The 69,511-nt window shown below is 46.7% G+C and overlaps 4 protein-coding genes across 5 annotated transcripts; all 4 read left to right on the top strand.

The window, feature by feature from the left end:
- The first annotated feature begins 10,798 nt into the window (after positions 1-10,798).
- HOXA4 (homeobox A4) lies at positions 10,799-12,413 on the top strand. Its single transcript, XM_058568862.1, has 2 exons — positions 10,799-11,426; positions 11,948-12,413. The coding sequence occupies exons 1-2, from the start codon at positions 10,799-10,801 to the stop codon at positions 12,292-12,294; spliced, it is 975 nt and encodes a 324-aa protein (XP_058424845.1). The 3' UTR covers positions 12,295-12,413.
- A 17,957-nt stretch (positions 12,414-30,370) lies between these two features.
- Positions 30,371-34,404, top strand: HOXA3 (homeobox A3). The gene is made up of 2 exons (XM_058568857.1): positions 30,371-30,946; positions 32,711-34,404. The coding sequence occupies exons 1-2, from the start codon at positions 30,421-30,423 to the stop codon at positions 33,514-33,516; spliced, it is 1,332 nt and encodes a 443-aa protein (XP_058424840.1). The 5' UTR covers positions 30,371-30,420; the 3' UTR covers positions 33,517-34,404.
- A 4,528-nt stretch (positions 34,405-38,932) lies between these two features.
- On the top strand, positions 38,933-40,885 carry HOXA2 (homeobox A2). The gene is made up of 2 exons (XM_058568850.1): positions 38,933-39,311; positions 39,954-40,885. The coding sequence occupies exons 1-2, from the start codon at positions 38,933-38,935 to the stop codon at positions 40,691-40,693; spliced, it is 1,119 nt and encodes a 372-aa protein (XP_058424833.1). The 3' UTR covers positions 40,694-40,885.
- Positions 40,886-45,146: 4,261 nt separating this feature from the next.
- HOXA1 (homeobox A1) lies at positions 45,147-48,104 on the top strand. Of its 2 annotated transcripts, XM_058527510.1 has the most exons (3): positions 45,147-45,791; positions 45,995-46,089; positions 46,570-46,634. In XM_058527510.1, exons 1-2 carry the CDS (start codon positions 45,438-45,440, stop codon positions 46,052-46,054), a joined length of 414 nt encoding a protein of 137 aa, XP_058383493.1. In that variant the 5' UTR covers positions 45,147-45,437; the 3' UTR covers positions 46,055-46,089; positions 46,570-46,634. The 2 variants fall into 2 exon arrangements, with proteins under 2 accessions (XP_058383493.1, XP_058383490.1); XM_058527507.1 differs by having other exon boundaries at positions 45,147-46,089; positions 46,570-48,104.
- The last annotated feature ends 21,407 nt before the right edge of the window (positions 48,105-69,511 follow it).

Raw genomic sequence — 69,511 nt, 5'->3', positions numbered from 1 at the left:
GTTGCACTCCAGTTGTTTAACTGTGCATGTGAGTGGAAGTGTCCCTGTCTCAGTAGCTCCAAGCTGTTAAAGATATTTTTATTCAAACTACCTATATTCCTTGTGTAATTAATGCTGTTGTAGAGGTGACTTGATGAGACACAACTTAACTTGTTCGACATGTAGTGACTAGTGACTCTGTGACGAAAACTGTGACTCTGAGCGATGTGTCCCTGCGTGCCTTTGTAGGACCCTTTGCACGAACTCTGGAAGTGGCTCTTATAAGCGCAGCTTCAGTGATGTATGTTTTTGTGAACAAAGTTACAAATATTGTCCAAGTCTGGCTGTTTAAGCAAACTGTGATCAGCTTTTTTTTTTTTTTTTTTTTTGTATTTGTTTTTAAGGAAAAAATACTGACTGGAAACAAAAAATAAACTTTCTATTGTAAGTTCTCTTGGTCTGGTTTGTGCCAAATAGCAAGCGGCTCTTTCTTCTCTTCTGTCTGTCCAGTGCTAGAAGGCTGTGAGTCTGAGGCTACCTGAGCAGCCTGCCTTTGCAAAGAGACCTCAGACCCACACCCTGACCCACGGCCTCCCTAACTCTGACCCATGAGAGAGTTCAGGGCAGAAGGTGGAAAAGCTGTAGCTGGTTGCAAAGCCTGAGTCCAGCCTACCCATCTCTGAGGAAACCAAATTAACTTGCTGGATACAAAAAAGAGAAAAAGAGAGAAAGGAGAAAAAGCCCAGGGCTTTGTTAGCTGCCCTCAGGGCCCACACAGATGCTGCCTCTTTCCTCAGGCCATCCTAGGCCTCCACTTGCTGAAGAGGCTGCTGTGCCAAGTTATGGCCCCCAAACTCTCTGCCCCTAACCCACCCAGACACCCCTTTCCACTCTTCGCCCTGAACCCAGTTGGCTTCTTTTGCTACAATTAATTTGCTACAAATGGAAGGTACTTACCCCATCCTAGCTGGATTGGGAAACTCCTCAGAGCAGCTAAAGCGCAACTAGAGATTTGCACATTTACCGACTGCTTACTCTGATGCCGTCTTTCCTTTTAAAAGTTATAAAACAGTAAACTTTATAAGCCCCAGTTCCGGCTATATGACATTTGGGTGCCAAATGAATAGGGTTTTGTCTATGAATTAGATCGTAAAATCATCCATAGCACAGACAGATCGGCTCACTGGCTATAAAACGTCACGTGGGGCCATTAAAGTAAGTTTTATGGTTTTGGGGAGTTGACATCCAACATTATATACCACATAACATATAATCTCACTGACGCTGGACTCCATTTGACTCTTTTGCAGGCTACGTGTGCCGCCTGGTCATTCAAATTGTCAATTTTAGGTCCAGAAGTGTCCAAACTACAAGTTCTCAAAACTCTCTGAAAAATGGCTCCCTCCGAGTTAAGGTAAGCTCGCCTCCTGAGCGCTTTCAACTTTATTTGTACTCCGAAAACTTTCTTCCTCGGTCTCTCTCTCTCTCTCTCTTTCTGTCTCTGGCTCAATAACTCTGAGGTTGCCTCTGAATTCAAGAGGGGAGAGCAAACTTTCCCTCTGCCCAGATTAGCAGCGCCAGGACCCAGCTTTGCGGAGGCACCACGGGGAAAAGCGCCTGTGGCCGCGCCGCAGCCCTGGCCTAACTTTAATTGCTGCACAACCGCGGATGTTAATAACTTCCGCTGCTCTCGCCGGCGTGCAAAAAGATGATTTTTGTGTGCGACTGGGCCTGTGTGTGCAGACATGGCAAGGTCGCCTCCCATTCGGGGACTGGCAGGGCCGGGCTCTTCGGAGGTAGCGGAGCCCTAGGGTGGGGGCTGGGGGACAGTGGGGCGCCGGGCGCGGGCGCCGAGGGCCGCGCTGCTCTTGGGAGTGCTGGGGAGCTAGAAAGAAAGGCCCGGGCAGGGCCGAGGCAGACTCGGACGGATTCCTTACGGGGCTGTGGCAATGTGTCTTCGCGGGCTGGGGTCATCTGGCAGCACTGAATTGAGGCGGCTGCCTTCTAGGCCGGGTTTCAGGCCGGCTGGTGAGAGCCCGGAGGGTGACAGGGACCGGAGAGGCGCGGGCTGCACCTCCAGGCTGGGCCCCTAGGTTGTGAGGCCGAGTCCGGGGCACTAGCGCCCACAGGACGCTGGGGACCGTGGGTCCCTACCTGGGGGGAGGGCTCAGCAGCCCCTGCCCCGCACCCGGGACCAGCCCCTGAACCTTGTTTGCCTGTACGTTCTTTTTATTTCGGTGGGACTGTTCTCACCCGCCTGTGAGTCTGAAGCAATAAACTTTATGGCCGGATTTAACTTTAGTCTTTGAATCTCCAGGCTAAATGAAAGGAGTTAAAGCGCTTTCTTTTCTTCCGCCTTGCCTTTCTTCTCCCTCTCTTCTTTCCTTTTCCTGTCCTCCTTTGTAGAGTTAAAACATCTAGGCACAGGACCCTCAAAAGGCAATTTACGCATCCCCCTAGGTAACACCGAAGATTAGAGAAATTTACTCCCCCGAAACATACAGACAAATTCTCTCTTCCAAAATGTGCCCTAAAGTTTGGGGGGAAATCGAGGTGTCTTCAATGCCCAACTTAAAAGTCCCCAGAGCCATTAGGTTGTTTTTCCTGACACGTCATAAAGGGTAGTTTAGGGAAGAAATTGGTCGTTTGTCAGTAGGAGATTTCCGCCTTTCTTTTGTTAGTTGCTCTTTCTGTTTGATCCCAGGAAATTTACATACTCTATGATTTCCAAAACAGTATCCATTATTGCGCCAACGGGTGAAGTAAGGTGAAATAAATTTTTCCTGGGTACAATTCCAGCTTGGTCTCAGCCATCCCCTCTGGCCCCAACCCCCCACATTCTTCAGTGGCAAAGCCGGTGACTGAGGATTGCTGTGGTCTATCCTGGGGTCTTTCTCTGGATGGGTACCCACAAGAGACCTAGCAGATTTCCCTGTATCCTTTCTGAAGAATTAAGCGTATTCTCCAACTCAGAAATAAAACAAAAAATGGGATCTTCTGTCCCCAAATGCTTTTCTCCTTAGGAGCTGGGTAGTTTTCTGCAAGTGCTAATTGATAAAGATATTTACTAAGTGCTTAAAGTGAAAAAATTTAAAGTATGGATTTTGAATTTCAACAAACTTTATTGTGCAGAGACCACTTAGACTCAACATAAGTCCAACAGATGTCCCCAGAGACAGAGGTCCAAAAAGTAAAACCTGGGAAGTTTTTTGAAAAAATGGAAACCCTCCCACAAGTCCCACTTCTCTGGAATAGTGGCAAGGTGAATCCCTGAAGTCGTTTTGTGTAACCTGTTAAAGCGAGCACTGATATTTCAGCACTCAGGAAGATATGTCTGCATCGTAGGGGGAGCCAGAATATAAACTCTGTTTGGGTTCTCTTTTATTATTTTATGTGTCTGTGAGAATTCTGGAGTCTTTGTTTTGCTGCTCTGAGTTTCAGATTCTTTATTGGAAAATATCGGTTGAAGGTTTTATTTTAGTTACTCATTTGGTGATCTTGCTTGAGTGATTTCTTGGTGACTAAAAGTAGTAGCAGAAAAAAGAGTGATAGGGCTGCTGGCAGGTTCATTTGAGTAACTTGCCTGGAGGAAGTGTCCACACCACCTCCATGGCCACATCCCACCCTGAGGTGTGGGAATGGGCAGAAAACGCTGTTGGACCAATATCCAGCATCACACAATATACAGAATCTATCTCATGAATTTAAAAAATTACAGGCTATAAATGTTGTCAGCCTGCTTATTCTGTCTGTTGTAATCTTCAGAAAACTTTAGAGTTTAAGAGAGCAGGCCAACTCACGTGGAGTTAAATGACCATAAAAAAAAATACAGCATCCAGTCAAACTTATGGGAGCATTATTGGAGGATTTTTTTCTTTCTTCCTATTTTCATAGGAAGCATATAGTAAAGAGGATGGCTGGCTATCTGCCCATTTTGTAGATAAGTTATTTCTTCTTGTGCATTCTTTTGGGTTGTTTTTGCAGAGGAACTTACTCAGAAAAAACTCTGTCATTGAGGGCTTTATGAAGACATCAAGCCTCAGCCGGTGGCAGAAGTGTCTGTCTGTGATCGTCTTGTAAAAGGAGAAGGCGTCCGAAATGTGCAGGGCCCCGTTTGTTTCTACAAGCTACAGGGACAATATTTCCTGAACTATAAATATAATAGGAAGCTTCTGGTCACACTTACTTATGGGTTTGTTAGGGTTTCCATGGTCTAATTTCACAACATTATGCCAAGATTCCTTTTCTCCTGCTCTTGCCCGTGCTTCATTGTTGGCGGCTCTGGGAGAGCAAGACAGAATTTTCTACCAGAAACGGAGTCATGTTCATTTGTTGAGATGTGAAGAGTATTATATCCAAACAATTAGTGAAGAGAGAGCAAATTACATCCTGAAAGATGGGCTATTAAAAAGGAAAACAATCCTTTTAGCTTAAAAGATGCCCTTCGAAGCCTCTCCTGGCTTAGCTAGGGAGTCTGTCCGAGGTTTGCCCACCATGGAGAGTGCAGAATGTTGTGGGCTCCATGCCTTTGGCTTCTAAGGCAGAATTTCTTTCTAGTCAATGACAAAACTACAAACGAGGCTTCCAAACAGACTGAGGGGGTCAGCCTAGGCTCGCACTCACATAGAAGAGGGGAGCCACAATCCTAACCATTCGAAGCCCCAGAGCTAGAATATCTGCCTAGGTCTCTTTTGTTTGGTGTTTTTCACAAAGAAAGCTGTCCTTCTGCCACCAGGTCCCCTCCCTACAAACTGGTCTTTTCAATAATAATATTTGTTATGAAGGTTATTAGGTAATTATTGCGATTTTGTGAAGCAGCCCTTGCTGGAGGTGAAGTCTGTCATCGCCTAACAAATGATGCCCGCGCAGTTCACTGCCGGGTTAAGTAAATGCAGAGAAGATAAATCTGCACACCCTAGGAATCGCCAGCAGAGCACGCTTTAGTACAAGTTCACAGTCAACTGGCCTGCTTGGGCCAGCTCTCCCAACAATTAGGGCTGCGTCTTTATTTTTAAATAAAGAAAAATAAAAATGTCTCCAACTCCCACTGCCTGCTTCCTCCCCATCTTTTTCCTTTCACTTTTTGCAAGGTTCCTCCGTCCTACTCCAAATTTTCCTTGTAAATATAATAATGAGTAATTTCAAAATATCTCATTCCTATTTAAGTGCTGACAAGAAAATACAGTCACAGACACACAAAAATATCCAATTCACCCTTTTATTCCAAAAAGCAGTGGCAAAAGCAGGGTATCCCTGAGATCTGGGGGGGGGGGCTTCCCCTTGAAAGAAGAGGCACAGCTTTGTGTATCTTTGTGGTTAGTGCATTACAACTGCAGGTCAAAAAGTTGAGGGTCAAAAGTTTACGTTGTACAGCACTCTTAGTCATCTGCCCAGACAGAGTTTGATGTCAATGTTAGAGCTGCGATCTTGACTATCAGCACAAAAGATAAAATGGCTCGAAGTGACGCGTGTATCACAGTATGGACTCCAGGTGAACCCTAGTGGTTGAATGACCTCAATTATGGAGGAAAGGATAGAAAATTCCTCTTTTCAAGAGTAGTACGTGCTGTATTTCATCTTGAATTATCGCTCCCATTCTGAGGGAATAGCAGCAGGTAAATAGGCATAGATTACTGAAACACCAACACCTTAGATGCTGGAGACCCAGGAGTCTGTTTGTGGGTTTGTCACAAAATAAAAAAACTCAGACTCAATCAGTAGACATTATTTTAAGAAATAATGTAGCAAGTTTCCCATGTTCCATCATACCTTCAAAGGCAAGAGAATGGGGCAGGAAACGTCCTTTATGTGAAACCGGTGATTTTGATTGGCCCTATTTTTTTCTTTTTAGTATATATAATGATCCCTAAAGTGTGTGAGAACAAGGGCAAACAGAGGCACTTCTTGTAAAATGTATTCTTAGCAACTTCCAAACACAGAATGCTTTTTCTGAAACCGCCACCCACTAAACGCAAAGGATTCTTATTGCTGGGAAGGGGAGGGAAGGAAATGAAAACTCTCCGAAAGTGACAGGATTCCTGCACCCCTCCACCATTGAGAAAATGCTTATTGGTAGCGTGAAAATGTTCTTGTTGTTGGAAATTTTTCATTATGTTTATTTTTAAACCTAAACTGAATGTAAGAGAAATGCTACAATCTATAATTGAATAACTAAACTGTAAAGAATATGCCATCTGAGCAGGAAAGTGGAATCCACAAATGCCAGACCACTTCATAAGACCACCCATGACAGACTTCTATTCTCCAGAAAATACTCTTTAAACTAAGGAGAGGGGAAGCAAGCTAAGGAGGAAGGGTGGGAGAGTAGAAAAGGGAATAGTGTCTTAAGGAAGCGACTGGAACCATGCCTCCTGTGTGAGTTGCAACTGGAGAGCTAAACGTTATTTTGTCTTGCACCTATATTAGCTGTAAGTGTTGGTGCCATTAGAATCTATTTTCTGGGGGACAAATTTTCCTTTTCTATGTATTGATCTTCAAGTAATTGATCTTCAAGTAATCAGTGTAGTAAAACAGAGAAGAGAAAGATGAAAAATTTTTTCCTAGATTTTTCCTTTTAACGTTACAGATAAGCTAATTCAAATATTCAGAATGTAGACTCTGGCAGGGACCTGTAAGATCATCCCAGTGTGTTCTGGTTGATTGGATTTGCTGGTGCCAGGTACATACAGTAGTAAATATTTCCCAAACACTGCCTTCATGGAAGTAATCAGATTGCTTCCACTGTGCAATGTGTAGAGTTTTCACACTGGTTGAGAGCTTGAAGCCAAATGGGGGTATGCCAGATGAAAATAGAAGAAAGGGAACAACTGTGGTGATTGCTGTAGCAGCAGTGAACACTTGACCACATCTGGGCTACTGAAATGAAGAAAACTGAAACCCCCTCTATTACTCACCAAGACAATTAAGTGTCTCTTTGAGAAAACCTTGTTATTGTATTATGGTTAAAAACATGCCACACCTTAGAAACACATCAGCTTCAATAATAATAGATACTTCTTAACTAGTTTTTAAAGTAAAAGAAAAAGGTATCTGCAAAAGTTATTGCTTTTAGAATGCTTACTTTTTTATTTGGAGGATTTTGATCTTTAGGCCTCTCACATAATCCTGGTTAAAATTCATGTATACTCCAAATATGAATTTCTATCCTTATGCCTGGGTCGTGTTCATTACTATAAACTACTGCAAGGAAATAACCCGCAAACAATTAATTGGTCAAATGGCTGATAAAGTACTGCTTCTCTAAAATCATATGCCTAGTGTAGGCGGCGGGGGCAGGGGAGCCCTCAAATGCCACCATCAGGCATTTTGAAATTCAGCCATTCCGGTATGCGCTCCAGAGACGTGCTTCAGATAGAGAACAGTCAGTCTGGGGGACTCTCGCTCTACAGAACAAAGGACAAATACAGTCAATACATTCCATAACGTTTACATTTCCTTTGCTTTTCCCCCCTTGGTTTTCCCTGAGAAGGAGTGACCTGGGCAAAGCACCCTGCTCTCTAAAAGACACTGTATAGACCTTTTAGAAGCGCAAAGTCCAAGGCCGAGGTGAACTTCAGGTCAGCGCGTCTAACAAATATGAAAATGTCGGCTGGTGAAGGGCGAGCCTTGTGATTTAACAAAGACTGTCAATGTTTAAGATTAATAAGAAACAAAATGCACACGGTGTCACTGTTCGGTCACTTTGAAACTTGGGACAGGGTTGCATTCAAGAGGGAAGGCTGTTCCAAATATATTCAAAATGATTCAAATCAGATTCAAAGTAGGCTGCAAACACTGTCTCCCTCTCACCCTCCCTCTCCCTTGGACTCCCTTCGCTCTCCTTCTCCATCTGGGATTTGAGGACATGATGAAAAGTTATTTCACTTAATGGGATTTTAAGAAAGCTTTTGTTGGGAATATACGTTATCCTTGCACGTGGAAATGAGCAAATGTGCTTACCAGTTTCCCCAGAAAAGGATAACGCTTTCACCCTGCTTGGGACTGGAGCCAGTTGGCGTGCGAAGATTAGCACACTCTCTCTCTGCTCGATTTCAGGGCATCCCATCTTTTCTCGGGCGAGATGCTGCTGGTAAACTTCAGTTTATTTATTAATTGAGTCAGTTTCTTCCTGGCTTTACTTTGGTGACTTGGATCTTACGTGAAGGCAAGAGTTTGGTTGTTTTCTTTTTCCAAAATGTTTTTGAAAAGATTATTTCATTCAATGGAATGATGCTGTGGCTTGCAAAGAGAGATTGTGGAAGGATCAGCAAAGGTACTGAGATTGTTTATTACAGCCATAAATCTTGCAGTAAAATGTCAAAATGTCGGTGTGTGAGATAACACTTGGTGGTCCTGGCTCCATTTGTGTTTATGATACGAACCACAAAGACAAGTTACAGGCCTTGGGGGATTCTGTGTAAGCCCATCTTCCTCAAGTAATAGAACCACATGAAACACAGGCAGAGTTAACTCGTTTAGGTTAACCATATACAAAACAGTGCCCGTGCCTCGTTAATACTTTAAAATAGAAACTCGGTAGAAGGTTCTGAGGCTAAACAACATGAATTTTGTGTTTTAGTGTCTGTAAATAATATTAAACAGACATGGGCAAGACTTTAGGACTCAAGGCTGATGACATGAGGAGGGCAAAATTTCCTTGTCGTGTTTTTTTCTCCCTCTGAAGCTTAGAGAGCCCAGTTTTGTAAATTACATTATGTATGAATATATTATTCATATTATATAGTATATATGTACATATTATTTTGTCTTGCTGTGGAGCGATATAGGTTTAGGCAGCTCTATCACAGGCTAGATTTTTCCCTACAGAGATTTTCCCTACAGAGGAGGTCTCAAGATTACACTCAGCGTTGATTTCTGTCTGTGGCTCAGATTTCATTAAAAAAAAATTCTCAGGGTGCCCCATATGGATGGACAGCACTCTTCACAGACACACATCCAATGTGGAAAACCTCTTTGTACCACTTCAGGGTGATTCCAGTTAGATAGCTAACATGATCCCTTTTTTAACCTCTTTCCCTAAATTAGTTTAAAGATTAGTCCCATATAATAGGCTTTATGTAAGTAAGCATTAAATGACTATCCATCAAATGGATATATTCCAGCATTTAGTAACTCATATGAGTAACCGATATAAATGAAGATAGAATTGACATTCCTTTTGAAGTGTCTCCAGGCTTAGGCTATAACTTTCCTTGTCTGCGTTCCAGACTCAGTTGTGAGAAGGCTGTTTACACTCCTCTTTGAAAAATCAACTAAGGTGCACCAGCTGAAAAATCCTTGCTTTGCGTGCCAATATGAAAGTATTTTTAGAATGGTGACTATGCTAGTTTGCACTGCTTTAATCTAGGCTGAAAAGTAGAGGATCTAGGTGTGTCTGTTACTCAGAAAAGGAAAGAGAAAGCACACACTAGCAGTAAGGCATCAGTATTTACTTCAAAGATCAACATTAGCTGGAATTAATATGTAATTTATTTGTTAATAATGGCATAATTAGTTTACCCATCAAATTTCAATTACCAAATGGCAGGCAACAGTCCTCTCTCCCCTTTCTAGAGCTACTGATATCGTTAATACGCTAATTTTCAGCAATTCAGAAATTATAGACTGTCCTGTAAATAAAAGTTTAGCCTCAGATACAGCCTGAGAAAGCAGCATCCAAAAGACAAAACATAAAATTCTTAGCGGATAAAGACTCGTCAGCGATCAGACTGGGCACAGTGCCTACTCTATCCTTAGCTTCTTTTTGTTTGAGGATTGTTGCGAAATAGGAAGTTGTTGGTTTCAAAGCTCGATTTTATGGAGGGGTCGCTTCTCTCCATTCCCACCCTCGTGCCACCTTCTCTCTCACAATCGAACCTAGAACATGCGAGCATGTTTAACTCTCACTTCGCCACCTCCATCAAATGAGCTACCATTAGGAAAGTTCTGATTTTTCTTAGGGGAAAAAAAAAATAGATTCTGTCTCTAAAAGAAAGAAAAAATAAAAAGTGCCCATCCGGTTATATTGGAATGCCCTCACTTTACATCCTCGGGACGATCTCTCAGCTGCTCACCCACCCACCCCTTGCGTCTCCTGCCGGGCTTCTCAAAGCAGGACATCTCGGGCGCGGACGGGGCGAGCACGATGTGGTGAAGGGGATGAGCTGGAGAGAAAACGGGTGTGTTGGGCTCATTCGTTTTTTTCCGGGGCCAGGATTAAAGCCAGGATACCTTCTTGGTCCCGACGCCATTCCCTCCCCCAGGCGGCCTGGAACCCTGGAGGACGCCAGGCCAGGCTAGGCTGGCCGGAGGTCAGCGCTGGGCCGCGGCCGGCCGGCTGCCCCGAGGCCTAGACCAGGAGTAGGGCCCGGCCTGGGCGTCCAAGAGGATTAGAAGCCTCGCTGGCCCCGAATTCCCAGCGGGACTCAAAGTTGAGGGGTTGGGGGACCAAATCACCAGCTCCCTCCCTCCGCCCGGGGCCGGACAGCAGCATCCATCACCCACCCGCGCGCTTCCTGATCCGGGTTCGCGCGGGCGGCGCATCCATTGGCGAGACCAGGTCACGTGGGGGGTATGGGGCGGGGCGCGCGCGAGGCCGAGACGGAGCGCGCGCGCGCGCGCGTGGGCGGGGGAGGAGCGGAGCGAACTTTGGTGGCGTTGGCGGCGGCGGGAGGGGGAGGGGTGGGCGCTTGACAGCGGGGGAGGGGAAGAGAGCAGAGGAAAGGGGGGATGGGAAGCGAGGCAGGAGGGGGAGGGGCCTCGGTGAGCCCAGTAAAACGACAACGCGAGAAAAATTAGTATTTTTGCACTTCACAAATTAATGACCATGAGCTCGTTTTTGATAAACTCCAACTACATCGAGCCCAAGTTCCCTCCCTTCGAGGAGTACGCGCAGCACAGCGGCCCGGGCGGCGGAGACGGCGGCCCGGGCGGGGGCCCCGGCTACCAGCAGCCCCCAGCGCCCGCGGCCCAGCACCTGCCACCGCAGCAGCCCCAGCTTCCCCACGCGGGCGGCAGCCGAGAGCCCCCCGCCTCCTACTACGCGCCGCGGGCTGCCCGCGAACCCTCCTACCCCACGGCCGCGCTCTACCCCGCGCACGGTGCCGCCGACGCCGCCTACCCCTATGGCTATCGCGGCGGCGCCAGCCCCGGGCAGCCGCCGCAGCCCGAGCAGCCCGCGGCGCACGCCAAGGGTCCGGCGCACGGCCTGCACGCGAGCCATGTTTTGCCGCCCGGGCGGCAGCCCCCGCCGCCGCCTCCCCCGCAGCATCGAGCGGCGCCCCCCGCGCCCCCGCGGCTCTGCGAGGCGGCTCCCGCCACCCCGGGCATTCCGGCAAGGGCCAGCGCCCCCGCGTGCCCGCTGCTCCTGGCCGACAAGAGCCCACCGGGCCTGAAGGGCAAGGAGCCCGTGGTGTACCCCTGGATGAAGAAGATCCATGTCAGCGCCGGTACGTGGCGCCGCTGGGGAGGCGCGGGAGGGTGGGCGGGGGTCAGGAGGCGAGGCAGAAGGGAAGGGGGCCTCGGGAGGGGAGCCCCCATCTGGCCCAAGCTACAGTGGGATGTGGGTGTGTGCGCGCCAGCCCGCCGCCTGATCCTAACGTGAGAACCCTTTTGTACTCGGGGTCCCTTTATCGGGAGATTTACGAGACGCCAAACTGTTAGGGCAGTAATTATAGCCCCCATAAATTTAATTGCCCTGGCAGAGGCTTCAGGCCATGTGTCTTTGAAGCTTTTCTTCAGCCCCAATGCCCAGCACCATTCTTTATGGCTCTCGGGTGTTTCCCGTTGTCAATAGCCTGTGAAACATTTTCTTTGCCGTTTTATGTATCTTGCGTGAACTTGGTGTCAGGTTATTATATAATGATGATGTCCAATTGCTCTTCCCCACCCCACCTTTTCTCTCCTCCTCCTTTCCCTCTCTTCCACTCCCTCCTCCTTGGCTTTCTCCTTCGGGGTTATGGGCTTTCAGTCAACCCCAGTTATAACGGAGGGGAGCCCAAGCGCTCTCGAACCGCCTACACCCGACAGCAGGTCTTGGAGCTGGAGAAGGAGTTCCACTTTAACCGCTACCTGACCCGGCGGCGCCGCATCGAGATCGCCCACACGCTCTGCTTGTCGGAGCGCCAGGTCAAGATCTGGTTTCAGAACCGGAGGATGAAGTGGAAGAAAGACCACAAACTGCCCAACACTAAGATGAGATCCTCCAACTCGGCCTCGGCCTCAGCAGGCCCGCCAGGGAAAGCACAAACTCAGAGCCCGCACCCGCATCCCCACCCTCACCAGGGCACCTCCACACCCATTCCCTCCTCCATATAATCTTCTAGAGATCTAGACCAGTTTCTTTCCCTCACCTGCTTTTCTCTCTTCTGAACCTTTTGCCTTCACCCCTCCCTGGTCTGGAGCATAACAGACCCCAAAACAAAACCCAACTTGATGAAAAGGATAATAAAAAAAGAAGACATTATCCCCGTAAGAGTGTGTGCTGGTTGCCGTCCAGGAGAGGACAATAGCCAGGATGCTGGCTGGTGGAACAGGAACCTGCGGGCCTGAACAACGCTGTCAGGCTTGGGTACCTGAGAGGGACCACTTGGCATCAAATACTTTTGAGATGGCTAAAGTCAGCAAGACAGTCCATGCTGACTGGGGACCTGTACATGTATATTTGTTGCAAGAAGAAGAAAACAGACCCCTTTCCCACCTTTTTACCTCCCCCTCCCTCATTAAGGCAGCTCAAAGAAGCTCTTATTGAACTGAAGAAATGAGTAGACATTGTGGACCTCACAAGATTATTTAATTCTCAAAATTTATAGAACTTGATGGTAAATGTGACCCGTGTTAGTTTCCCTTCTTTGCATTTATTTAAAATATCGTTGTAGAGATATTCTTGTCTTATTCTGAGGCACAATCTGGGGGGAGAGGGGAGTGCATTTAGACCCATGTGCCGCTGTACAAATCGTGGTGTGGCTATATAGAAAGCCATGTGCTAAGAATAAACTGTTTGAAAAAATTAAAGTTCTAAGACATTTGTGTGTTTTCTACTTTTAATTAAAAACACAAAAGTTCTTTGAATTGAGATGCTTGACCTTGCCTGTAACAATCTTGTAGATGGCTTGACTTGTGTTCACTTGGATTCTGACTGCTCACATAATTTGCGTGAGTGTATTCAACTTGAGCTGAACTCTTGTCAAGCTTGACCCACTGTGGGAAAAGTTCCAAAGAGCATGAAGGCTCTTGAGCTCTGAGAGGGCTCCTCTTCTTCCCAAACTTGGCCAGGCTTTCAGGCTTCAAGTCTCTGTAAGGCATAGAAACGTGTCCTTCCCAGCAGTGAAAGGTGAAACCATGCAGTGCTCCGGGTCCAGGAGTTTCTGCAGCTGTTCTACACGCTGAACTCTGAGCACACTTGGAAAGAAGTGGTCCCTGTGGTATTTATTGCACCTTCACACTTAATCTGCCTGTTTCCCTGGAGATAAAAAATAGTTTGTGCAAAGGGTTGAGATTGCTTTTTGTTTCTTGGCTGTTTTTAAGGTTCTCTTCACTAACTACAGCTTGGGAATTTTTGTTTGTTTGCTTGTTTATTTTCTTTCTTCTTTTTTTTTTTTTTGAAGCAAGAACTCTCAAAATAAACTGAATTTTCCCAGTACACCCTCCAAAGTTTCTTCTGAGGAAAAAAAAAAAAAGCATAATGACTTCCCAAAATGCACCCCAAGCAAGGTAGACCTCAGAGTATTAAGTGTTGGAAGAAAGCCAAACTCTGAACTAGGGTCACTTTCCTCAAATGCTCCCGGATCTTTCTGCCCAACCTAGAGATCTAGATTCAAAAGGTTGAAAATCAAAGCCCACTTCTAAATCTCCATAACCCTAGTATTTGTTTACTGATTTACAAATTGACAAGGAGGACTTAGACTTGGTTGTCAGAGAAGGGAGCAATCTGCAACAAGAGACAGAAAACCAACACACACTAGCCCCAGAGTATTAGAACTGTCACCTGGCCTTGAATGAGTGTGGTTTTTAGTTCACATAATAATTTTAGCAGAGATGGGAAGGGGCAGCACTCACCTACCTCTGCAATGTCAGAGGAATTTTAAACATTTTTCCATCAGTGGCAAGTCCTTAGCCAGTGGTCAGTGCTGTTACTCCTTTTGCCTCTGCTGCCCTATGTGTGATACAGGCACGGGTCATCAGTTCTCTACCTGTGAACAAACCAGATCTGAGAGGAAAGTGATGGACACTAGTCTCTGAGGGGCTTCCACCTCTCCCTAAGAAAATTCAGGGGCAAACAAATACATGCCTTCCCGAGTCAGGCCAAACCTGGCCTAAAGTGCATTTTATAAGGTGTGAACGGGTGCCAGGGATTTCTGGAGGCACTGCAACTGCTGCTGAAACTTATTAACCCTCCCCTACTACACGCACTTGTAAAACGAAATTAAATCACGCTGAAAATAGCAATTTTCCCAGGAATCATTAATCACCTCGTACAATAAATACTTCTTTGTAATTCAACAGCAATTCTGAAAGGCATTCTCTGGGAAAAGTCTGTGGAGAAGCGAGGGATCTTCTTGCAAATAATGTGGTCTCGGGCAAAGACACAGCATCTTGGCTGTCTGCTCAAAAAATGCCTAGACTCTTGGTGGAAATTGAGTGTTGAGCTACAAAACCTCAAATGGCAGATTATCATCATTTAAGGTAAATTCTTGTATTTCTCCTTTGTAGGGAAGTCTGGGTATGGGGGCATTCATTAGCTTCATACTGGAGGCAGTTGTTTAGGGATAAAAAGGGTAACTTTCTTTCACCTACTCGTATGTCTGTCCAAGAAAGGAAGAGAGAATTGAGATTGTTTTTCTAATATTCCGGGACAAAATGGCATTTTTGTCCAAACTGTCTTTGGACAAACTGATTATTAAGGTATTGGTAAATTTTACAAAGCCAAAATGATCCAGAATGATCCAAATGATTGTGTCATTTCTTCACAGTGTTTTGCCTGTTTCAGTTTTGGGTTTTAAGGGAGCTTGTTATAACAGCTTAGAAAATCCCACTTCATGCTTTAAAATCGTGCATTGTCTGCGCTTTGCTAGGGCAACCGTAAGAGTTCACCCAGAGGACAAATTTTCTATCTCATTAATTGTTTTTTTTTTTTTTTAAGCAAACCCTACTGGCCCCTCAAACCCTTGACCTTTAAAGACAGTATTTTGTGTAAGCTCTATAATTCTCCTACCCAAATGACCCTTACACATGCTCCCCTCTCCTTTCTCTCTTTCTCCCTCCTTCCCTCTAACGCACACTCATCTGCTTTAGTCACAGAGCCAAGCTGTGCATGACTCCGGAGATAAAAGTTTTAACATCTGAAATCAACCTAAATCGGATAGGAGACACTTTAATGGTCACAGTTTGAATTAAGTACTTACCACTCTCCCCACTGAAGAAAAATGGCACTTTGCAGGCTCTCTTTCCTAGTTTTGCTGAAATCTACGATATACCCGGTGTTTTATTACAGCAGGAATTCAACTGTGACAGACATAGTAGAGTACTTAATACCCAGGATGGAGCTCATGGGAAGATTACCTAGATATATGGTATATGGGGAGTGGGCCCTTGGCGCACAGCGTCTCTGACTTTGTACCCAGCTGTCCCAGGGTGCCCACATTCCCCCCCCACCTCTTAGCCTCCTGTCCATGGGGTGGGTATCATCATCTCTCCTCTGTCCCCTTGCTCCCCTAAGCTTCCAAACTGTTCTGCTCTTCTCACTGCTGGCTTCCCTTCAGCAGTTTCAACATAGAAACAGATCAATGAGTCTGGAATGGAAGGAAAGAAAAACCCCAAAGAATCAATGTAGCAAACAGAAACGTGGGGCATCCTGTCTGAATGAGTGGGTTCTGTGTAGGCAAGAGGCTGTTCTTCGCACTCCCTTAGTCTCTGCATCCCTAGCTGCCATCCTGTATTGAAGAACACCCTTCAAGTCTCACGCTTCCCAACCACTGCTTCTCTTGCCCCTTCTCTAGATTATACACTGGCCCAAGAATAGCTCTGCTTCCTCTCAAAGAGTATAGGCTGAGAAAAATAAGAGGAGGAAGAGACATGAGTTCTAAGTCTTTGATAGCATCAGGGAGGCTGCTAGGGCTGTTGTGAAACATCCTAGTCTGCAACTTCTGTCTTGAAATTCTGGCATCTCTTCTCCTTAAGAGCCCAAACTCATGGACTATCCTTCTCCCCTCTTTCAGGCAAATGCCACTTTCTCTGGGATTGATTCCTGGGACTAAAACAGATTCCCTGATTGAAAGAATGTCCAAGGCCAAGATATCTGGAAGCCATTTTGGTTCAATCTTCTCAGTTTACCAATGAGGAAACGGAGGGAGCTGAATGCTCCCCCCCCAACCCCGTGCTCTTTATGTTAATATTTATGTTAATGAGTGTGTAGGTTGAAAGAGCCTTCGGGTCTCGCCTTGGTTAGGGGTAAGTGCACAGGCATCTTTCCTCTGCGGAAGCCTATTCTGCTTGGAATGGACGTGTGCATCTGGGCTTACACTTGACATGGAGGGCCACAGGTGTGCTGCGGGCCACAGGTGTGCTGCGGCCAGGGAGGAAGGGTGGGTTCTTGCCTGTTGCGCCATCAGAGCGGCCCGGGAGATTATGTAGCCAAACCACCTTAGCCAGAACGCTGAGGCAGGTGGGCTGACCTCTGGGCTCAGGAGGGGAGGGACGTCAGGGTGTCTAGGAGAGCGGTGGGCACCCCACTGTCCACAATTCTCACAGTCCCAGAGTGACTAATTCTATGCTCACCCTGGGATTTCGGTGGCGGTTGCTTGCCAGGAGCCGGACCCGGGGAACGGCATCTGCGTTCCGGAGGCCTGGGAACTAAAAAAGCCAAACAAGGACCCTGGTTGCAGCAGATAAAGGTGTAGCGGCTGTTCGAGGGAGATATTGAAATTGTAATCTTTGAGGTCACGTGACTCATTAAATAATTAATGCGGATCGTCAGGAATGGATCGGAGTCGTCAGGGCCTCACTAGGAATGAATCTCTCAGAAGTGAGACCCCAACTTCCTATTAGATTTTTAAAAACACACTTCCTCAGATTTATCTCCAAAGGCTTTTAACTCCTTCAGGAGGGCTGAGAGAGCCCTTCAGCGGGGAGGACCGGAGCTGGCGGGCCCACGCGGGTCTTGCGGCTTTTTCTGCAGGGTTTCTGCGAGTGCGGGGAGCGCGCCGAGTCCGCGGAAACGTGAGTTCGGGCTCGGGTTTTCTGCGGTCACATCCGGGCTTTGGTGATGAAGTGGGACGGATGCGGAGACAGTTGGTAATGTTGTGATTCACACTGGGGAAGGCTGCAGAGATGCCACAGGACTGTCGCGCGGCTTTGTTCAATTTTCCCGGTGTTCATAAATCACCCGCGCCGGGCGAGTGAGGGAGCAAGTGAGCGCCAAAAACGCCGGGAGAGAGGCCACAGCGGCGGCGGCGGCCATTGCGGAAGGAGAGACCTGGGCAGCATCTCTTTGTGACCATTAGTCTGAACGATTTATGGGGAACAGCAGCCATGAATATTTGACTTGGGGATAAGGAAATAGCAACAATAATAATAACCATAATAATTACGATACTCCTAAGCGTCGCGGAGAGGGGAGGAGTGGGCAGCGGATGGTGGTTTAGTGGATCTTTCTGGGGCGAAGTTGAATGGCAACCTGCAGGGTAGTTAAGCCCCACCTTGCTCAGGGTTACACCAGGAGCCCCAAGGCCAGGGGGCACTCCCTTTGGGCACATAGAAGGGGAGTTTGAACAAGAGAAAGGGCCTCAGCATGGATTCTGAGTCGCGAGTGCCTGATGGAGAGTGGGGGCTGCAGGTTGAGGTGGTGGCAGAGGGCAGCTAGCTGCTGGTTTTCGGCCACTTGTTCAGTGTGCTAGGGAGCCCTGAAGCCTAAGGGTCAGGAGACTTGTCAGCTATTTGGTAGCCTCTCTTGGTGCTATCAGCAGGATTGCATGGATGCGGGACAGCCATGGAGGGCCGGTTTGGAGCAGGCTGGAGTATAGGGAGGCTACCTGGGCCTGGTGAAGGGGTAATGGAGCAGGGATAGGGCTGTGGAAGCCACCTGTCTGGCAGAGTCCCAGTCCTCCTCCAAGCCAGGGCCCAGAGAGTCCCCTTCCCCAGCGACTTCTCTTCATCCCTGAAAGTTGGCTGACCATTTGCTAGTTAGAAGGCAAGCGAGGGTTGCAGATAGCTTGAGGGATGAGGTGGCAGCAAAATTAGGGCCTCCAATGGCTTGTTGCTGTTGTGCAAGGTGAGGCTGGATAAGGCCCCCAGATCGGGTATTGTTGGATGCCCATGTCCTTCCCAGTTTCCCATTTCCAGCAGCCTTCCAGTTGGCCTGCTCTGAGGGACTGGGCGCTGCGGTAGTCAGGTAGTCAGGCCAGCCCACTAGGACCCAGAAATGATGCCCCCAGGGCTTGAATGAACCAGAAGACAAAACCTCTCAAGACTGCCCCCGGCCCATGCACTGAGCCGGGTCTGATTTCGCGCCAAACATAAATGAACGCTATTAGTGAGGTTTCAGGAGAGTCTGTGATTGAATGCTCCCAGACAAGGCTTCCCTTTGTTAGCAAAAGAAAATAAAGCGTGCATTCACATTCTCCAAGTTGAGGTGCGTGAGGAGCTCTCCGAGCAGAGCCAGCACCAAGAGCCAAGCCTGTTCCACCTTCCTATCTTCCTCTGCCTCGTCCATTTTCTTCCCCTTCCCCCTGCCCCACCCCATAAAAAGAAAGAAAAAGGAGAGTGTGGGTGCGGAGATGGAGTATGTATTTATTTTAAAAAAATAAATCACCATCTTCAGGCCATTTGTAGACTGGAACCTTTCGAGCAATGAGTGCGCCGCATGGACGAGTGCCCTGGCGACTCCTCCGTGTCCGCGTCACCCCGGGGGCCACCCTGGCGCCCGCGCCGGCCGCGCTTGCAACTCTGGTTCTCCAACTCCCTTCTTTGGCAGCCGCCGTTCACCCTCTGCTGTTTATTTGTCCGCAGAGCGCCTGGACACCGGAAAAGGCGATTCCCTGAGCGCCCGGAGTTGGAGACAATCTCTGGTTCAGTCTTAGACATCTTTCGAGGTAAGCGCTGCGCCAAAAGTCTTCACTGCGCCGGGCTTTGCACCCGGCCTTTGGGAGGAGTTTACTCTTCCGGGCAGCTGAGCCCTTTGAAAGAGGCTCTGGTCAATATTTAACATCGGAGGAGTTGTGGAGCTGGGTTCCCTTCAGCTGCACGCCCCGCGAATTCGCGGCTTCAGGCAGACAAAGCGTCTGCCCCCAAAGCCGGCGTTGTGCAGGAGGGGTGGTTGCAGAGATCAAAGATGTGTGTGTGTGCGTGGGGGGGGGGGTCAGAAGGGTGTGTTTGTTTCTTCCGGTAAGCCCCAAACAAACCACTACACGGAACAGCAGGGCCAAAGCAAGTAGAGGCCACGGCCGCGGTGGCCGCCGCGTGGGCCGCTCTCCTTGTCGACTGTTTGCGGAGCCTGTGGAGACTGTGAGTTGGCAAATTGTCGTCAGCTCTGCGTTGAGGAAACTTGTCTCGCCGTCTTGCAGTTTATTCTACTCTTTTGCCTTGGCAGGAGGGAAGCTGCTGTATTTCAAATGTGTAGACTGTGGCAGGCAGCGGCTCTTCTCGGTTCCTGTAGCCGGGCTGATCCGCTGTTCTTCCTACGGGAAAAGCACGGATTATCTGTGTCTCGGCGTTTCCTTTTCCTATTTGGAACAAGGGAAAACTCTTTAAAATTCTTTTCAAGTTCTGGCTTAATTTGTTCTCTTAGTTCGGGACGCAGGGAGGTAATTACTGTGGTTTATTACCTTGTAAAAGATCCATAAATTTCGTGCCTATTTAGGGGAGGGGCTGCTGGAATAGCTTTCAGAAGCTTGGTGTGAAGGAATGGGTTTGCTTTGTTCTTTCAGGAACTATTTATTTTAAAAAGTTTTCTGAGATTTTGTTTTCTATTCCCTAGGCCTCAGTCTTTCCTAAAATTTGCTCCGCAAATAGATATCAAGTTGTTAATTAATTGCAGCGTGCTCTTAAGTGACACTCTAAAGCCGATATGGTGTTCTGCATATGATTATTATTTTTATCAGATAGGAAGTAAACAGTAATGTAAAGCTGGGTTACTTTCTCAGCTACTGTATGTCTATTTATATCAAATATAAATGGAGCATTTCAGGAATTTGCCACTCAATGTGTACATATGATTTGCATTTCTGCAAATAACAGAACCATTGCATGTATAAATAGTTGCAGGATTTTGAGACCATGTGTATAAAATGATATACACATCTACATGTGTCCAGAGAACTTGGGGCCCATTTATACTGCAGTTGCACCCACAGGAAATGTCTCATGTTAAATAATGATCTATAACCTCCACCAAAAAAAAAAAAAAAAAGTGGGCTAAGAGGGCCTTACCTGATGGTGAGTAAAAATCCACCAAAGTTAAGTAAAGAGAGAAAAATGTTAAGTGTGTTTTTTGACAGAGAAATCAGATTGTAGTGTTTGAATACAGATATATCTAATCTGCCAACAGCCTTGCAAATATTGACTAAAGCTCTGTATCCTTGGCCACCTGCTCCTTCCAAGACAACTTTCCGCCTCTTTTGACTGTGATGGTGTGGATCCAGGGCATGTGTCCCAACCCTGGCCAGGTCGGGTGCTAGGGGAGTGAGTGGAGGAGGACTGGCAACTGGGTTTCCCAACCTGGGCCTAGATACTTGAGCATCTCTATTCTTGTTCTCTGGAACTGAACTTTAAAAGGCCCACAGCCTTGCTCCAGGAAGGCAGATTTCAGAGTGGTGAAGGAGGACTCTCAGCTGCCGCTTGCTTGGTGGCTTGCCCAGACCAAGGTCTCTCTTACGGAATCCGTTTTCACCTCAAAAGTTAAATTTCCTTTGACTTCCTCAGATTTTTCCCTTCACATCCCACCAAATCACTCCATCCTACCCCAAGTCGTTAACATTAATTGTTAAACAGCAGTTGGAGCATTAACTGGGCTGTTAATAGCGGCATGGAGGCTCCTGGCTGGAGCTGAGATGCCGCTGGGCCTTGCTGGCGTTAAGGCATTTCTCTGAAGCAGTACCAAAGACTTCTCTCATTGATTTATGGCCTTGGGAGTTTCGATGTGTTTCAGATTGTTCTGAGAGTTCTGAAGGAGGCCCCTTCTCATCTCTGAGTTGAAGCCTCTGCAGAAACTTTGCAGGGGGGAGTGGAGTTTGCCAGCAATTCAGCAATACTTCCAGGTCCTTTCTAGGCTATCTGGAGAGCTCAGTGTGAAATATTTGTGTGTCTGTGTGTGTGTGGGGGGGGGAAGCAGGAGGTTAAGGGGAGCAGAAGACAGTATTTTAGTGATCTGAGTCCTTGGGGGACTGGAGAGTGCTTTTTGGGAGCTAGCCTTTGGTCCTGTCCCCCACCCCCCAAATCTGAGAAAACCAGGCTTTCACTTAAGGTTCTCACTTACTTTCCAGTGTGTGGCTTAGCTCAGAGCTGGGAAAGTTCACATAGAGGTTTTCTCCTAGCTATACCACAGACAGAACTTTACTGGAATACTGCCACCCGCTTAGGCCAGGGCTCACTTCCAAGGGATTAGGTCTCCTCCTCTTTTATTGCCCTTCTGATTTGGACACCTCCATGACCAGGCCCCCTTACTGAGGGCCTTACATTCTCACCAGGCCCCTTCTGTTCCCCTACAGGGGAGGAGCGGAGGGGAGGAATCATGCACAGCCTCCTGCAGCTGCTACAAGTGAGTCCTCACACTTAGAGAGGCCTAGCCAGCTGAAGACCCACTCTTGAGGAACAAAAGAATATGGCATGAGGATCTCACCACCTCAGAGCACTCCCAAAGTTCAGAAACTAAGACCTGAAAAGAGGAACTTTTTAGACAGCTCATGAGAGGGTGAAGTGTTGAAATCAGTGGACAATGTCACCAAGCAGAAGGCAAGAGTAGGAGCGGGGAGGAGGGCTTGTTTCAGCCAGGTTCCTCCTGAGCACAGTTGGTCCAGTTCATTTTCTGCTGGTAGACACAGAGTTGCCTTAGGGAATGGTGGACAGACCCGTCTGCAGAGAGGGTCTCAGGTTGTCTTATAGGTTACTTTAAGGGATACCAGCAAAGGTTGGTTCTTTTTTTTTTCCTCTTGCAGAGACAATTAGATCATTTCCCCCTTATATTTTTCATCATTAGAAGCCTGTAATTTCGTGTATCACCCAGCTATGCACTGAGGAAATGCCTAAGTGCAGGTTTGGTCAGAGCACAGGGTCCCTCTGGATTTTGCAAAAACAGTGACCCACCACTCTAGAGCAAAGGACCTCTCTCCTAGGGGGCTCCCATGGAACACAACCAACTGGACTTGGGGGAGGTGCTTTAGCCTTTTGTCAGGTAATTATGGGCCTTTTGGGTTTCTCCAGGGCTGTGGTGTGTGGCATGGGTGTTAGCAAACTCCATACAATGACAGGCCGTGAGGGAGTCCACAGTCATCCCTGGGTTTTCTTCTGGAAACAGTCACCTTGCCTTTTGACGTACTGGCCAGCAGGCCAGAGGAGACTGGAGTGTTTGGGTGTGCCGTCCGTGCTTGTCTGTGAGTGGAAGACCGTATAGAAAGTCACATGGACTCTAAGAATGGGGACGGCATTGCTGTTCCCTTGTGTTTGGATCGTGTGTAAAGAAATATAAGCAGAGATAAGTGGCTTGTGTAGCACGTGTTAGGGGGGAGAGATGCCCCCAGCGTCCTACTACCGTAGACAAAACTCTTCCCCACTGCTGGTCAAGGTCCCCCACTTCACCTCCCCCAAAGCTAAGTGTTCTGCTTGGAAACCTAGTTCCTTCAGTGATTCCCTATTTCAAATAAAAGGATTTAAGTTGACGTATGACCACGTGAGCACATAATACAGCGCATTATTGTGGCATTTGGAGCGGAGACCCAGGCGGGCTTTGCCTGTGATTACGTTTTCTAGATTCTCCACAGAGCGAGAGCTTTTTCCCCCCACCCCCACGCACCCACATCCTTCTTCTCCTTCCCCTTCTCCGGAGAGCGCTCTCCTAGCCGGTTGCAGTTTTCAGCGCTCATGGAGCGGTTCTGGATGAGCTAGCCGATGGGACTGGAGGCCACACCAGGAGGATGGAATTTATTTTAAGGTATTTCCGCTGATTGTTCATATCTAGAGTGAGTTATGGCTGTGAGAAACAAAGGTCAGGCGAGGAGATCCTGGTTCACGGACAGGACCCTCAGCCCCTCTCTTCCTTTGTTTCTCCTTTAGAACCGAAACCATTTGAATGATCCCCAGTAGCGCCTCAGACTGAGTTTAATTCCCTGGAAAGTGTTGGGGGTGTAAAAGAAGGGGCACTTGGGGGCTACCAGGTGGGCCTGGTGGCCTCCAGTGCTTGAGTGGCGTTGTCCACTGCAGCCAGGCTTGAGTCCCAGGAGCTGAGCCCCAGGCGGAGGGAGGGTCCCGAAGGGCCGCAGGCGCCAGCCAAGGTAGCCTGCGCGGTGCTGCGCTTGCTGGGAGAGACTGCCTGGAAGGGGTGGGGACTGAGTGAACAAGAAGGGGAATCACTCCCCGGTTGGCCCTGTTTGCCAGCCGGGGATGGAGGGTTAGGGCTGACCTGGGTAGCTGGAGCAGCTGGGAGAAGGAAATCAATGAGTGGGCAGATGCGCTGCCATTTTATTGATGATGCTTTGGGCCACTTTGTTCAGTGCTGGGTTACAGGACGAGCTCTCCTACATGCCGGACAGAAAGAGCTGAAGAGGACGCGCCATTGTTCTCTGGAGCACCCTCTGCCCGGGTAGGGGTGGAAAAGGACAGCTCAGATCTAGGAGAGGCTTGGGATGGGGGAAAGCATGCTGGATGCCCAGAAGTTCTGTTATTCTAACATTCGAGAGACAGAGGAAGGCAGGAACCAGAGCAGGGTTTGGGCTTCATAATGCGCGTGGCCTGGGTGCCCCTTGTGAGCCCCCAGCCGTCTTGGAGAGTTTGAGGACTGGCCGGTGTGCCCTGGGCAGGAGGGAAGTTCGGAGGCAGTCCACAAGAAGCAGAGGCAGACATTTCTCCGGCTTCAGAGCCCCAGAAACTGTGCTGTAGCTAGGATGGAGGCAGATGAGAGTTAAACTGTGTGCTTCCAAATTACTGGGAAAGCCCAATTGGGCTTTGGGGACCCAGCACTCCTGAGAAGGATGGAAACTCCCTGAAAAGGCGAAGAAACTTCACTTTCCTCTGCTCTTGAAGCCCTTGAAGCAGAGGAAAGGGGTGCCTACAAAGAGTTGTGAATCGGATTTGCCCCGTGACTTTTTAAAATAATATTTCTGTAATTGAAAAAAAAATCAAATCAGGCTTCTCCTACTTGAGTGGGATTTACTTCCCCAGAACGGAGGGGCTGCTTCTGCCCTCCCCCGCTGCCGGCCTCCGTGCTAACCATGTTTAACTGAGGCCAGTTCAAGTGCTCTAAAACACCCCTTGGAAATAAAATGTAAGCTTTAATTGCTGTTCAATTACTTGTCAGCATTTCGTATGATTTATGACCCAGTTCTGGCGCATTTTTGTCCCAGTTAAAGACTCATAAATAATATAGTTTCGCTGGAAAGAATGAAAGAGGTAATAGAGGTTTGTTAAAGGCATCTTTTTATTGTCGCTTCAGTGCCAGCAAGCAAAATAAATATCTAAGGATGGACTCTTGAGCTGGTTCTATATAAAAGTGTGCACGGTGAGAAGAGGCCGTTGGTTTTTTCCACTGGTTGGTTTTTCCTACACGGAAAGAGCTAAAGCCACTTCATCATAGCTAAACTATAGCTATAAAAAAGGCTAGTCCCCTTTTACCCTCAAAATGCCAGCCTCACCCTCACAGGCAAGTATATTTCCTCATTGATTTTCCTCCCTATTCTGAGATTTCGATGCCAATTCTGGCCAACAATTATTCCTTGCCTTCCTTCCAGGCTGCACAGACAGCCTCCGGGCCACCGGAGGCCCTCTCAGAGGTGTTCACGAGGAGACCCTGTGAGGGGTGGAAAGGCACCAACACACCCTCGCTGTTCCAAATATTCTAGTGCTGAGAAAATGTTTTCTCCTAGTCCCCATGAGCGAGAGATCTGGGAGCATGGGGACTCGAGGGAATTTGGGGAGCCAAAGGGTCCTCTCAGCAAAGAAAACCTCAGTGGTTTTGGCGGAGCCGGGTGAATGGCTGTGGGCTTTGCCTAGAAAGGGCATGGCGGCAGCAGTGGGTAATTTCTGGCGGTGGAAATCGACAGGCGGTATTTTTCTCTTAAAACACAATAACAAACAAAAAACCTTCAGCTATTATAAATTGTTGTTTTTAGTCACCTCGCCTGCCTTGCTCCAAAAGCCAGTCCTTTGGATTTCAGCAGAGAGGCCTGAATCCCATCAACCTGCGTGCCAGGGCGCCAGACCCTAGTCTTGAAGTCGGAGCGCCGCATCTGCCCGCTGCAGCCCGCCACCCAGAAGCCACTGGTCGGGGCGGGCGGTGGCCCTGGCCCGAGCTCCCGCCCCAGCTTTTCCTCGGCTCCCACCGCTGGTGGGTCCCATCCCTGAGTTTTGCCCGTCACCGTGTTGGTGCCGGTGGAAAGGTATGCGCCCCGAGCCCCAGCCCTCACCTCGGCGCCCTCGGTCCCCTTGGCTCGGGGCCGTCCCCTCCCCCGGCAGGTTCTCACGGAGAGCTGGCCTTCCCTGCAGCTGGCTTAGCTGAGAAAACGGTGAGAGTAGCGTCAGCAGTTTGGAGGAGAAAGTGCGGGTTGATTATTGACCCACGCCTTCTTTCTTCAAATGCCACATCCGACCCGGCCGATTTGAAGAGAAATTGCCGCCGAGCGGATTTTTGCGGCCGGCTCTTGCCTCCTACGCGGCCCGGCTCCCCCTTTCAAGTCGCGCTGCCGCAATATGCCATAAGGAGCAAGTGTTTGCTGTTTTGTGCTCTGTTTACAGCTTTGGGGCGCCGAGTCATAAATCTTGCCCAGCCATAAATGACAAAAACCATTGGTATGCATGAGGCCACCCTGGCCCGGAGTGCTTTTTGATTTCTCCCTTTTCCCTTGGCTTTGTTTTTGCTCTAAGGTGACACTTTGGCTCCCTGACAGTTTAAACATTCTACTTATATTTTTAACACCTTCCTTTGAGAAGGACCGGCCGTTGACACCTTGGAATTGCACGAAAGCTCCATTTCTCTCTTTTTGTCACACACAGACCCTTGCAGAGTTTGCTTCTGGATCTGGGGAGTTGAGGGAGGCATTAGGTGGGAGAAAGACCATCCTCCTTAAAGTTGTGGAAATTTTGCCGGGCACACTCGCGCCTTTCCTCTGCTCAGCGTCCCTGTATACCACTAACTAGGGGGAAAATATCGTAGATGTCGGTTCATGTTGGGGTCAAGAGCTTTATTTGTCTTTTCCTGTGAGTCAGCTGCGTGTCTGTATGTGAAATGGGCGCAGAAGAGCTGGAGACGCAGGTTTCTAGGCACCCTTGTGTGTACCTGAGCCCAGAGCGTCCCATTTCACTGCCGGGACAAATGTGCATCTCCCCCAGGATCCTTCCCTCCTTCCTGCCAGGGTTTCAAGGGTTTCCGCCTAACAATATAACCAAAGATAGCCCAGGTGGCTCTTGGGGAGGTCTCTCGAGAAAGGAGACCCTATTCCAGCCCCCCAAAGATGGCTTTAAGGTTCTTGGATTAGGGGTGGCAGGTGAGGTAAACTGCCCAAAGTCTGGGGAACTCGCTTCTCCTGGTTTTCTTTCCCCTCGCCCCCTAACTGGAAATGTCCAGGGCAGAGGGTTACGTGGTTTCTCAAACGGTTTCCTAAGAAATAGAGCCCGGCCAGAGAGCCCCTTTGTGAGAGCCGTTTGTCCTGATTAGCATAATTTTCCTGGACTTTAGTGACGCCTAGGAGTGAGGAGCGGGAAGGCTTGGGGGTTGGGGGAGGCCGCCCTCCTCCCGCCGCCGCCGAGCTCCCCCTCTCGCTCCTGTCCCTCCCCTCGCCTCAGCCCCATCCCCCACGCCGGCCCGCGCTTCCCCAGCCGCCTCGGCCTCCCCTCCCGCCCGCCCCCAGCACCCCCCACCGCACCCCGACCAGACGCTGCTCCGCGTGTAATATTCATAAGAAACATACCCAAGTCGGTGCCACTAGCCCCGGCAGAGCCCCGCGCCGTGCTAGCGCTTATCTCCGGGCCGCGGCTGCTGCCCTCGGGAAGGGCAGGGGGCGGGGGTGTGGGGGAGGGGTGGGGAGGGGGGAGGGGGGTCCGAGCCGCCCCAGTCCGCCCTGGGCGAGCCGAGTCGGAGCAGCGAGGCGGCCACGTTCTGCGCGGCGGCGTCCGGGCCTCGGGGTCTCCCTCCCGCCCGCTGTCTCGGCTGATGCCGAGGGTCGGTGCCCATCCCGTGCCGAGGGGACCCGGCCGGGCCGCCGAGCCGGGCCGGGGGCTGGAGCCCGAGCCCGAGCCTGCGCTCGCGGCGCTCTTCAGAAGTTAAGGTAAGCAGGGCCACAACCGGCCGCTCTCAGCGCTGAATGGCGGAGTTTACGTCTCGGTGATTTATGGCTGCAGACTTAAATCTCGGTTCAAGAAGAGTTCACAAGCCGGAGCTTCCTTCCCGGCAGTGACTGATACCCTTACACTTCGAGTTCAGGCCGCTTTCCCATCCCCGCCCCCACCTCTTCCCTCTCCCCTAGCCCAGCCTCAACTTTTCTGGGTCGGGGAGGGAGGGAGGGGTGGAAAAAGGGACGTGGGGGCTCTTACCCGATGTTCCCGCTTAAACTCGGGGTGAGGGCAGGCTGAGGAAGGGGCAGGAGTGGGAAGAGGGAGCTGTGTCTGAAGGAAGGAGGTTGAATTTGGGCAGATCTTCCAGAGAGACAATAGGGCTTGTTTCCTGCACTCAATTTAGCCTTCTCAACTCTCCTTCAGCTCTTGCACCTGGGAGTTATTGTCCAGAAACAGATCTTTTCGGAGGAATCTCCTCATATCCCCAGCCCTTGCTTGGGGGTGCGTGCGAAGCGAAGTTTCTTGGCTGGCAAATCTCCAACTTCTTTACTAGGTTGCAAACTTTGGGAGCTGGGTTGGGGAGGGAATTGTGTGGGCCCCAAAGTGGTTGTCTGCTGACCTCAAACAATAGGAAGGAATTTGGTGGTATCTCCGAGGTGAATTCATATTTTAAGTTTATGGGGGTTGTTGTATGCTGTTTGATTTTTAAAGGTATTTTTGTTATTTTACAAGACATTGTACAACTTGATAAAAAGACATAAGTAAGCAGCAGGCCGGTGTAGCTTGTGATAATGGATTAGCAAGTCGCTTGAAATGTTACACATTCAAAATCAACTTAATTTTGTTTTATCTAATATCTTGCTGTTCAAATGTCTGGAGTAATTTTCTTAACCTGACGTTTTATTTTACACAAGCCTAGTATCTTAAAAATTTATAATGGCAGACATTAACATTGCCAAATGTAATAGGAACTGTTTTCAGTGAAAGAACAGGAAACTGAGACATTAAATTGCTAATCAGTTTTAAATTTTATCTGTTATTTACTTTTGATCATGGTATCTATAGCTTCCTATCTATTTCCAAAAGAGAAATAATACTCCAGGGCTCAAGATCATGCACAGTAACTCCGGGTAAGGGATGCTGTAATTTTTAATTGAGGTTCTGGAAAATTAATTGTGCCTATTTTCCAGATGTTGGTCAGATTGTTGGTTTAATAATGAAATCCAAAGGAGTCCGTTATTTAAAACGAAATTATAATCATCCATTGGTAGATGCTTATTATATTATTTTTTTTTTCTGTTTAACAAAGTGGCTGCTATTCCTGGAAAACTTGAACAACTCTAGGACTCAAATACACATAGTTGGGGCATGAAGTGTTAAACCATTTTCTCATGAATTTGTCATTGTAATTTTCTTAAATGGTTAGAGAGACTACCATTCTGAGTGTGTGTGTGTATGTGTGTGTGTGAATATATGAACTCACATGGAACTTTTCTGAGCTGAGAATCAGAGCTTGACCATGCAAAGGTTGAAAATAAAAATAAAACATAGATTTCACTTCTGCCAACTGCTTTCTAAATAAAAAAGGGTTGAAAAGGCTTTCAATTGCTTTTTAGATTTCCAGGGTTGCTCTTTACTTGGTGTTTCTGAAGCAGGTAAATAGGCCAAGTAACAAATATCAACAACAACAACAGCACACAAAGATCAGGGAACTCTGGCAGGATTTTATGGCTTGTGCTTCCATCCCTAGTCCGGAGCCAAATGACCCCCATACATCAAATTACATAGCAGTTTCTAAGACAGAACCTATTATCGTTAAGTTGGAAGGAGAGTTCAAGCCGTGGTCATGGAGATGAACGCTGGTTTTTCAGGTTCCTGGTGGGTTGTTTTTTTCTCTAATCCATCATGTTTTAACAGGTAGAATTTGATAGTTTCCCTGAATAACAGCACCTCAGAAAGCCCAAGGCAGGAGGGTCTGGGGACGTTCTGTACCAGGGGAAAAGAGGTGGGAGTGGCTTGCTGGGACATGCTTGAGAGATAGGGAGAGGAAAGCAGTAAAGAACTGTCCAGGATTTGAGTTTGACTTGCTGGAGCGGGTGTTGTTGGTCCCTCCCCACACAGGATGTTCCATCCAAAGTTTTCTCTCTCCCCTTCTCGGCCACAAGGGGCTCATTTGGAGGAGGTGGATCATATCCCTGCACAAGGGTAGATAACTGCCTAACAAGCTCAGCTTCTGAAATCCAGCAGGGTCGAGAAGGGCAATTGCGTGAAAAATTTTCGCGCATACCTCTCTTGGGTGCTGGAAAGTCCAAGAAGGGGCTGGATGGGAAGTCACCCCGTGTAGGGGCTCTTTTGGCAAATACCAGACCTAAAGCGAAGATTGGAGAAAAGTTTGGCGACCCAAAGCTCCACTTTGTTTCCTCGCCCCTTCCCCAAGATCCCCAGAGGGAAGGAGTCGCGGGGCTCGCTGGACGAGGCCAAGGAGCGGAGATGAAGGGACACCCCAAGTTTCTTCTTCCCTGGAAAAGAAGGATCCCAACCCTGTTCCTTTCTAGCCCATCAGGCCTTTCTTCTCTTGGACTCCAGCTCCCAAGACCTGGCTTTCAGCCCTCACTCACTCTCCTCCTCTCTCCCCGGAAAACCCCCCAACTGCAGACGCAAGTTAAGCAAATATTTGTAGCTGCCAGTAAATTCCAGCGGCTTTTTATAGCGCGGCTCTCTGCGCCCGGGGCCAAGTCGTGCTGCTAAATATTGCTGACCACTTTTTCTTTTATGGCTTTCATGTCACTTAGCTATTGAGAGTAAGATGGATTTGCGCGGAGCCCTCACCGCGCTGCGATTCTCGCCCCCCAGGTCTGCGCGGGGCGGCCATTGGCGGCGGAGCGTCACGTGACCGCGGGGGCGTGCCAATGTGCGCCCTCACGGGTGTCAAGCCCCTGCCAGTGTGTGCGATCGAGATCGTGAATCAACGCGATGCAAAAAGCGACCTACTACGACAGTTCGGCGATCTACGGTGGCTACCCCTACCAGGCAGCCAACGGGTTCGCTTATAATGCCAGTCAGCAGCCGTACTCGGGGCCCGGGGCACTGGGCGCAGACGGCGAGTACCACCGACCCGCCTGTTCACTCCAGTCGCCTGCCAGCGCCGGGGGCCACCCCAAGGCGCACGAGCTGAGCGAGGCATGTCTGCGAACCCTGAGCGGCCCGCCCAGCCAGCCCTCTGGCTTGGGCGAGCCACCCCTGGCCCCACCGCCGCCCCAGGCCGCGCCCCCAGCCCCACAGCAGCCTCAACCCCCGCCACAGCCCCCTGCGCCCGCTCCTGCCGCGCCCCCGCCCCCCTCTTCAGTATCCCCACCTCAGAATGCCAGCAGCAACCCCGCCCCTGCCAGCGCTGCCAAGAGCCCCCTGCTCAACTCGCCCACGGTGGCCAAACAAATCTTCCCCTGGATGAAAGAGTCTCGGCAAAACACAAAGCAGAAAACCAGCGGCTCCAGCTCAGGTAAAGGGGTGCCTTCTGGAGGAGGGTCCTCTGGCCTGCTCCTGGCCCCCCAAGCCACCTCCAGCCACAGCCAACACTGCCTGGGAGGGCTGGAAGATTCCAAGAATTCACTGCTCCTCCTCTCCCCACCCCACAAAGGTTTCCAGAGTCTTTGCAACTAGGGAGATGACAGGACACTGTGTGCCCAGGAAACCCCAGAGAGAGACCTGATAGGAGTCTCCCTGGACTTCTCCAAGAGCAAGTGGGGTCTAGCAAGTTTGGAATCCCTTGTTCCACTCTTGGAGTTAGGACCTTTGAACAGAGCAGACCTGAGCTCCACTCTCTCTCTCTTTTTTTTTTTTTTTAAAGCAAGTTCATTCATTTATTTTTTTTATTTTTTTTGTGAGGAAGATCAGCCCTGAGCTAACATGCGTGCTAATCCTCCTCTTTTTGCTGAGGAAGACCGGCTCTGAGCTAACATCTATTGCCAATCCTCCTCCTCTTGGTCCCCCAAAGCCCCAGTAGATAGTTGTATGTCGTAGTTGCACATCCTCCTAGTTGCTGTATGTGGGACGCAGCCTCAGCGTGGCTGGAGAAGCGGTGTGTCGGTGGGCACCTGGTTGCCAGTAGCAGAGCGCGCACACTTAACCGCTAAGCCATGGGGCCAGCCCTCCACTCTCTCTTTTTAGCACAATTCCTCATTTCCAGTGAAACAGTGACACCCACCCCACACTGAAATGTGGCAGAATAAAAGCCCAAGTAATCACCCTCCAAGTCAGAATCAATGCTTTCCCTACAATCAGAGCTTATTTTTAATTTTTGCTCCAGCAGATGGAGTGGCTGCCTTACCTCTGAAGGCCCAACTCAGACTTAGTATAATGAAGGCAGCCAGGGATCTCCTGGGAGAAGGGTTTCAGACTTGTCATCCTAATAGGAAACACATGGGCCTCCTGGAACCAGACTCCAGTGGAGGATAGGCCCTAGGTCTTGGGCTTCCCAGCATCTTGGTCACCTTTGCCCCTCCTTTCTCCATTTGCCAATGCTTTGCTCTGAGCCTGAGCAGCTGGGACCCTCGAGCCAGGATTTGGGGGGCCAGGGAGGGCAGGAGGCTGTGAGATTAGTGGGCAAAGCTGGGGCAGGCTGCTTAATGACATGGAGAACTCTAATTAATAGGAACCAGCATCAGGGGCCTGGGCCTCCCCACCAGAAAGGGATACTTTAAATGGTATCTCTTCCTTTGGGTAGAGAAGGCCTTCTAGATTGGGGCTTGCACTCCACCCATCTTCGCTGGGTAAATTAAATAAGTGGCCAGTAGAGGCAACTTTCCAATCCTTCAGTTAGACGGTGAGGGAGGGAAAGGTTTATTGAGTATATATTAGGTGCCCAACATTCCAGTTACTGTGAAGGGAATGAAGACGGTGGGACCTGCCCACAGGGAGCTGGTAGTTTGATAGGCCTGAAGGCTCAGTAAACGAGTCAGAAAGTGAAAGCTCCAGGAAGGAAATACCAGGAAGGCAAAGGAGGGGGGGTCTACATTTCTATCCTTACCCCCTTGGAGAAGCCTATGATTTGCAATTTGACTGAATGAGGGCCTAGCTACTGTTACCGACACTGTTTGCCCACCAGGACAGAGGACAGCACCTAGTTCTTCCTCCCCATTTCTTGGCCCTGACGCATGAAGGATCTTTGGCGCCTGGAGCAAGGAGGGGCCTGGCTGGGTCAGGGGCTAGGCGGGGCCGCGGTCGGCCCCTGACGCCATTCTTCCTCTCTCCTCTGTCCTCGCAGGGGAAAGCTGCGCCGGCGACAAGAGCCCGCCTGGGCAGGCGTCGTCCAAGCGGGCGCGCACGGCCTACACGAGCGCGCAGCTTGTGGAACTGGAGAAGGAATTCCACTTCAACCGCTACCTGTGCCGGCCGCGCCGGGTGGAGATGGCCAACCTGCTGAACCTCACCGAGCGCCAGATCAAGATCTGGTTCCAGAATCGCCGCATGAAGTACAAGAAGGATCAGAAGGGCAAGGGCATGCTGACGTCATCAGGGGGCCAGTCCCCAAGTCGCAGCCCCGTGCCCCCCGGCGCGGGCGGCTATCTGAACTCTATGCATTCTCTGGTCAACAGTGTCCCATACGAGCCCCAGTCGCCCCCGCCTTTCTCCAAGCCCCCCCAGGGCGCCTATGGGCTGCCCCCCGCATCCTACCCCGCACCCTTGCCCACCTGCGCGCCCCCGCCACCCCCGCAGAAGCGCTACGCGGCGGCAGGTGCGGGCGCCGGGGGCACACCCGACTATGACCCACACGCGCATGGCCTGCAGGGCAACGGCAGCTATGGGACCCCACACTTACAGGGAAGCCCCGTCTTCGTGGGGGGCAGCTATGTGGAGCCCATGAGCAACTCTGGGCCGGCCCTCTTTGGGCTAACGCACCTCCCCCACGCCGCCTCGGCCACCATGGACTACGGGGGTGCTGGGCCGCTGGGCAGCGGCCACCATCATGGGCCTGGGCCAGGGGAGCCGCACCCCACCTACACGGACCTTACCGCCCACCATCCTTCTCAGGGAAGAATTCAGGAAGCCCCCAAGCTCACCCACCTGTGATGGTGGGCTCGGGGCTGCGCGCCAGGAGAGCCCCCGGCCCCCCCACCTTTCTTCTTCTTTTGCATTTTTTTGTTTTGTTTAGGGTTTTTCCTGTCCCTCCCTTTTCTCTCTCCTCCGCCCCCCCGGCTTCCCATCCCCCACCCCATTTTGTTTTCTTTGGTAACGCGTTTTTATAGTTTATGTGACGTAGCAATCTTGGTTGCTGGAATGGCTGTCAGTATCAGTAGCGGTATTTATCTCCTCCCGCCCCTCACTCGGCCGCTGGCCCTGCACCCTTTACCTTCTCTACTCTTTGATCAGAAACAGGGTATATGAACAAATTTTCTAGCCGAGTTCTTCAATGTGAATTTGTTCGTACATTATGGCTCCCGAGAGGAAGCGATTACTTTTAAAAATTTTTTTAGTTTTTTTTTTAATTGCACTTCTTGTAAAGAGCGAGAAAAAAATCAAAGGCGCTTTGAAACAGGGGCTCCCTGTGCAAGGATGACTAAGTGTACGTCTTTCCGTGTGTGTATGCTGGTTAACAGTCAGATTTATTTATATTTTTTTTGCAAGCATTGAATAATCTAAGTTTTAAATATTATTTATCCCCATCCGTTCGTATTTATATTAAAGAAATTCTGTACCCTGATTGTTCAGAAGGTTTCTTGGGCCTTTTGTTCAATGGTGTATTGGCGTACATAGTAAATTTTTTTATTTGAAAGGGAAATATAATTCCTTTATAAAAACGGTAATGATGCAATAATATCAGAGAGGATCCAGCTTTTGACAGCAGTGATTTAGGTTTGTAACATCCGGCGAAACTGAAAAAAACAATCTGTAAACGCGAAAAACGCTAGATTTGTTTTGAGAGTTCTACATTCCTTGCTGCTCACATTCTGAGAAACAAAACACACAAAAAAATAAAGTTTTTATTCTGAATAATATCCGTGTTCGGAAGGGGTTCTTTGGCCGAAGATGGGGTTCTGCGTGGAATTCAAGCAGACGCAAACTGGCGGACCAGGCCGCGGCAGCCCTGCAGTTGTGGCGTGGGGCCTGGCCAGGCGGCTCGCCTGGGAGCACGGCGAATTCTCGGGAGGGCAGCCGGAGCTCTTGGCGGCGGCAGCTCTGGAAACGCTGAGCGGCCAGTCCGCTGGGCTGTCTGGTTCCCAGCTGCCACGGAGGCCGGCCGCGGATACACGGGCTGCGGAGTGCTGAGTGTGGGAGAAACAAAGGCAGCCGAGGCGCGGCGGGGGGTGCACAGGTGCCCGGGCGGCCCCGCCAGGGAATAAGGCAGGGCTGTTTTCACGATCTTCTTCCGGTCAAAGCGGCCCAGCCAACGCCTTAACCCCGGGAATCGCCAGCTGCGCGGAGGATGCCAAGCACCTTCTAAGAGAAGCGGACTGTGCGGATGCTGCGAGGTACCTCGTCAGGCCAGTGAGCGCGAGTCAGCTCGAAAGAGACTGAAGTTCACCCGGATCTCCAGCAAAAGAAGGGCTGAGGTTCGAGGAGCCGCCCTGAGCCCTTCTCTGGACTGCTTGAGCCCCAGCATGGGCTTCCTCCCGGAATTTGGGATTTGGCATTCTCCGAATTTATTTTCCTCTCCTTCTTCCCTCCCCACTTTCCTTTTATGGCCCCAGGGGGAGGGGGAGAGAGGAAGGAGATTGGTATCCTTCTAATAAAAATGCAATTTTATAAGTACTTCTTTCATTTGATGCTACCGGAGTTAAACATTACATTTCTACTCCTGGATTTAAGAGAGGGCTGTGTACTGCCTGGCTGGCAGAGGCAAAGGCAGGCACTGGAAAGGGAAATATTTTCATCTTCAGATTAAAGAACTGTTCAGAGAAGCAACCAATTCAGAAAGTGCAAACCTCAGAACTGCATCCCCATCAGCATCCTCCCTCAAAGCTGGAAGTAAGGAACCACCTGCGTCTGGGGATTGGGAGCATCTGATGTGAGAGATAAATCTCCCTTCTCCCTGGATTGTATCTTTCAGAGGCAGAAGTGAAAAATGTCGCCATTTTGTTTGCAATCCAAAATATCTATCATCATGGCCTCTATCTCCCCCCTGAGAAGCTCCCTCAGATGATCTTTTAGAAAGAGGCACTGGAGCCATCTCTGGGTACCTGCTGGGTCCACAGGAGCTGCTTGTAGAGAACTTCCTCACGTTTTAAGAAAAAGAAAAAGGCTCAGAAGATGCAAAGCCAGGCAGCTGTAGAGATCTGGATTTTTCTCTCACAGCCAGAGTGCTTCCCCCACATTGTCCTGGGGTTCCTGATACATACTTTTTGCTTTTTAAAGAGTTTGGGTTGTGGAAGAAGATTTGCTCCCCACCCCACCCTACCGCACCCTCTCTGCCAAAATATGGCGCACCTCAGAAATACAGAGGCTGGAAAATCAGTCTTTGTGAGAACTGGAGCTTCTGCCCTTTTGGTTGTTCAGATCTGAACTGAGCAGGCTGAGTAGACACAGGGGTCTTCTTTCAAGTAATAATTTTAGAGAAGTGTATAAAATTACCTGGGAAATAAGGAACAGTGGAGAAGGAGAGAAAGCTATCCACCCAGAGAGGAAAATCTTTCAGAGATACCACTATTTGAATCCGTTTCTAAAATCTACTCTTTAGCTGAGGAAGAACTGGTTTTGAGGCTTCCTCCTTCCCTCAGGGCACAGATTTTTAAATGAGATTTCAATATAATTTTGCATATCTGGCCAGTCAAGACATCCATTTTGGCTTTCAAAGAAAAAATATCGATCTCATCCCCAGGTTCCTAGATATTAAAAAGAAATCCTTATTAAAATATCTCCTGAGTTAAAGTAATAGATTTGGGGATGATTTCAGTGTTGATGGTCAAAGAAAAGGGTTTTCTTCCAGATGGTATTTGAATTAAGGCAGCTGAAGCAAGCAGAAAGCTCTCACCCACGCAGACCCTGACAAAGCCTCAGCGATATGGGGGCAGTGCTGCTCCCTCTCCATAGCCCCCCCCTTAACCCCTCAATATTTCTGAAAAAAACAAATACCAAAAGCCACCATCCCCAGAGTCCGCAAAGCACCTTTCCTAAAAGCAGTCTTATAACTCTTTCCAGTGCCAAAAAATATCTTTAAAAAGACTAGTTTTCCTTGTTTACTTGCGTTTCCTGCTCTCCTCTTTGCTCAGCCACATTTGATCTTGGAAAGAGGTCGAAGCTGAAATGTGTTCTTAAGGGCCAGAAGCTGTCAAGGCTTTTGGTGAGCAAGATTGATCGCGCCCAGACTTCCTTCAGAGCTTTGTTTGGAATAAAAGCAAGAAAACTGAAAAACTTCACATTTTCCAAAATAGCATCTCTATCTGTAAGGCAATGCTCTGGGCTAGTCAGCGATGGAGGCCACTTTATATCTAATTTCCAACCCAAGCCCCCTTTGATGCTGGCCTCAGAGATGGAGTCCTATCGTTGTGCTTTGGTCGGCCTTTCTTGTTTTCTTCGGAGATTTTTCTCTCCCGCCAACCTCTCTCTCTCTGGCCATCAGAATGATTTATTTTCCTGCCACTGATGCCTGCCGGCCTGGAGGAGTCTGATCTCTTGGTCCATTTCAAAGGAAGCAAAAGCGAATCATCATCCTCAGAGTTTGGGGGAAAAGAGATACCTCCAGATTTCTCTCTCAGCCTCCTCCCCTCTTTCTGGCTTGGTGGATTTTTTAAAAGTTATTGTTTGGTACCTAAAGGTGTTATCTTTTGAACTCTCCAGCACAGTCCAAGATGCTCTCAGTCTCAAGCCTCCAAATTGGAAAAAAAGAGAGAGTGAACAGAGAAGGAGATCCTTTATATTCTTCTTTGGGTCGCCCTCTCTCACCCGCGGTGCTGTTTCCCACAACAGAACCCGGTGCAAACATTCCTGGTGGCCAAGGAGCGGGAAGGTGCGGGAGGCAATTCGGGCTGCCAGGGAGCACCCACCGCATCTGAACCAACAAGCCCCCAATGAGAGCGACAAGGACAAGGAGAAGAAGGGGAGAAAAGAAAGAGGAAAAAAAGAGAAGAAAAAGCACCTTCTCCCTCCCTGCTGCTAACTTCCAACAGACTTCCTGGAAATCAGAAATACTCACCGCACCCGAGCCCTACGGGTATGAAACCCAGAATGCCAGGAGCCGCACTCGCCTCCTCGGGCGCGGCATTTCTTTGGCTAGCTGCCGCCCTGGCTACAGGGATTTGGACACATGGACCTGGGGTTGTTGTCTCGCTTGGCACATGCATCTATCTTTCTCTTGAGCCACTCCTGAAAAGTTGATGGCGCAGGAAGGTCGGGAAGCTTCGAGAGCCGCCTCCCGTTTTCCACTTCCCGTTGGAACCAGATGCATAGCTGCCTTGAAAAAGCCGGCTAACAATGGGCCGGGGTCCGGGGTCTGGGGGCGCGGACTGCGAGCTGGGCTTTGGGAGGGGGGTGAGAGCCTGCGGGAGGTGGGGGAAGGAGAGACAGACAAGGAGAGAGGGAGGGAGAGAGGGGAGGAGAGGGAAAAAAAGAGAGAAAAACAGACGGACAGAGAGGAAGGAAAACAGAAATACGGAGAGATCAGTTCTGAGATCCAGGAACTGGTTTTAGAAAAGGCGGTGGAGGAAAAGGGAAATAAAAGGGGGGGACCCTAAAAAGAATCCTTTTTCCCCTCTCTCTTCTCTTTCTCCTTCCCTCTCTCTTTCTTCTTCCTGTCTCATCTCTCCTCTCCCTCTGCTCCTTCCTCCTGCCTTAGAAGAACTTATGTGGCTGGGATGCGGGGGCCCTCGGGTGTCAAAACTTTGAAGATTAATGGATTACTTTGTTAATGACTGCAGGCGTCAGACTGAGGTGCTTAAATGATTTGTGAGGTGCGAGGCGTCTTCCCGACAGTCCCAAACAATGCGCGGAGTGTGCGGGGGAGGCAGAGGGCAGCCGCCGGCGGACCGGCAGCAGGGCTCACACTCACACACTCGCACACTCGCACACACTCCCAGGCGCACACACTAGATCCTTGCTGATCAAAAAACAGGCAGGCACCCTCGCCCCCACACACTCCCAGGCATCCCCACCCACACCCACACCCACACCCACATATATGTATTTTTGCCCTGAAAAAAGTGTAAATAAAGCCTCGCTGGCCCCCAATGAGGCGTTCCTTCCCGACTTTTTTGGATCAATCAAACAGACAGTGGCTTCTTTTGATTAAAGCCCAAATTGTCATTGGGCAGAAGCAATCATGTGACAGCCAATTCGGTCCAATTTCAACCTTGTCTCCATGAATTCAATAGTTTAATAGTAGCGCGGTCCCCATACGGCTGTAATCAGTGAATTAGAAAAAAAACACCCCAGCAGCGATCTTCTATGATAGATTTTTTTTTCCTCTGCGCTCTCCTTTTTCCTGGGCCTTGCCCCCCCAAAGCCCCTCCAGAAGAGGGAACTTTTTCTCCGAGGGGGCTCCAAGGAGAAGGCCATGAATTACGAATTTGAGCGAGAGATTGGTTTTATCAATAGCCAGCCGTCGCTCGCTGAGTGCCTGACATCTTTTCCCCCTGTCGCTGATACATTTCAAAGTTCATCAATCAAGACCTCGACGCTTTCACACTCGACACTGATTCCTCCTCCTTTTGAGCAGACCATTCCCAGCCTGAACCCGGGCAGTCACCCTCGCCACGGCGCTGGCGGCCGCCCCAAGCCGAGCCCCGCGGGCAGCCGCGGCAGCCCAGTGCCCGCTGGCGCCCTGCAGCCGCCCGAGTACCCCTGGATGAAGGAGAAGAAAGCGGCCAAGAAAACCGCGCTGCCGCCCGCCTCGGCCGCCGCCGCCACCGGCCCTGCCTGCCTCAGCCACAAAGGTCAGTCCAAAGACTTGGCCCCAGGTCCTCGGGACCCTCTTCCCCCTCTGGGCTGCCCCAAGAGCCGTTATGGGGGGAGGGAAGCGTGGGCTGAGAGAGAAGAGGGAGAGGGAGAGGTGCTTGGCTGCCTTCCCTTCCCCTGTGGGCTCAGGAGTGGGTTTGATGGAGAGAAAGGGATCCTGCGCTCCACAATGAGACATATATATATTTTTAAGAAGGGGGGGGGGACTTTCCCTAACTTGTGTAATGTGGGATGATTTATTTGAGTTGGAACTGACCTCCTCTTGTCTAGTTGTCTTAGAGTTTGGCTTTTTGACAGTAATGAAGAGTGATAGATCGCTCTTGCTCAGCTAAGCAGCTGATGCATTAATTATAAATTGTGGTGTGGCTAATATAAAGTTTGCTTCCGGATGGAGAGGTTGGGGGAAGCTAAAGGCAGGAATTTGATGGAGGTGGAAGAGATGGGGTCTCCCCGGGCTGGGCTCCCAGGAAAGGCAGCACAATAGCTCTACTGCATCCAGGGGCGGCCATTTTGTTGCAGTTGATCTTTTCTGCTATATTTATTCTCCAGTGGAATAACCCCGCTCGGACCCCTCCACCTCCAACTGTGCGTGTGTCTCTTGTTGGTTTCCCTTTCCGCAGAATCCCTGGAAATCGCCGATGGCAGCGGCGGGGGCTCCCGGCGCCTGAGAACTGCTTACACCAACACTCAGCTTTTAGAGCTGGAAAAAGAATTTCATTTCAACAAGTACCTTTGCAGACCCCGAAGGGTGGAAATTGCAGCTTTGCTGGATTTGACTGAGAGACAAGTGAAAGTGTGGTTTCAGAACCGGAGGATGAAGCACAAGAGGCAGACGCAGTGCAAGGAGAACCAAAACAGCGACGGGAAATTTAAAAGCCTGGAAGACTCTGAGAAAGTGGAGGAGGATGAGGAAGAGAAGTCGCTCTTTGAGCAAGCCCTCAGCGTCTCCGGGGCCCTTCTGGAGAGAGAAGGTTACACTTTTCAGCAAAATGCCCTCTCTCAGCAGCAGGCTCCCAATGGACACAATGGCGACTCCCAGAGTTTCCCAGTTTCGCCTTTAACTAGCAATGAGAAAAATCTGAAACATTTTCAGCACCAGTCACCCACTGTTCCTAACTGCTTGTCAACAATGGGCCAGAACTGTGGCTCTGGCCTAAACAATGACAGTCCCGAGGCCCTCGAGGTCCCCTCTTTGCAGGACTTTAACGTTTTCTCCACAGATTCCTGCCTGCAGCTTTCAGATGCAGTCTCGCCCAGTTTGCCAGGTTCCCTCGACAGTCCTGTAGATATTTCAGCTGACAGCTTTGACTTTTTTACAGACACACTCACCACAATTGACTTGCAGCATCTGAATTACTAAAAACATTAAAGCAAAACAAAGCATCACAAAACAAAAACCCCTTTGACCAGGTGGTTTTGCCTTCTTTTATTCTGAGAGTTGATTTTTCTTTTATTTTCTTCCCAGCCTACCCTCTCCCTCCTTTAAATGTTGACGATTTTCTGTTTAGTGATTCCCCTGACCCAGTTTCAGAGCCATCTTTTACAGATTATTTTGGAGTTTTAGTTGTTTTAAATCTCATCCAACAACCCTCTATGTGATTTCCTGAAAGCAATATATGAGGCCTGCAAGAAAGTGATCATATAATTGTATCTTCACTTTCTTTTTATTTTTGTATTACATTAGGATGCATTGTCATGCGTATTTTTTGGTAGAATAAATTCTCCTTTGCTATAAGTAGCTTTCTTATTTTTTTCTCCCCCTCTTTCTCAAGGCTCATAATGTTTTCTTTTTCTTCGTTTAGTCTAACTTGGTAAATAAAATTCTGGTCACGATTCATCTTTTTCAATTTTAATATATTTATTAAAGGAGCATGTTTAAAGTCATCAATAAATAGCAACAAAAAAGAAAGCCAGAAAATGGTTAGGGCTTCTGAGAAATGTTTTGCATTTTTTTTTAAGGGAATGGATTTGGTTTTTTAGTGTAGAGGTTCAAGCCATAGATTTAAACTGGTAATAGAAACAGGACTGGGCAGCCTCCGAGTTGGGCCAAGCCCAAGCTTCTGAAAGTGGAGAAATAAAGTGCCTACAGAAACCCCCAATTCCAGGTTGGAGGAACATGGAGTTTCTTTAACAAGCTACCAGTCTCCAGTCAATAACATAATAAGTTATCAACAATTCATTTATTTATACACATTTGTTTCAAACATCTATATTCCAACCCCCTCCCCCACATATCCCGCACATTTTCAGTGTGGTGGATTAGTCTCCCAGCTGTTGATGGGTCCAGGCAAACAGACCTAAAAGAGAAAAACAAAAATAAAACAAAACAATGGTTACTAGCTGGAAAATACATTTCAGAAAGGGTTCTTTCCAATTCTCTGGTTCAGTCATTCTAGGATTCGTTTTTTCAGGGTCATAAAATCAATATTTCATTCTTAAATCTGTTTACATGGCAAATAATGGATCATGAAAGCTTTGAAGTCAAGTTAGTAAGTTGAGATTTCAAATGGAGTGTTTCTGCACCCTAGGTTATAAATTAATCCAGTTTCTAGAAAGAGAAAGAGAAAAAGCACTTTAAATGAAATATCAATAAAATGTGATCTAGGGTATGTTACTGGGTTGTTCTGTTTTTTTTTTTCTCCCTTCTAAGTCTCCCCATGTTTATTTTTCTCCGTACTGAGCTGTTCTGATGGCTCCTTACTTACCGTGAGAAAACGCAGCGTGTAAGCAACATGTGTGGGGGCGGGTTGATTTAAGAACCCGGCTCTTAATAGCAAAGGCTTGGAAGTTACAAGGAAATCGCGGTCTTTCTCCGTGGGTTTGCTCCCTACCTTTCCCCACCTCTTTGCCCCCTAAATCCCCGCAGCGGCGGAGGCATGTGAGGACCCCGGCAGGTCTCCTGCCCTAAGCGCTGAGCGAAGCAGGGCGGCCCGGCCGCGGCCGGGGCTGAGCCGCTGCCGTTTGCGATTCGTCCTACGCTCATAAATCAAACGCTTTCCATGAATGAGAATGTCATCAAAGAGATCAATTGCAGGAACACATGCACAAATAAAAATCCTCTTACGTATTTGCCGGGGATCCCCGTCCGAAAGCATTAAGTTAGAAGGCGTTTAGTCATAATTCATTTTTATTGCTCTTTTAAAACAACAGCTTGGCTGAGCCGCGGATGCCATGAACAGCTCCGGGCCTCGGCGGCGTTTTGTCTCCTCCTCGCTCCTTCCCTTTCTAGTAGAATAGCCCTGAAAGAGGCGCTTTGAGCCCAGCAAGCCGCTTGCAGGCGATCATTTAAATAGGGACCAAGCTCGCCTATTCACCCACTCTCCGGTGGCGTTTAAAGACACTTCAGCTCGAGTCGTGGGGCCCCGGCCTACTTGTCCACAGGACCAAGGGTCTCCTACGCGGGGGAATGAGCCCCTGGATTTCGTGGGGGTGGGGAAGGAATCGAGGTACGGAAGCCTGCGGGCTCGAGGCCAGAGGAGGCTGCCTTTGTGAGCGGCACCGGGAAAGCAGCGCTCTGGGCGGCCAGCCGGGGCGGAGCCGGCTCAGCCGCGAGAGCCCGGCCTGCAGGGAGCGGGAGGCAGTGCTGGGAGGCGGGTCGGTCGCCGACCCGTGTGTCTGCGGGCCTGTGTGCGACTGCAAGCTTGTGATCTCAAGAAAAACAGCCCACCCACCCTGGCCCAGAAAAGAGGCCTGGAGGGAGGAAGAGAGGTGGAGGGAGAGGCGCGCAGAGGCCGAGAACTAGCAGAGGAAGGAGAGCGGTGGAGGCCCGGGGCGGCTTTGTGGCGTGAGCCCTGTGGCCGAGGGGGTCGCGCAAACCTGGGCCGAGGAGGCCAACAAAAGGACAGGAATGAGGCAAGCGGGGAAGAACGTACCGACAAGCTTCGGCTCGGAGAGCATATTGTCCGCAGTGCCAGCCCCTCACGTCCTGCCTCCTCCCCCACAGGAGCGCCTTCTCTCCCCGTCGCTAGAGGACTGGCTCTCCCAAGGAAGCCGCCTCCAGGAGGGCTGCCTTGCCTTGCCTTTTCCCTTCTCTAAGATGAGGTTCCCCAGGTGCAGAAATTGGGGCAGGAGTGACCTTTCCCGCCTCTGCTCCCTCTTAACCAAGATTGGGGATGGGTCAAAGGTCACAGGAAAATACCATTTCAAAAGGAAATGTTTAGGGAGAATGTTTCTCTGCTACTGAGGGAATCCATAGTCAAATGTTTGCAAGAGTTTGTCAGCAAATGTCCCTCTTGCGGGGACAGGTTTGGGGGGAACTTCTCTATGTGGAGAACAGAACGCAGAATCCTGAAAAGTTGACTAACATTAAGGATGTGCCTGCCTCAAGCAAAACTTCCTTCTTCTAACTGGGGAGGGAAAACTAGAGGGGAGTGGGAACCCCAAATCCACATACAATCCTCAGGTACATTTCATCTGTCAGATTCCCATGGGGTAAACATGGTCAGAGAAAAATCTATACAGCCTTAGCTGCAAAGCTTCTTGGATGATCTCTGCATTTCTTTTACCTAAGAATGCATCAATTCTCGGCCTCTGTTTGGCCTTTTCTCTCTACAAGCCAAGGGTTGACACGAAACCTAATAGTAAACAGCAATTAACGACCCCATCAGCATCAGGGTAGGATGAGAGTGATGGAAAACAGGACCCCTGGCCTGGGATGACGCTGAGATTTGCACGTGTCTCTCTGGGGAAAGACTTGAAGGTTCACTCAAGCAACTACACAGTCGGTTACAAAGGGGAGGAGGTGGTGTTGGGGGAGAAGAAAACGTCCGGTTCACCATCAGCCATCTGTCTACCGCCCCTCCCACCTGCCAGCCCCCACTCCCACTTCAGACGTGCAGTAGAATGGGGTGTGGATGGATAAAGGAAGCTCTACCACTCCTAATATCCTCCCCCAGAAAAGGCGAAACGTTGCGGGGGAGTTCAGCGTACTTTGTTGGAGCTGTGGTCTCACCCCTTGAGGCCCCCACCGGAGCAGCGCTCAGGCTCCTGGATCCTGGGGAGCCGGCAGATGGCCTGCAGCGCACGGCCCGGCCCCCACGCTGGCCACGTCCGCTAGCGTCATCTCTCTCCCCCGCCTCCTACCCCTCAAAATCCAGTGTCCGAGTATCTCCAGATCTCGTAGGGCTCCCGGACCAAAGCTGAGTGGGGAGGAGAAAGGGGCGGAGAGCGAGGAGAGAGGGAGGGCAAAGAGCCGGGCCACCCGCGGCCTTTTCCGGCAAGCGTAGCTCCTAGGGCTCACCCGTTCCCGGGCGTCGAATTACAGAAACTCCTTATTGCCATGTTAATAGCCAGTGTGTGTGCGTCGGAGTGGGGGGAGCTTCGGAGACCCTCCGCGGAGAAGGGAAGTTTCTTTTCTTGCCCTCGTCCCCTCCACGCCCACCCAGGTTCCTCCCAGCCAGCTCTCTGCGCACTTCCCTCTCCGTTCAGAGGTTGGAGAGCTGGTGGCCCAGCCTCGTGCGCTCCTCACTGCCCCACGGCACCACAGCAGGAACTGTGCAGTGAAAGCGCCCGGGGACCTGCCCTTCCAGCTCGGCGCGCCTCCGGGCTCAGCCTGTGTGCTGGAGGCCGCCAAGCGAGCTCCGGCCCACTGATTCCCGACCCAAGAGAGAACGGAGCCCTCTTGTCTTCTCACCTCTTGCCAGTTCATCTTTCTTTGCATGGTGGGGAGGGAGGCGGAGACGGGGGATGCCTCCAGGCCCCCACCTCCTGGAGGTGGGGGGGGCGAGCGGCGTCGGCGCGCGCAGAAGGCAGCCTCTGTTCCCCTTCACCCCAGCGCTCCGAATCTGCCCTTGCAGCCACCGCAGCTGCTGCCGCCGCCTGGGCTGCCTGGGGGGGCGACTGCGCGTCACCCAGACTGAGGAGCGCCGGGGATTTAAATGCCACTGAAACGGTGATCCATCACCGCGCGAGCCAGCAAACTTTCGCAGGAGGCTCCGCCATTGGTTTATTTAGTCACGTGCCCCTCCCCAAGCGCCCTCCGCCCTCCCGCCCCCCCTCTGGCGCACTGTACATTCATATCATTTTTCTTCTCCGGCCCCATGGAGGAAGTGAGAAAGTTGGCACGGTCAACCAGGGCTTCACAGGACCCGGTCACTCAGTGACAGATGGACAATGCAAGAATGAGCTCCTTCCTGGAATACCCCATCCTCAGCGGTGGCGACTCGGGGACCTGCTCAGCGCGAGCCTACCCCTCCGACCATGGAATTACAACTTTCCAGTCGTGTGCAGTCAGTGCCAACAGCTGTGGCGGCGACGACCGCTTCCTAGTGGGCAGGGGGGTGCAGATCAGCCCGCCCCACCACCACCATCACCACCACCATCACCACCCCCAGCCGGCCACCTACCAGACTCCCGGGAACCTGGGGGTGTCGTACTCCCACTCGAGTTGTGGTCCAAGCTACGGCGCGCAGAACTTCGGCGCGCCTTACAGCCCCTACCCGTTAAATCAGGAAGCAGAAGTAAGTGGTGGGTACCCCTCGTGCGCTCCCGCTGTTTACTCTGGAAATCTCTCATCTCCCATGGTCCAGCATCACCACCACCACCAGGGTTATGCCGGGGGCGCGGTGGGCTCGCCTCAGTATATTCACCACTCATATGGACAAGAGCATCAGAGCTTGGCCCTGGCCACGTATAATAACTCCTTGTCCCCTCTCCACGCCAGCCACCAAGAAGCCTGTCGCTCCCCTGCATCAGAGACGTCTTCTCCAGCGCAGACCTTTGACTGGATGAAAGTCAAAAGAAACCCTCCCAAAACAGGTCAGTCTTGCCATTCTGTGGATGCTTCTTGATGATTCTGGAAGGAGCTGGTATGCTTAGTTTCCAAGTAAAATTAATAACGGCTTTTTTTAAAAAAGTTCTTGCTTCCTACCGGTGTTGTAGGGCATGGGCACATTGCCCAGGTGTGTTGGGGCAAAGGAGCATCTGGGACTGTTGTGTTTCCAAAGAGGCTGACTTTTAGAGGTTCTGGGAGTAGGAAGTGGGTAGGTCTGTGTGTGTGTGTGGGGGGGGGGGTTCTGTTAATATCTCCAGGCTCCATTAATCACCGGTCTGACCACGCTAATGGCTGACTTCAGATTAACACTTTACACCTCATCACTCACTCTCCCCAGCCCGGTTTGTGGAGAAATTCTTGATCTCGCCTTTACCTGAATGTTGCTCTGAAGAGTGTAGGGGATTTCATATCGATTGTAAAAATTTTATCTTTTTCTCTTTCATCACTTCCCACCCTGCCCCCAGGGAAAGTTGGAGAGTACGGCTACGTCGGTCAACCCAACGCGGTGCGCACCAACTTCACCACGAAGCAGCTCACGGAGCTGGAGAAGGAGTTCCACTTCAACAAGTACCTGACGCGCGCCCGCAGGGTGGAGATTGCCGCGTCCCTACAGCTTAATGAGACCCAAGTGAAGATCTGGTTCCAGAACCGCCGAATGAAGCAGAAGAAACGAGAGAAGGAGGGCCTCTTGCCCATCTCTCCGGCCACCCCGCCGGGAAGCGAGGAGAAGGCCGAGGAATCCTCAGAGAAGTCCAGCTCCTCGCCCTGCGTTCCTTCCCCAGCGTCTTCTACCTCAGACACTCTGACTACCTCCCACTGAGGCCGCCCCCAGCCCCAGACTCCACAGCCCAGGCTACTCCTCCGGCTGCGACTTCTTACCCAAAGCACATTCTTAGCTTATCTTCCTTTCCATTTACAGCCTCTCTCTTCCTTTCTGATCCTATCTGGGGAGCTCCTGGCTAGAATAATGTGTTTCCAGAGAATTCTAGACTAAAGGTTCAATTGGTGGTGGTGGTGATGGTGGGGCGTTAACTCCTTAATGCAGATTGGGTGCCAGCATCAATTTTCTGGTGGTCCTTAATACCCCTCCCTACTTTTGGGAGATTTCCACAGAACTTACTGTTCCTTTCAGATGCCCTTTGGAAAATAGTCTTCTTTGCCAGCAGAAACATGTCAGAGGAAGGCCTCTCATCTTTTATCTATCTGTATATTTACAGTTCTCCCCTACTTTGCCCTTAAAGTAGGATGGAGAGAGAGGAGAGATTCCAGGAGCTCACGAAGAAGAGATGCACTATGATCATGTTTACACAATTAATTCATCTCTTAATTTAATTGTTTCATGTGTGTGAGTTTGCTGGTTGTAAATACTTTGTCCTGAGAGATTTATCTTTATACAGATTTTCTAGAAACGTTTAGATTAAGCAACTAAAACAGGGTGGGGCAAACTCTCAAAGCTGGTACAATTTTAGATGTGATTATAGGTTAAACAATTAAAGCCCTCATTTAAACTCAATCAGATGCCTCCGAGGATAGTCTCAATTTCTTCTTTCAGTGAGTTCAGAAGGCCTGCAGAACACAAGGTTCAGAAACCTTGCTTCCTGTGCTGTCTCTCTTCATCCCCACCCTTTCTGGTTTCTCTGGCCACACTCTATTTAAAATTTGTGCTGGATTATTGGGAACCTAAAAGTATTCTTCAAATCAGCTTCTTCCTTCCACAGTTATCTTAGCTGGATATGATTTATTTTCAGCTCAGTTGTTAATGTGATGGATGGCACAATGAATGTATATTTTGTGTGATTCGTGAATAGTCTTTTGCATGTCGCACAATGTTTTGATGTCCCTAAAGTACCACACTGAGTTCTATCAGTTATTCTTTGTGAGTCTATGATATTCCCCATTTCCTGTACAATCATGAACAGCTCTGAGATCCTGGAGTGATGTGATCCAGAGCAGAGTTTACGGGTCTTAAGATGTCTGTAATAAATATATTCAAGTTTCAGATATGTTTAAGCATCTGTTTGGCTTAGTTATAATCTGTTGGTTCCTACAAAGTTGGTTCATTTCATGCAGGGAAGGGGATAAAAGTGGTGTGCATTTTCAAAGAGGTGGGCCTTTTCTTGAAAAAAGTAAATGCTTTCCATTATGTAGCTGAAGCTTCTCCTAAAGAGTGTAATTGCACCTAACCGAAGTCTATTTAACAGATTGATTTTCTTTAAAATAAATAGTTCCTTTATTATAATCAAAATTCATAATGGAAAAAATGAGTGATAAAGAAATTTATGAAGCAGATCTATTTTTGAAACAAACATGGATACTTCCTGGGTCAAGTGCTAACCTTTTGACCTCCAACTGAATGTTGACGTATATATAAACAGAACCCCCTTCAAAAGCTGAAACTCTTCAGTCAGTCTTTCCTCACATCAGTGAACCAAGAGCTAAGAGATTCACATTTAATTAGCTCCAGTATAAAGCTGTTTGAGGATGGGTCCCCCACCCCACCCTTCTTCCTTCTTTTTGGATTGCCAGAGAGTGTTCCAATATATTCCACTCTTTTAAACTGAGTGTAGTCTGTTTTCAGTAAACCTTTGCATCTCTCCTCCCATTCCTCTGGTCAGTATCCACCCCTTCCTGCCACTTTCCACAGCTCCCCCCTCCACCCCTCTGGGTTACACATCTCATTCCCATCAGATTCAGCTTTGATTTCACAGTCGTCATGGCTGTAATGGATCCGCAGTTCCAATTCCATGCCACATAACCCAGAAAAAAAAGTTTGTATTTTCTTCTCTGGGCTCAACAGGTTCCTCCAGGTAAACTTGTGGAAGCTGCCGTGAAGTCTTTCAATATTCAAGTTGCTTCCGATTAAGGCATGTCTCTGCTCTCAAACAGAGGAAGCCAGCAAATCAAAGAGTTCAAAGTGGCTCTCCTTGTAGACTTCTTACCACTTTTCCTTTACTTTCACACTTTTTTGGAGGCTTTAATTTAGCCCCAAGAGTAGAGCAGAGATTTTACAGCATCACAAACAAAAACAGACATATGATTCCTTCCTCTCCAAAGGGTGTTTTACAAAGGATGTGCAGGGGGCCAGGGGAGAAATCCTACAAAAACTTGGAATTTGCAGGCCTCCTAGAACACCCATGAGATTTCCTGTACTTCCCTGTCAAAGGGGGCAAGCCCGGACTTTTCAGGCACAGTTACTGCGGCCATATCAAGGGCATCGGGTGCTCTCTCCTCTGCTCCTGGGTTCTGGGGTTGCCTCTAAAAGACCAAGTGGATGGGGGAGAACTTCAAAGTCAGCCAACTCTTTCTTTCATTTCCCCGCCAGGCCTTACACAGTATCTTTTGTTTATTAGTGTAAGGCCATACAGCAAAACAGATGGCCGGTTTCCAAATACTTTAATGTGTTAAAATGTCATTTGCATGCCACTGCCCTGATTTCAATATCTAAAAGCAGGGCCCGACCAGCTGGAATCCCGGAGATTCTAATCTTCAAGGTGCTGTTTTAATGTAGCTGAGAGAGAGGAGAACGATAAATTATGGCTGAACATCCCAAGACTTCTCTAGGTCATGGAATAAATCAGTTAACAAGCAATGCATTTAGGAAACATTAATATACCTTTCAACAAGGAAAACATTTGTATCTTTTTAGTTGCCCCAATCGATTAAATCAAAGGCGCTTAACACATCCTATTTCAAGGTCTCTCTTTTTCTGTTTTGGTCTCTGAGGAGCACAGTTAGCTCCTTGAAAAATGACAGCAATGGTAACTGAAACAACAAAAGAAGAAAAACAGAAAATAACATTTTATGAATAAATTTAAAAAGGACAAGAGTCTCAATTAAGGACTTGAGATAATTGCAACATAAATTTCCAGTTTTCAAATGCTTTTTCCTCACTTCCCTCACTTTCATTCAAAGTACTCCTGAAATTCAGGGTGTCCCCAAACCATGCAGAGTTGAGATCGGCTGCGGCTGTGAAGTCTGCTCTGGGCTTCACCTTTGAAAGTTTACTTTTGGAGGCTATTCAGATGCTGCAGTGTTTTCCTCTGGGGCAATCAGATTCAAACCGATCAATATTTACTCAGTCTGAAAGGGTTGTTGAAAAGGCTGCTAACAACAAATGCTTAGCTGCTCACCCCTGTTTAATCTCAGGTTCACCAAAAGTTCAAGAAGAGATGAATGCTGTGATGGGTCACTTTAGAATGAGTCCCAGCGGTTTATCTGAGCTCTCTGCTAAAGGCAACAATTATAGTTCCATCCCTCTTTGGGAAAGGGGCAACTTTCCTATTATTCTTTTGCTAAACAGTGTTTACTAGAAACTTAAAACACTTTCCTCTCCCTTCCTGGCTCTTTTTTGGGGGGAGGAGGGAGAGGAGCTTCCAGCTGCCTTCTGCCTCCTCTCATCTAGCTTTCTGCCAATCCACTAGGTTTCATTTGACTTAAAATAAATTACATTGAATATTTAAAATACGTTAAATTAGCCTGACAGAAGAGATCCGATTTATTTCAGAAGCCATGAGCTATGAAATGAAGCTCTTTGGGCCATTAGAGTTGGTCTTCTTTGCAAAAGTACAGGGCAAGATTGAATTGAAATCCGTTCGCGTTTGAATAATATTGACAATTAGAGCCCCAATACCCATCTGAGATGGCTGTTTAGACAAGAGTAGGGGGGAGAAGAGGGGGAATTGACTTGTGCAAAAGCAAATAACTCAGGTGGAAAGTCAACTTTAAAATTTTATGCCCTCCTTATGCCCTCCTAGTGCATGAAGTACTGAGATGAAAAAGGAAGACCCAAGGAAGCCAGTCGGGAATGGTGAGAGAAGATGCCGGACACTAAAGCTAATTGCTACAGCTCTTCAGAGGTCAAAGTTCATGTAATCACTGCATAAATGCATACTAAATAGGGATTTATTAAGCTTTTCTGATGGCTGAGCACGTCTGCGAAAAAACGGTCAGTGTTGTTTGTGTTTCTTCCTGAAGAATAATCATTCTTGCAGTAGAAGCTCTGGGAGTCTGAGTCCTTAATTTAATGTTTTGAAGGCAACCCTTCTGCTTTAAAATTTTGAAATCGGTGCATGGACAGCATCTTTCTTTATATTGGATGGGACTGTAAAATACCTCTCTCACTCTTAGAAATGCTATAGCTTTTTCAATACACACAAGAACACAAGCTAGCATGTCTTTATCAGATAAGCTACTCACTGGAGGGCTAACTTTGGTGAACCTCTGCTGTAGATAAGCCTACTTTTTGCCTGCATTTCTGAGAGCACACGCAAGTTCTGCCTTAGGACTTCTTGTGCCTAGAAGACTATAATTGAAAGGGACCCATCTACCCATCCTCTCATTTTATGAACAGAAACACAAGGCACTCAGGGGTGGGTTGATTTGACTTAGAACACATAGTATCAATACAGTACTCTTACTCCCTAAACAAGAACCAAGGTCGCTTAGAACCTGAGGCCAGTCCACTTCCTAATTCTAAATTCCTGATTCAATTTTGCCCATTCCCATTTATTCTATGTGATTTGCGTCATGCTGGATATCGTTTACTTTTTTCCACTTCTGGTTTACTAGCCACCCACTCCGTCAAGTCCTTGATTTTGAGGCCATCAGGATCACTGAATCTTGGAAACAACCTCCCAGCTGAATATTTCTGCCATCTTGTTTGAGCAATACAATGTTGGGCTACTTACTGTTAAAGACATACGTTCTTAAGATATAAAAATAGAGATAGAGAGAGCAGGTAAAATTCAACACATATTTTTGTTGTCGTTGTTTTTAAACCTGCACTAGGGAAGAATAAATGAAAGAGGAGTTAACTGCACCCAAGTTCAACCCCCATTAAATTGTCAAAAATATCAGCTAGAAAGGGCTTAGAGATGCAAGGAACATTCCAGGAGGTATCTTAACCCTGGATCATTTTTCTGTTTGTTTCTGTTCGGTTTGTGGCACAGCATAGCCTCCTGAATTTTTCTGATCCATATTTCTTAATTTTTTCCATGACTCACTCATGTACCTAATACACACACACACACACACACACACACACACACACACCCACCAAGCCCAAACAATTAACATAAAGTTTCTTTGCAACACAATTTTTCACATTTTCCTTACTCTGTGGGGTCCTTCTGATCTCAGCAGAATCTGCTGCCCAAAAGGATATCTATGGTTGTCAGTGTTTGAAAAGCTGAACTGGAAATTCTAGCGTTTTAGAGCCTTATTTTTAGTAACACCCGTCATCAAATATAGCTGACTTTTGATTGCAGAACTGCAAACCAAGTATCAATCAAGCAACTTTGCTCATAGACCCTAGCCTATAAATGCTCCTTTTTTTCCCCCCCAATCCCAAAGCCCAGTCACGTCCTGCAAAGTCTGGAAAGACTGCATTTTGGGTTTACTGGAAAAAAGTGAAAAGACCAATGTTTCTTTTTCAACATTTCCAGGCACAACTAAAATATGTCTCCATTTTTTGAGCAGCCCATTAAATTTTTTCTCATTAAAATGTGTTTGTAAAACGTCTAGTCCCAAATCTCATCTACAGACATCAGATCGTTTTGCGTTTTTATTTTAGGCTTAGGTGGTTACTTGGTTAGGGAAAAACAAAAACAAAAACAAAAAACCGCAACTGCTTGCAACAGAAAATAAAGGGAAAATTATTGAATGACTTTTTTTCTTTTTAAACTAGGATACTTTTTAGCCGCGCTGGACATTTTACAAATTATGACCCGCTCGTTCTGAAAAGAAAAAACGCCACAGAACCGGAACGAGAATGCAGAAAGCGATGATTTAAAATGGTAGGGACGATCCTCCACCCCAGCCCCCGCCCCCGCCCCCGCCCCCGAAATATCAGCAATTCGGTTCTGGGTAAGTGAGAGCGGGAACTTTCCATTCTGAGGAACAAATGGGGTCCTCCCCTGAGGACGCGCAGGGGGCAGCTGCCCGAGCCTCGGGGAGAGCTCGGCTCCGCGACCAGCTCGCCGGGGCCGCGGCGGCCGCGCCCACTCCGGCTCCGCCCGTGCGGCGTCGGGCGCGGAGAGCGGCGTCTGCCTCCGGGTGGCCGGCCTGGTGCAGCCGCCTCGGGGATGCCACCCGGTCTGCGCGGGTCCGCGGCGGGGGGGCGGGTCCCGACACCAGGTTGACACGCCTTTCCCTCCTGAGCTTCCCCGCCTTCTCTCTGGGAATTCTCGTCCCTCCGGGGCCCCACGCGGGCCACGGCAGGAGCGGCATGCGGGCCCTTCCCCAGCACGCGGGCGGCGCGGTTCCCAGCCTGAGCCCAGGGTGGGTTGACAGCGAATGGAACGTGAGTTGCGTAGGGCACATCCCCCGAGGCTGCGAAGAGTCCCAATTTGTCTCAGGGGACCACGGGGCAGTTTCCTCATTCTTTTCCCGCCCGCCTCGCCCTGCTTCCAGGTGCCCCAGGAAGTCGCAGGAGCTGAGAGGTGCGGCCTAAAATGCCCAGGCGGTTGCCTGACTCCTGGTGAGGGCCTCAGGGCTTCATCCCGCAGGACGAAGGACAGAACATTCCTTCCCCGAGAAAAGAAACTAGCCCCTTAGTTTATCTTTTTAAGGTTTGAAATGGGGAGGGAGATTTTACTCCCTGCTCCCTCCTCCTAGATATTTTCAAAATATATTTAATTGAGTAACATATTCATTCCCCTTCTGGTTCAATTTAGGTGTTTTGAAGGGAAGAGAGGTGGAGGTGGCAGGTGTGATGAGTAGAAGTTTCCAAACATTGGATGTTCCTAGAGAGACTAGTGCTTCTCTAGTTAGGGAAGTATCCTTGCTTCTCAAATGTCCTCTCCTCATTCAGTTGCAGAGTCAAACTCTGCCTTGCCTCCAGTTTCACTTCTTTCTAGAAAGTTTCCTGTACTACTTCTTGCTCTTTCAACTGAGCCTCTCCCCAAAACTCCACCTTTTACACAGGAAGCTTTGTTAGACAACACCTAACTGGGACTGGGACTAGACTATCCATGTGTGTGTGTCTTGGCTCCACTAAGTGGATCTTAAGCTTCTTGAGGGCAGGGCCCTTGACTTCCAGTGACATGAAGAGGCAGTCCCTGTGGAAAGAGCTCTGGACTGGAATTCAGGACACTGTGTTTAGTCTTCTGTCATTCACAGTAAGAGCTTGGGTAGGATACCTTAACCTTTCTATACTTTCAGATTCTTAAATTATAAAATAGGCGACTGTTCTTGTTGACTTTTAAACTGTCCTCTAAAATTTATGCGGTTTTTCACTATCCTGAAAATCTGGTATTTATTCAGGGTTTCTCTGAGCCAAGCCCTATGTCAAACACTTGACATACATGAACTCATTTAATCCTTAGCCCCAAGAAGGAGGTATTTTGATTATTTTGATTTTATAGTAAGGAAATGGAGGGGCTAAGATGTTAAGTAACTTGTCCGCTGAATCCAGAGCCCAAACTCTTACCAACTTTGTTGTAGTGCTTGTCCACAAGGCCAACCACGTAAGTCCTCTACGAGGAGTTATCAGGCTGTTGCTGTTTGATACAAGTACTATAGTGGGTAGTTGCTCCCTGGTAAAGAATTAGGGATCTGGTGAAACTGACTGCTTAATATCAGACATACGTGCAGACTGTGGCTACATGTTCTTGGGAAAATAAGCAAGTGACAAATACCTGAATGAAAATGAAGCTAAAAAGAGAGGTCAGATTTAACAATAAAGTCAATGAGAGGAATAATTTAACAATAAAAGATTTTTATCCATATCTGACACTAATTGATTAAGGGAATTATTTGCAGAGAGAAGAAAGATATCCTTTATATTCACAAGTTTTGTCTGTGGCACACCTAACATGTGGACAAAAATGGAAATATTCAATATAAAATACAGATGTTTTGTCTCTATGAAAGGTAGCGTCCATATGGTTGGAAACGTTTGAATGCATGATAGTACACCCCACAGTTTTCATTTGGTTACTTTATATGCAGGCGTACCTTGGAGATAATGTGGGTTTGGTTCCAGATCACTGCAATACAGCAAATATCGCAATAAAATGAGTCACACAAATTTTTTGGTTTCCCGTGAATATAAAAGTTATATTTACATTATACTGTAGTCTACAAAGTGTGCATAGCATTATGTCTAAAAAAACAATGCACATACCTTAATTTAAAAATATTTTATTGCTAAAAAGTGCTATCCATTATCTGAGCCTTCAAGGAGTCACAGTCTTTGCTGGTGGAGGATCTTGCCTCAATGTTGATGGCTGCTGACTATAAGGGTGGTGGTTGCTGAAAGTTGGGGTGGCTGTGGCAATTTCTTAAGTTAAGACAACAATGAAGTTTGCTGCATTGATTGACTCTTCCTTTCATGAACCATTTCTCTGTAGCATGTGATGCTGTTTGATAGCGTTTTACCCACAATAGAACTTCTTTCAAAATTGAAGTCAGTCTTCTCAAAGCCTACTGCTGCTTTATCAACTAAGTTTGTGTAATATTCTAAGTCCTTTGTTGTCATTTCAACAATTTTCACAGCATCTTCACCAGGAGTAGATTCCATCTCAAGAAACCATTTTCTTTGCTCATCTGTAAGAAGCAACTCCTTATGTGTTAAATTTTTATCATGAGATTGCAACCATTCAGTCACATCTTCAAGCTCCACTTCTAATTCTAGTTCTCTTGCTAGTTCCATCACATCTGCGGCTAATTCCTCCACTGAAGTCTCGAACCCCTCAAAGTCATCCAAGAGGGTTGGAATGAACTTCCAAACTCCTGTTAATGTTGATATATTGACCTTTTCCCATGAATTACAAATGTTCTTAATGGCATCTAGAATGGTGAATCCTTTTCAGAAGTTTTTCAATGTAGTTTGCCCAGATCCATCAGAAGAATCACTGTCTATGGCAGCTATAGCCCTATGAAATGTATTTCTTAAATTATAAGACTTGAAAGTAGAAATTACTCCTTGATCCATGGGCTGCAGAATGGATATTGTTTTAGCAAGCATGAAAACAACATTAATCTCATACATTTCCGTCAGAGCTCTTGGGTGACCAGGTGCATTGTCAATGAGCAGTAATATTTTGAAAGGAATCTTTTCTTCTGAGCAGTATGTCTCAACAATGGGCTTAAACCAGTCAGTAAACCATGTTGTAAACAGATGTGCTCTCATCCAGGCTTTGTTCCATTTATAGAGCACAGGCAGAGTAGGTTTAGCATAATTCTTAAGGGTCCTAGGATTTTCAGAATGGTCAATGAGCACGGACTTCAACTTAAAGTTACCAGCAGCATTAGCCCCTAACAAAAGAATGAGCCTGTCCTTTGAAGCTTTGAAGCCAGGCATTGACTTCTCCTCTCTTGCTATGAAAGTCCTAGATGGCATCTTCTAAGAAGCCAAGCTTCTTAATTGCCCTGCCTAGCTACTCAGATGGCATATTAGCTCCCTGGTCACTGCTTGATTCAGGCGCCATGGAAGTTGAGGGGATTCTGGCTTCATTGATGTGTTCCCTATGGACTACAAGGACTTAACTTGCAATTCATTATCTTACATAAAAAATACTCCTTCTATGAGAGAGATCTAGACTTTAACAAGTTGTGACAACTTATTTTTTTATGTTAACATTTATTGAAGGCTTTCTTTATACCAGATGCTGGCCCAAGAGTTTTGTATGTGTTATCTCAGTTATTCTCCTGAGATATTCTTCTGATGTGGGTTTTATTATCCCCATGTACAAGTGGAGAAATTGAGGCTTAGGGAAGTTCTGTAAGTTTCTTACCGTTACACAGTGAGTGATTAGTAAAGTTGGAATTTGCAGCCGGTGCATTTAATCCTCACACGTTGAAGCCAAATATCTTAAGAATGTGAGAGTAATAATGTAATTAGGACTAACTTTAATTTCAGATTAAAAATGTTTATATTTTAGAAGACTGGTGTTAGGTTGTTACATGTATATGTTATATATGTACATTATGAAAGATCTTAGTTTTTTAAAATAAAAAATATTAAAAATATATAACTATACACATGCACAGAAAAAAAATTACTTTTCTATCTGGGGTTTTATTGCAAACAGAATTGAAGCTCTCAGAATAACAATGACTTGTTATGCTTGCAATGCTCACGGTGTAGTGAAAAATAGCATGGTTCTATAATGTCATAAAGATAAAATTATTATAGAAAGAAAGAAAAAAAAGACAAGCTACCATCACATTCCCCAAAATCTAGCTGTTTTCTATAGTCCAGTCTTTGTCCCTATGCAGACTTTTACTTAAGGGCCATAATTATGTGCCACAATTTTGAATTCTACTTTTTTCAATTATGTTATATCATAAACATAAGCGTGCTTGTGTGGCATAATTTTTATTTAATGATGGGTTAAAACAGTGGATGTACAATTACTTATTGCATCAGATATTTTTCTTTCTTTTTTGGGGGGGGTTGTATTCCTGCCAACATCTGCACCTTTTATGTTTAGGGAATTGCTCACTGTGAGTCAGAAAAGGCCATATCCTTGCTTTCTCAGTGGCCTCATCTATTTTCAGCATAGCCATGGTGAAGGTGCCAGAGATGGCATCCAGCAGCAACCAGGTGTAGCAGTTTGGCAGGGCAGGTGGCAGCATCAGGGTTTGGGGCAGGGACAGTGGTCTCCGCATCAGACTGGCTCTGTGATGACGTTGAACTCTGGCTCTGGCTGCCAAGCTTTCCATTTTTCAAGCTTGATTTCCAGTCTTCCTAGCGATTTACTGAGCTACCCATGTGTTCCTTTTCCAATTAAGTCACCAATAGTCATGTTCCACTGCTTACAACTAAGAATCCTGATACAAATACCTTCTGATATACCGAATGATGGTGCTTTGACAGTTTTTAGGGCCTGTGGGCTGTGGCCTGGAATTGTGGAAGGGAAGTTGGACTATATGATTTAGAAAGTGTGTAAGATGGGCCAGATGGCAACTTCTTCAAATTCCACTTTCTCTCCTTCCTCTGCTTTGGGATCTCTTAGTGTAGACGCTTTTTCCCTTGTTAAGCATAAACAAAGACATAAAAAGAGCCAAAGATGGCCCTTTGCCCACCAAGAAAACACAAATTTATCTAAGTGAGTTGTAGAACAGAACTTATTCCCTATTTTATTTTACAGCTTCCCTCTCTTATCATCTTGAGTAGTTATTATGAGGCTGAGCCTGTGTGTACAAGAGTCACTGATACTTGTTGAGAGCTTACATTGTGCTGGGCACTGTGCTAAGCACTTTGCATGGATTGGCTCCTTTAAGTCCTCTCCACAATGCTATCCAATGTAGGCACTATTAGAATCCCTATTTTAAAGAAGAGGAAAGTGAGGGGGAAGGTCACCCAGCTCGAAAATGGCAAAGCTCCCTTTTAAACTTAGCAGTCTGGCCGCTGAGCATTCATTCTTAATAACATTGTGTATAGTCTTTCCTCTACCTGGCTTGACTGACCTGAGTTTTCCTTTTCTTACCTTTCCTCTTTCTCATCTTCTCTCTCTCTAATTTTTTTTCTTTTGTTTGTGAGGAAGATTAGCCCTGAGCTAACGTATTTTTGTTTGAGGAAGATTGTCCCTGAGCTAACATCTGTGCCAATCTTCCTCTATGTTGTATGTAGGATGCTGCCACAGCATGGCTTGATGAGCGGTGTGTACGTCCACGCCCGGGATCCGACCCAGTGAACCCTGGGCCACCAAAGTGGAGCACATGAACCTAACCAGTATGCTACCGGGCTGGCTCCTCTCTCTCTGTAATTTTTTTTCTCATTTGAGAATGACATAAAGGCATCCAGTCCAGCCCCTAATTGAGCATCTATAATTGTGAAAGGTGCAGGTACCCTTGAGAAGCACCTATGGATTTGCTCTTCTGGCTCTAGGAATTCCTTTTGGCTTCACTTCTTCCTGATCTCCACTAATTCTATCCTTCCCCCGACTTGGAACTTCTGTTCTCATCTCCTTACTCTGGTTTCTTTCTTGCTGCCTTATATTTGAGTCCTGTCTCATGACTTTGCTCTTTCATTAATTAAAACATTTATTCAGGGCCGGCCCCATGGCTTAGCGGTTAAGTTAACTGGCGGCCGGGGTTCAGATCCTGGGCGCGCACTGATGCACCGCTTGTCAGGCCATGCTGTGGCGGCGTCCCATATAAAAAAAAGTGGAGGAAGATGGGCATGGATGTTAGCTCAGGGCCAATCTTCCTCAGCAAAAAAAGAGGAGGATTGGCATGGATGTTAGCTCAGGGCTGATCTTCCTCACACACAAAAAAAAACATTTATTCAGAGATGATGTAAAATTTTACAGAGAGAAGATACCATCCTTTTTCAAGGAGTTTAAAAATCATTATGAAGCATATAACCTATTACCTAATTTATGTTGTATTACATTATTTATTAATATTTTTGTTGGAATTTAGTTAGACATTTCAACTTCTAAGATTTTATTATAAAAGTCCTAGAGTAATTGAGGTGACCTTCCTGGTCACCTGGTTGGGGCAGTGATCAACATGTGATTTGAGCCAAATGCTAAGGTTTTACGGTGACATTTGCCGGAGAAGACAAGGTGTCTGGGAAATGTTAACATAAACTTCATGCCTCCAGTTTGACTGTGAAAGCCAATGGAATGGAAAGAGAAGAGAGCAAGAATTATAGAAACTTAGGGTTTTTTAAGTGTTTGTACATCAGAAAGGATGAAAAGGAGGATAAGATAGGTGGAAATGACCCTGGGAAGATTGTGTGCTTAGGAAAAAGGGGATCTAATTTTGGGAAAATTCTGTTATGGAGTCTAAGGATGCTACCAAGTCAGAGTTCTTATGGTTCTTATGGTGATCAGATTTTCTAGATCCGGTGATGGAATATGTGAGAGACTAAGGAAGTTTTAAAAAAAACCTTCGGTTTTAAAAATAAAATAGAGTTAGGAACAACGATAAAAGCAAAGATAATTTACCCATAATTTAATGTGTCTATGCAATTATACATATATATATGTGTACATATCTCTTTAGGTAGAGCCTTTCCTCCTAATGCCACACCGCTCATATTGTTCACCTGCCTTCTTGAGTTCAGTCCAAAGAGCCAAGCTCTTTCTTGCCACAGGGACTTTGCAACTTGGAATCAACACCGGCCCCCCCCCGCCACCGCCCGCCCCATTTCTTCCTAAGACCTGAGGCCTTAGCTAAATGATGGTTCCTCAAAGAGGCCTTAACTTCGTACCCTCTTTGTTTCCTTTACACGCTATCACAGTTTCTGTCTCTCCTTCTAGACTATAAACAACCTACGTCCAGAGAACTTTTCTGTCTATTCACCACTTTATGTTTCCCCTGCATACATTTCCTGTCACATAATAAATGCTCAATAGACATTGAATGAATATTTATGTTAACTAGGGTCCGGCTCAGCTGCTGTAACAAAGAAACCTAAAAATACAGTGGCTTAAATACGGCTGGAAGTTTAATTTGCATGTAAAATTTCAGAGGAATGTGAGAGCCCAGACTGGTGGGATGCCTTAGCACTATGAAGTCATTCACAATCTGGGTTTCCTCCATTGTGCTGCTCCAACATTCCTTAGGTCTTGTCTAAATGATTGAAGCTGTGTCACCTCCACATTCTCACTCCAGTTTTTAGGAAGCAGGATAGAGTGAAAGTGGAGAGAAAGCAATTTCCTATAAAGTAAGTGACTGGTAAGTGGGACACATCATTTCCACTCACACTGTATTGTGATAAACTTAGTATATGGCTACACCTAGCTGCAAAGGATACTAGGAAATACTGTCTCTGGGTGGGTGGCCACTAGCAAGCCATCTAAAATGGAAAGAGAGAATGGGTATTGGAGAATAACTAACCATCTGCTTCATTGTTGGATAAATGCTTGTTGAATGAATGAATATTCATTCTTACATTATCAGAAGTTGGAATAATATAGAGGTTTGAGGGCTGTATTTTAGAACTCCAGAAAATATTGATGTGATACCAAGATATTAGACACTGACTAAGATAACATCAACCTGTTCCCCTGCAAATTTGGGGGCAAGGGAGGGTTAAAGATCGAATAAAGTTGCTTAGGCCAAGAAATTGAGCAAAGGGGGGGCAGGGCAGCTCTGGGTATTGTGAGTATACACCCAGCTTTGTTAGAATTTGGGGACGAAGTTTCTGCTTTCAGGAAGCTTCCAGAAACAAGCCTTCAACTGCTACAGTGAGGTAAGACTTCCCTCTAATCCTTCTCTGGCCAGAAGGAAGCTGTTTGGAGGCAAGAACATTATTTGACTACCAACCTTTTCTCTTTGTTATCCGAAATTTGACACTAACAAATCCTAAGGCCAAAAACAGAGCAAAACCAAATAGTAACTATTTTAAAGGATATGGATAAAATTTATGTTTCACTGCTGTATCCTGATACAAAAATAACATTTTAATAAGTGTAGCCTAAGTATGGAGTTGTATGACAATACTTGCCCCTGTTCTTTCCTGTAAGTGGCTCAGTGCATCTTGGCAAGGCTTATCATCAGCTGGCCTCTCAGGTGACTGCAGACGGGAGGAAGGGGCCCAGCTGCTGCCGCAGCCTGAGTTATCTTGACGTTTGTGGCTGCAGGAGACCCTGGGCTTGGTGTTAGCCCCTCCTGCCTTAAATTCCCTTTGTTCAAAAAAGGTAACCATCTCTTTCTCATCTCCCTTTATATTTGGGCAAAAGATTAGGGAACCCATTTTACCACTTTTCCTGCCTTTTGGCCTGTGAAAGTCTTTTGAGCTGAGGTCCCCGGTCTGTCTTCTGTGACGCTTGCCCCAGGGAGAGTGAATCCCTACTCTGCTATCCTCCTTTAGCCTTTTATTTGTCAGACCACTTCTCAGTTTTGGACTTCAAATTCTTTTAACCTGTTTGTCACTCTTCTTTGTAAACTACTCCAGGATAGAGACCATATCTTATTAATCATTGATTCTCACTGCCTTGTACAATACCTGGCACATGGTAGGCACTTGACAAATGTTTGCTGGATGCATAAATGAGTGAATGAGTGAATGAATGAGGGAATGAGGGAACAATTCTTTGGGTTCTTGCTGAAGCCTCTCAGCTATTCTAATATGGTTCATGACTTCCCAAGGCTAGGAACACAACATGTGATTTCAAGTTCCTCCTTGTTTCTGAAATATTTTCTTACTTGCTTACTGAAGTTAAATTGAAGTTCAAAATTCTTTAATGTAGAATTGACCTTTCATTATACAATGAGGTGTAAAATGGTTTAAATGTAAATATTGCTTGAATTAACATACTGACTAAAGCTCATTGAAACTAAAGTGTAACCAATCGGTCAATCAAAAAGTGTAAATAACTGATACTAGAGTCTTTTCTGTTTTGACAGGGGAGTGGAGGTCAGAGAGAAGTTGGTGCTTGGGCCTTACTGGGGGCGGGAGAGAATGGCAGGTCAAGAGTCATCTAGGTAGAAACAGCCTAGCAAGGGGAACTAGAGGCCATTGATTTAGCACTTCCTTAATGTTTCCATTTTAGAGAGAAGTATGACACAGCTGCTCATGTTTGCAGTTGTTGGAGAACGTGTTGGGAACTATAGGACACATGAGTACTGCTTTATAGGATTTGTTAGGATCTGGCTGTTTGTGCATGTGTGCACTTTTAAAAAGTTGACATTGTTGCAGAGGAACTATGTTTTCAGAGGAGTTAATTAAGAGTCATACCCCAAAATATCTCTCCCAGAAGTAGAACAATTTGGGTACTTTGCATGACTAACTAAGGGATGTTGCAGATGGCCCTGGACAGAGAAGGGTAGAAGATACATCAAGATTTGATTTTGAGTTGGAGACCCCTAAATGGGGACTGCCATAATCTACATTTTATGGTAAATTGCTAAAATCGAAGGATCTCTGATACTTCAGATTATTCATGTAGAGCTGCTTAAATAGCTTGAGGAACTTGGCAAACTTCTGGTTAGTTCTCTCAGTACCTTGAGAAGTGGAGAGCAAATATGAACAGAGGCCCAGTACTACACAATTGGTTGAAAAGTTGCTGCTTATGCAGTGCCGAATGATTAATTTGACTTTTTTTTTTTTTAATCTCCCTTGAACTGGAATTGAACTAGAGTATTGGTTTGAGAGTCAGATGTCCTAGGATTTAGTTTCTGGCTCCACACTGAGTAGTTGTGTGACATATCACAGATCATTTCTCCTCTCTGGGCAAAGTGAGATTGTATGAACCTCAGGGCTTATTCCATACCTAACACTTTCTATGTTTCTACTCAGTTGCAACAACTAGAGTATTTGACATAGCAAACCAGTAGCAGAGTTTAGACTGGAACACATGTCTTATAACCCGTTTAACCTCTATTTTTTTTTACATTTTAAACTTTTTAATTGAAGTATAAAATATACATAGTATAGTTAAGTGCATAAAGTGCACTAATCTTAAGTGTACAGATTGTTGAATATTTTTTTAAGGTAGGTGTTGAATTATAATTTAGCTATGTTAAAAATGATTAAAGAAGACAATTTAAGTGATACAAACAAACTTTATTTAACACTTCAAGAAGTGCATAGTTTCCTTTCAGAGAACTGCAAAATGGGGCAGAAGGCAAGAAGCTTTTATCGGATAAAGAATAAAGAATAAGAAGAGACAAATAGAAAATATCTGATTGGCTGGGGCTACATAATCAACCTTGTTTGGAGTGAGAAGGCCCAGAGTTGGCTTGGCATTTGGGGATTGGCTGACTGAATATACTGTGTTTCTGGTCAAGTGGAGCATCTATGGGGACAGGAAAATTATCTAAGTTTCAGTTTGCTGACGTGGTACCCTGGGTAGGAGCGGCTCCATCTTGGGTCTAGAAAGTTATTTCAGGAGCTATAAGAAGATTCAGCTTTTTTATTATTTATTTATTTATTTTTTAAAATTTTATTGTGGTCACATTGGTTTATAACAATATTTTTAAATGTGTAGTTAGATGAGTTTTGATAATGGTATACTGTTGTATAACACCACCATGGTCAAGATATAGGCCATTTCCATCATCCCAAAAAGTTCCCTTGTGCTGTTTGCAGTCAATCACTTCCTTCCACCCGAAGCTCCTGGCAACCACTGATCTGTTTTCTATCCCTATAGTTTTACCTTTTCCAAAATGTCATATAAATTGAATCATACCATATGTAGACTTTTCTGTCTGACTTTTTTCTATAATGCTAAGATTCATCACATACCTGTATAATGGCCACCTAGATCAAGACATAGTACTTTTCCAGCACCCCAAAAGATTCTCTCATGTCCTTTTCCAGTCAATACCCTCCTCCCACTATTCTGACTTGTACCGCTAAATTAGTCTTATCTGTTTTGTATTTCATATAAATGAAATCATACAGTAGATGCTATATTGCTTTTTTCCTTAATGTGATATCTGTAAGTTTCATTCATGTTATAGCTAGTAATAATAGTTTGTTATTTTAAAAATCACTGTATAGTATTCCACTGTATGAATATACCACATTTCATTCGTCCATCCTACTGTGATGGCATTTGGGTTGTTTCTAATATTTGGCTATTTTGAGTTAAAACTGTTATGAACATTCTTGTCAGTGTCTTTTGGTGAGAATATGCACTCACATCTCTTGGATATATTCCTAAGGGTGGAATTGCTAGATCATAAGCTAGGCATATGTTTACCTTTAATAGATGCTGCCAAACAATTTTCTAAAGCAGTTATACCAATTTATATTCTCACCATCAATGTATGAGAGTTCCAATTACTCCATACCCTTGCCAACACTTGGTGTTGCCAGTCATATTTTAGCCTTTCTGGAGAGTTGTAATGTTGCCACTGCTTTTTTCCCCCCAATTTTTCTTATTGTGGTAAAATACACGTAAAATTTACCATCTTAACCATTTTTAAGTGTATAGTTTGGTAGTATTAAATACATTCATTATGTTATGCTACCTTCACAACCATCTAGCTCTAGAATTCTTCATCTTGTAAAACTGAAACTCTGTACCCATTAAACAATAACTTCCCATTCCCCCCATTCCCTCCAGCCCCTGGAAACCACCATTCTACTTTTTGTCTCTATGATTTTGACTACTCTAAGTGCCTTATATAAGTGGAATCATACAGTATTTGTCTTTTTGTGACTGGCTTATTTCACTTAGCATAGTGTCCTCAAGGTTCATTCATGTTGTGGCATATTTCAGAATTTCTTTCCTTTTTAAGGCTGGATAATATTCATTGTATGTATATACCATATTTTGCTTATCCAGTCACTCATCAGTGGACAGTTGGGTTGCTTCTACATTTTAGCTATTATAAATAAAGCTGCTATGAGCATGGGTGTACAAATATCTCTTCGAGACCCTGATTTTACTTCTTTTGAGTATATATTCAGACGTGGAGTTGCTGGATTATATGGTAATTCTATTTTTAATTTTTTTGTGGAACCACCATACTGTTTTCCACAATGGCTGTGTACCATTTTACATTTCCATCAACAGTGCACAAGGGTTCCCATTTCTCCATATTTTTGCTAGCACTTGTTATTTTCTGTTTTTTTTGATAGTAGCCATCCTAATGAGTGTGAGGTGGTATCTCACTGTAGTTTTGATTTGCATTTCCCTGATGATCGGTGATATTGAGCATCTTTTCATGTACTTACTGGCCATTTGTATATCTTCTTTGGAGAAGTGTCTATTCAAGTCCTTTGCCTTCTTTTTTTTTTTGGTAGGAAGATTAGTCCTGAGCTAATATCTGTTGCCAATCCTCCTCTTTTTGCTGAGGAAGATTGGCCCTGGGCTAACATCTGTGCCCATCTTCCTCTACTTTATATGTGGGACACCTGCTACAGCACGGCTTGATAAGCGTTCCATGCCTGGCATCCGAACCTGCAAACCCTGGGCCGCTGAAGTGGAGCCGCTGAAGTGGAGCACACAAACTTAACCACCACACCATTGGGCCAGCCCCTAAGTCCTTTGCCCATTTTTTAATTGGGTTATTTATTTTTTTGTTGTTAAGTTTTATGGATTCTCTGTATATTCTGGATATTAGTAACCACTACTTTTAAATAGAATGAAATTGCATGTGCAACACCAACAGTGCAGTTCAGAGGTGTGGAGAATCCAGAGTGATCACTAACAAGGCAACCAACAAGAGTAAGCAGTAGTTGTGCCACTTTTTCTTGCCAAAAAGACCTGAATTTTTAAAATTTATCATTCCTATATCACTAAGAAATAGCGGTGGTTGAGGCAGACCCTTTCTCCCTGATTCAATCACCCCTCCTCCTCTTTATTATTTATTTAACCCCAGTTTCCCTGGAAGAAAATATCTGGGGGATTGGTTGGTGAGGACCCCCCTCCTTCAGCGTTATCAAAAGAAATAGATGAGTTTATTCCTTCTTCACTCGAGATGGCCTTCAGAAGTCTGTATCAAACCTCCACTGAAATCAGGGTAATAATTACTCAAGAATGGCAAGGTGGCTGCAGGGGATCCACAAATGGAGTGTGGGTCCATGTGCATGTCTGGAGCAAAAATATGCTTTATATTGGCAAAGATAGTAATTTCCAGGAAACATAGTGAGGCTGAAGGATCCATTTAGGATTCAGTTGTTATTCATTTTTTTTTAAATTTTATTTATTTATTTTTTTCCACCAAAGCCCCAGGAGATAGTTGTGCATCATAGTTGCACATCCTTCTAGTTGCTGTATGTGGGACGTGGCCTCAGCATGGCCAGATCCGAACCCCGGGCCGCCAGCAGCGGAGCGCGTGCACTTAACCGCTAAGCCACGGGGCCGGCCCTCAGTTGTTATTCTTGATGTTGATAGCACGAGGCAGGTTTTTGCTGGTGGGCTATGGGTGGTCCTTGCAATGTGGTTGTTCATCTAATGACATGCCTATGAAAATACACCCCAAACTGCCAGATTTTTTGTATTCTAAACCTAATGTAGACTGTATAATGGAGTTTTTCTGTGTACCTAAGAATCACTATGCATTTTAGAGTATTTCTGGCCACTCTACAAATACATGAATCAGATTAAAGAATAGTCAGTCAGACTTGAATTAAATATATATTCCCATAATGGTGATTATCCTTTTTCTCCTGGCTTGACATTATTATAGCAAGCTAAAATAATAGGAGATAAGTAGCTATTATAAATGAACCATTAAAAGCAACAGTAAGCCAAAGTTATCATTGATCTCTCCTTGTCTCTTACTTTATAAAAACTAATGTAGTGAATTGCCATGGAGTTACCTACTTTAATAATAAATCTGTTGTGTCAGGGCAGTGACTTGATGTTTTCTTTTACATATAATTTATAGTCTATTGATTTAATTCTCTGAATACCTCGCCTTATTGGTATAGCATAAAACCATTTCTTAATTGAAAGACAAAGGAAGCGTGGGATGAAACCACATAGCAGAATGTCTTTATTGAAGATTTCTACTTGATCAATAGCCAAATAAATATGAGCTTATTTTCAATGACAGTTTCAAGTTTCAAAGGCCAAAAAAGGAGATGCTTTGATTCATCATCTATTTGAGTAATTGATTTATAGATGTATTTAGAAATTTAGATTTTTCCCATGGGCAGGGGAAGGAGGCTTATGGAGACATTTTAGGAAGACACTAGCTTCTGTTTTTAGTGAGTCATAAACTAAAATGCGGAAAATGAACTCAAGTAGCAGACAGTTTAATGTGACTACATAAAACATTGATGTTGTGCTGCTAAAGCCCTTCCCTCAACTTGTGGAAGACAAAGCCAGTACTTTATGCTTTTCCAGCCAATATCTGGCACCTTTCCATTTGGCTACATGTGCCAGGATGCCAGGCACCACATCACCACTTTCTCACTTGACTAGAGCTGCTGACTTCCTCTTACTGCCAGTTTTGAATTGCTGGCAATGACTGTTACCCTGGCCCTGTCATACCTCCTGTTCCTCTGCGCAGTTCTTGAGCTTAGTGTCCAGCTCCTGAGTTTTTTCACTTATCTCAGGCATAAGCATAATGAATACCGTCAAATATCACTGATAAAAAGCTGAGACATAACAAATATAATAGAAATTAAACAGGATTAATTTGGTAGAAGGCTTTTCTCCGTTTTTGTCCACTTGCCTACTTATTTGTTTATTTTTCTTTAGATATCACAGATCTTACCCAAGTAAGCTAAAAAAAATGACCACGCATCATTGTCATATCACAAGCATAACTCAGTTTGGAAGGAAGCAATTTAAGGATGGCTATCCTATTACCATGCTTGATTTTTTCTTCACCTAATGTAGATAGCTCTAGAGAATATGGAAGAACACCTTAATACTCACCCTTTGAAGAGAAAGCAGTAATTTTTTATGGTGCTTGTAACTCATGCCATCAATTTTATCTGTGGTAGGTCTATGTCAAAATCAGAGTAATTAAATGGAATGACAGTCCTGTTAAATGTGTTCATGCCATTGCATTGGCAATAAAGCATGTGCAAATTTACAATTAAGGCTTGTCTTTCTCCTTAGCCATAGAGAATTGTGACAAACATTAAGTTGCACAGGCATAGGGATCCAAAAGGGTATTCATCAAAATAAAACACCAGGTAGATACTCTCAGGATTATAATGTCTTCTTTTGCAATTACTCTTTTTCACTGCATATTTTTTGACTGAATAATAATTACTTTTGCACCAAGAAAAGGCAGGATCAGCTAGTTTCAACTCGTTTTATTATAGTCCCCCCTTTTCTAAATTTGCAAGGCAGTGTAGAACCATTACTGTTTATTCAGATAAAAGTATATTTGTTCCAGTTCTTAGCTTTCAAAGGGTAACAGACTCTTTCAAATACAGCACAGTGAGCTTTTAATACAGTCACTTTGGTGCTATAAAACACACCATTAAGATACATATGGATGGTGTGGTTAATTTCTTAAGCTATCACTAGGAATCATCAATATAATAGAGATAAAGGAGACTTGAAACCTAGCCCAAGCAGTGAATTGACAGCCATCTTTAACCATCATGACCTAAGAATGACCCTGAGCTCTGCTGGTTGCAGGAGTTAGATATGTTGCTGAGCACAGGAGTCAGATATCTAACGGATCTGGAGGCCCCCACTGTGTGGCAACTGCAGAATCACTTGCAAGGTCTGATATACACATAGGTGACAAACAGTGATGCCAACTCCATGCTCTTTTATTTTATATTTCAAAATAGAGTTGTCAGTGTTTAATGTTTAACTGCTCCCTGCTTTGTAAAGTTAAGATTCATAAAAAAATTCATGAATTTTTATATTATTTAAAGTATTCTAATTTGACCATGTCTTCAAATATTGGTACTGTATATGTATACATTTTGCACATACACACAGCAAGATTTAATTTTGCAGCAGTGGAACAAATATTCTAAAGTACTTAAAATCACACACGGCATTTTATGATAAAATGTACCCTTTGTTTTGTTTTTGAAAGCTCTTTATCCTTAGGTCTTGCTTACATTTAAAA

This window comes from Diceros bicornis, chromosome 3, assembly GCF_020826845.1.
Source record: "Diceros bicornis minor isolate mBicDic1 chromosome 3, mDicBic1.mat.cur, whole genome shotgun sequence".
Taxonomy (NCBI): Eukaryota; Metazoa; Chordata; class Mammalia; order Perissodactyla; family Rhinocerotidae; genus Diceros; species Diceros bicornis.
Note: the sequence above shows the minus strand (reverse complement) of the source record. Positions and strands in the feature narration are given on the sequence as shown.

Coding starts and splice junctions, on each gene's coding strand:
- HOXA2 (XM_058568850.1), top strand. CDS start 38,933: ATGAATTACGAATTTGAGCGAGAGATTGGTTTTATCAATAGCCAGCCG. Junction 39,312..39,953: donor TGCCTGCCTCAGCCACAAAG/GTCAGTCCAAAG, acceptor CCCTTTCCGCAG/AATCCCTGGAAATCGCCGAT.
- HOXA3 (XM_058568857.1), top strand. CDS start 30,421: ATGCAAAAAGCGACCTACTACGACAGTTCGGCGATCTACGGTGGCTAC. Junction 30,947..32,710: donor AACCAGCGGCTCCAGCTCAG/GTAAAGGGGTGC, acceptor CTGTCCTCGCAG/GGGAAAGCTGCGCCGGCGAC.
- HOXA4 (XM_058568862.1), top strand. CDS start 10,799: ATGACCATGAGCTCGTTTTTGATAAACTCCAACTACATCGAGCCCAAG. Junction 11,427..11,947: donor GAAGATCCATGTCAGCGCCG/GTACGTGGCGCC, acceptor ATGGGCTTTCAG/TCAACCCCAGTTATAACGGA.
- HOXA1 (XM_058527507.1), top strand. CDS start 45,438: ATGGACAATGCAAGAATGAGCTCCTTCCTGGAATACCCCATCCTCAGC. Junction 46,090..46,569: donor AAGAAACCCTCCCAAAACAG/GTCAGTCTTGCC, acceptor CCCTGCCCCCAG/GGAAAGTTGGAGAGTACGGC.